The sequence below is a fragment of the Myxine glutinosa genome, chromosome 1, assembly GCF_964187855.1.
Source record: "Myxine glutinosa chromosome 1, kmMyxGlut1.1, whole genome shotgun sequence".
NCBI lineage: Eukaryota > Metazoa > Chordata > Myxini > Myxiniformes > Myxinidae > Myxine > Myxine glutinosa.
Window position 1 is genome coordinate 300,583,384 of NC_136261.1, and position 72,089 is coordinate 300,655,472.

General features: G+C 36.9%; 8 non-coding genes across 8 annotated transcripts; all 8 read right to left on the reverse strand.

Moving 5' to 3' along the window:
• Window positions 1–10,961: 10,961 nt before the first annotated feature.
• On the reverse strand, window positions 10,962–11,034 carry TRNAA-AGC (transfer RNA alanine (anticodon AGC)). The gene has a single exon. It is a non-coding gene; the product is annotated as a tRNA-Ala (tRNA).
• Window positions 11,035–20,883: 9,849 nt separating this feature from the next.
• TRNAA-AGC (transfer RNA alanine (anticodon AGC)) lies at window positions 20,884–20,956 on the reverse strand. Its single transcript has one exon. It is a non-coding gene; the product is annotated as a tRNA-Ala (tRNA).
• Window positions 20,957–23,709: 2,753 nt separating this feature from the next.
• TRNAA-AGC (transfer RNA alanine (anticodon AGC)) lies at window positions 23,710–23,782 on the reverse strand. Its single transcript has one exon. It is a non-coding gene; the product is annotated as a tRNA-Ala (tRNA).
• Window positions 23,783–25,890: 2,108 nt separating this feature from the next.
• On the reverse strand, window positions 25,891–25,963 carry TRNAA-AGC (transfer RNA alanine (anticodon AGC)). The gene has a single exon. It is a non-coding gene; the product is annotated as a tRNA-Ala (tRNA).
• A 2,114-nt stretch (window positions 25,964–28,077) lies between these two features.
• On the reverse strand, window positions 28,078–28,150 carry TRNAA-AGC (transfer RNA alanine (anticodon AGC)). The gene has a single exon. It is a non-coding gene; the product is annotated as a tRNA-Ala (tRNA).
• Window positions 28,151–30,902: 2,752 nt separating this feature from the next.
• On the reverse strand, window positions 30,903–30,975 carry TRNAA-AGC (transfer RNA alanine (anticodon AGC)). Its single transcript has one exon. It is a non-coding gene; the product is annotated as a tRNA-Ala (tRNA).
• A 2,108-nt stretch (window positions 30,976–33,083) lies between these two features.
• Window positions 33,084–33,156, reverse strand: TRNAA-AGC (transfer RNA alanine (anticodon AGC)). The gene has a single exon. It is a non-coding gene; the product is annotated as a tRNA-Ala (tRNA).
• A 23,215-nt stretch (window positions 33,157–56,371) lies between these two features.
• TRNAA-CGC (transfer RNA alanine (anticodon CGC)) lies at window positions 56,372–56,444 on the reverse strand. The gene has a single exon. It is a non-coding gene; the product is annotated as a tRNA-Ala (tRNA).
• Window positions 56,445–72,089: the final 15,645 nt, after the last annotated feature.

Below are 72,089 nucleotides of genomic sequence, written 5' to 3' on the forward strand. Positions count from 1 at the left end.
GTTTTTTAAACGTAAATATTCATTGGCAGACGCTTTCTGATGGTTCTGTGATGTTTCCCATTGTTCTGGCTTCGCTGTCCGTCGGCATTCCAAATTTCAGATTTCTTTGACACATGAAAGACACCGAACGTTGATATCAGCCAGTCAATCAGTCATTGGATAGAGGGAGCTTTAAATGGAAAATAATGCATACAATTTATTTTGCAGAGTGGTAATGGTCAAGTTTGCGTGTCTTCTGATTGATTCCAATTCAAAATTGTTAATTCGCTGACAAAATGTGAGAATGTAAAATATTGGAGGATGTTGGTATCGATCCCACTACCTCTCGCATGCATAGGTAAGCACTCTACCATTTGAGCTTATCTCCCGTTACCAATTAGCGATTTTCGAAAAAGGCAAGCTTTATTATTATTACGAATGATTTTAATTTATCTTGCATTGTCTCAGCTTTGATGATTATTTCACAGTTTACAGTGATATAAATTGCAATTTTCAAATGCTATATATATATCGATTCAGCTTTTTTTGTTTTATGAATGCGTTTTCGGGTTTTTTTAATGTAAATTCTCATCGGCAGACGATTTCTGATGGTTCTGTGATGTTTCCCATTGTTCTGGCTTCGCTGTCCGTCGGCATTTCAAATTTCAGATTTCGATGACACCTGGAAGATGCCGAACGTTGATGTGAGCCACTGTCAGTCATTGGATAGAGGGAGCTTTAAATGGAAAATAATGCATACAATTTATTTTGCAGAGTGGTAATGGTCAAGTTTGGGCGTCTTCTGATTCATTCCAATTCAAAATTGTTAATTCGCTGACAAAATGTGACAATGTAGAATATTGGAGGATGTGGGTATCGATCACACTACTTCTCCCTTGCTAAGCGAGCACTCTACCATGTGAGCTAATCCCCCGTTAACTCTTTGTGATTTTATATAAAGGCAAGTTTTGTTATTATTATGAATGCTTTTAATTTATCTTGCATTGTCTCAGCTTTGATGATTATTTCACAGTTTACAGTGATATAAATTGCAATTTTCAAATGCTATATATATATCGATTCAGCTTTTTTTGTTTTATTAATGCGTTTTCGTTTTTTTAAAAGTAAATATTCATTGGCAGACGCTTTCTGACGGTTCTGTGATGTCTCCCAGTGTACCGGCTTTGCTGTCCATCGGCATTGCAAATTTCAGATTTATATGACACCTGGAAGATACCGAACGTTGATATCACCCAGTCACTCAGTCAATGGTGAGAAAGAGCTTGATATGGAAAATAATGCATACAATTTGTTTCGTGGAGAGGCAATGGTCAAGATTGCATGTCTTCTGATTCCTGCCAATTAAAATTTGTTAATTCGCTGACAAAATGTGAGAATGTAGAATTTTGGAGGACGTGGGTATCGATCCCACTACTTCTCACATGCAAAGCGAGCACTCTACCGTTTGAGCTAATCCCCTGATACCTCAAGATGATGTCATATAAAGGCAAGCTTTATTATTATTATGAATGATTTTAATTTATCTTGCATGATTTCAGCTTTGATTATTATTTCACAGTCTGCAGTGATATAAATAGTAATTTTCAAATGCTTTGTATCTATTCAGCTTTTTTTGTTGCATGAATGTGTTTACGATTTGTTTTTACGTAAATTCTCATCGGCAGACGTTTTCTGATGGTTCTGTGATGTTTCCCATTGTTCTGGCTTCGCTGTCCGTCGGCATTCCAAATTTCAGATTTCTTTGACACATGAAAGACACCGAACGTTGATATCAGCCAGTCAATCAGTCAATGGATAGAACGAGCTTTGCATGGAAAAGAATGCATACAATTTATTTCGCAGAGTGGTAACGGTCAAGTTACCACTCTGGTCTTCTGATTGATTCCAATTCAAAATTGTTAATTCGCTGACACAATGTGAGAAGGAAGAACATTGGAGGATGTGGGTATCGATCCCACTACCTCTCGCATGCTATGCGAGCACTCTACCATTTGAGCTAATCCCCCGATACCTTTTGGTGATTTCATAGAAAGGCAAGCATTATTATTATTAAGAATGATTTTGATTCATCTTGCATAATCTCAGCTTTGATTATTATTTCACAGTTTGCAGTGATATAAATTGCAATTTTCAAATGCTATACATCGATTCAGCTTTTTTTTGTTTTATGAATGCGTTTACTGTTTTTTAAACGTAAATATTCATTGGCAGACGCTTTCTGACGGTTCTGTGATGTCTCCCAGTGAAACGGCTTCACTGTCCGTCGGCATTTCAAATTTCAGATTTCGATGACACCTGGAAGATGCCGAACGTTGATGTGAGCCACTGTCAGTCATTGGATAGAGGGAGCTTTAAATGGAAAATAATGCATACAATTTATTTTGCAGAGTGGTAATGGTCAAGTTTGCGTGTCTTCTGATTCATTCCAATTCAAAATTGTTAATTCGCTGACAAAATGTGAGAATGTAAAACATTGGAGGATGTGGGTATCAATCCCACTACCTCTCGCATGCTAAGTGAGCACTCTACCATTTGAGCTTATCTCCTGTTACCACTTAGTGATTTTCGAAAAAGGCAAGCTTTATTATTATTTCGAATGATTTTAATTTATCTTGCATTGTCTCAGCTTTGATGATTATTTTACAGTTTACAGTGATATAAATTGCAATTTTCAAATGCTATATATCGATTCAGCTTTTTGTTGTTTTATGAATGCGTTTACGGTTTTTTTAAACGTAAATATTCATTGGCAGACGCTTTCTGACGGTTCTGTCATGTCTCCCAGTGTACCGGCTTTGCTGTCCATCGGCATTCCAAATTTCAGATTTATATGACACCTGGAAGATACCGAACGTTGATATCACCCAGTCACTCAGTCAATGGTGAGAAAGAGCTTGATATGGAAAATAATGCATACAATTTGTTTCGTGGAGAGGCAATGGTCAAGATTGCGTGTCTTCTGAATCCTGCCGATTAAAATTTGTTAATTCGCTGACAAAATGTGAGAATGTAAAATATTGGAGGATGTTGGTATCAATCCCACTACCTCTCACATGCTAAGTGAGCACTCCTACCATTTATAGCTTATCTCCCGTTACCACTTAGTGATTTTCGAAAAAGGCAAGCTTTATTATTATTACGAATGATTTTATTTTATCTTGCATTGTCTCAGCTTTGATGATTATTTCACAGTTTGCAGTGATATAAATTGCAATTTTCAAATGCTATATATGGATTCAGCTTTTTTTTGTTTTATGAATGCGTTTACGGTTTTTTTAAACGTAAATATTCATTGGCAGACGCTTTCTGACGGTTCTGTCATGTCTCCCAGTGTACCGTCTTCGCTGTCTGTCTGTATTTCAAATTTCAGATTTCGATGACACCTGGAAGATGCCGAACATTGATGTGAGCCAGTCTGTCAGTCAATGGATAGAGGGAGCATTATATGGAAAATAATGCATACAATTTATTTTGCAGAGTGGTGATGGTCAAGTTTGCATGTCTTCTGATTCATTCCAATTCAAAATTGTTAATTCGCTGACAAAATGTGGCAATGGAGAATATTGGAGGATGTGGGTATCGATCCCACTACCTCTCGCATGCATAAGCGAGCACTCTACCATTTGAGCTAATCCACCGTTACCTCTTTGTGATTTTATATAAAGGAAAGTTTTGTTATTATTATGAATGCTTTTAATTTATCTTGCATTGTCTCAGCTTTGATGATTATTTCACAGTTTACAGTGATATAAATTGCAATTTTCAAATGCTTTATATATATCGATTCAGCTTTTTTTGTTTTATGAATGCGTTTTCGGGTTTTTTTAAGCGTAAATATTCATTGGCAGACGCTTTCTGACGGTTCTGTGATGTCTCCCAGTGTACCGGCTTTGCTGTCCATCGGCATTCCAAATTTCAGATTTATATGACACCTGGAAGATACCGAACGTTGATATCACCCAGTCACTCAGTCAATGGCGAGAAAGAGCTTGATATGGGAAATAATGCATACAGTTTGTTTCGTGGAGAGGCAATGGTCAAGATTGCGTGTCTTCTGATTCCTGCCGATTAAAATTTGTTAATTCGCTGACAAAATGTGAGAATGTAGAATTTTGGAGGATGTGGGTATTGATCCCACTGCCTCTCACATACAAAGCAAGCACTCTACCATTTGAGCTAATCCCCCGATACCTCAAGATGATGTCATATAAAGGCAAGCTTTATTATTATTATGAATGATTTTAATTTATCTTGCATGATTTCAGCTTTGATTATTATTTCACATTCTGCAGTGATATAAATAGTAATTTTCAAATGCTTTGTATCTATTCAGCTTTTTTTATTGCATGAATGTGTTTACGATTTGTTTTTACGTAAATTCTCATCGGCAGACGCTTTCTGATGGTTCTGTGATGTTTCCCATTGTTCTGGCTTCGCTGTCCGTCGGCATTCCAAATTTCAGATTTCTTTGACACATGAAAGACACCGAATGTTGATATCAGCCAGTCAATCAGTCAATGGATAGAACGAGCTTTGCATGGAAAAGAATGCATACAATTTATTTCGCAGAGTGGTAATGGTCAAGTTACCACTCTGGTCTTCTGATTGATTCCAATTCAAAATTGTTAATTCGCTGACAAAATGTGAGAATGTAAAACATTGGAGGATGTGGGTATCGATCCCACTACCTTTCGCATGCTAAGTGAGCCTTCTACCATTTGAGCTTATCTCGTGTTACCACTTAGTGATTTTCGAAAAAGGCAAGCTTTATTATTATTACGAATGATTTTAATTAATCTTGCATTGTCTCAGCTTTGATGATTATTTCACAGTTTACAGTGATATAAATTGCAATTTTCAAATGCTATATATCGATTCAGCTTTTTTTTGTTTTATGAATGCGTTTACGGTTTTTTAAACGTAAATATTCATTGGCAGATGCTTTCTGACGGTTCTGTGATGTCTCCCAGTGAACCGGCTTCGCTGTCCGTCGGCATTTCAAATTTCAGATTTCGATGACACCTGGAAGATGCCGAACGTTGATGTGAGCCACTGTCAGTCATTGGATAGAGGGAGCTTTAAATGGAAAATAATGCATACAATTTATTTTGCAGAGTGGTAATGGTCAAGTTTGCATGTCTTCTGATTGATTCCAATTCAAAATTGTTAATTCGCTGACAAAATGTGGCAATGGAGAATATTTGAGGATGTGGGTATCGATCCCACTACCTCTCGCATGCATAAGCGAGCACTTTACCATTTGAGCTAATCCCCCGTTACCGCTTTGTGATTTTATATAAAGGAAAGTTTTGTTATTATTATGAATGCTTTTAATTTATCTTGCATTGTCTCAGCTTTGATGATTATTTCACAGTTTACAGTGATATAAATTGCAATTTTCAAATGCTTTATATGTATCGATTCAGCTTTTTTTGTTTTATGAATGCGTTTTCGGGTTTTTTAAACGTAAATATTCATTGGCAGACGCTTTCTGACGGTTCTGTGATGTCTCCCAGTGTACCGGCTTTGCTGTCCATCGGCATTCCAAATTTCAGATTTATATGACACCTGGAAGATACCGAACGTTGAAATCACCCAGTCACTCAGTCAATGGTGAGAAAGAGCTTGATATGGAAAATAATGCATACAATTTGTTTCGTGGAGAGGCAATGGTCAAGATTGCGTGTCTTCTGATTCCTGCCGATTAAAATTGTTAATTCGCTGACAAAATGTGAGAACGTAGAATTTTGGAGGATGTGGGTATCGATCCCACTGCCTCTCACATGCAAAGCGAGCACTCTACCATTTGAGCTAATCCCCCGATACCTCGAGATGATGTCATATAAAGGCAAGCTTTATTATTATTATGAATGATTTTAATTTATCTTGCATGATTTCAGCTTTGATTATTATTTCACAGTCTGCAGTGATATAAATAGTAATTTTCAAATGCTTTGTATCTATTCAGCTTTTTTTATTGTATGAATGTGTTTACGATTTGTTTTTACGTAAATTCTCATCGGCAGACGCTTTCTGATGGTTCTGTGATGTTTCCCATTGTTCTGGCTTCGCTGTCCATCGACATTCCAAATTTCAGGTTTCGTTGACACATGAAAGACACCGAACGTTGATATCAGCCAGTCAATCAGTCAATGGTTAGAACGAGCTTTGCATGGAAAAGAATGCATACAATTTATTTCGCAGAGTGGTAACGGTCAAGTTACCACTCTGGTTTTCTGATTGATTCCAATTCAAAATTGTTAATTCGCTGACAAAATGTGAGAATGAAGAACATTGGAGGATGTGGGTATCGATCCCACTGCCTCTCGCATGCAAGGCGAGTGCTCTACCATTTGAGCTAATCCCTGGATACCTCTAGATGATTTCATATAAAGGCAAGCTTTATTATTATTATGAATGATTTTAATTTATCTTGCATGATTTCAGCTTTGATTATTAGCGTTGAGGAAGCGCCTCTCGCGAATGACTTCCAGCCAGTGTAACGCGAATTCCTGTCACAGGAATTCTGAGATCATATAAGTGTGACGTGGCAGTTCCTGATTGGTTCGTGTTGGGGAACCCCTTCTCGCTGCCGACGTGACGTAAATTCGCGCACGCGCACTGGTGAAGCGTGAGATTCGGCCCAAGGTTCTTATTATTATTATTATTATTATTATTTTTGTATACAAGATCGAGGCTCGAACCATGATCGAGGCTCGAAATTCCATGCCCGAACCTCAGCGCAATCCAAGAGGATTCACTTGTTATTTCACAGTCTGCAGTGATATAAATTGTAATTTTCAAATGCTTTGTATCTATTCAGCTTTTTTTATTGGATGAATGTGTTTACGATTTGTTTTTACGTAAATTCTCATCAGCAGACGCTTTCTGATGGTTCTGTGATGTTTCGCATTGTTCTGGCTTCGCTGTCCATCGGCATTCCAAATTTCAGATTTCTTTGACACATGAAAGACACCGAACGTTGATATCACCCAGTCAATCAGTCAATGGTTAGAACGAGCTTTGCATGGAAAAGAATGCATACAATTTATTTCGTAGAGTGGTCATGGTCAAGTTACCACTCTGGTCTTCTGATTGATTCCAATTCAAAATTGTTAATTCGCTGACAAAATGTGAGAATGTAAAACATTGGAGGATGTGGGTATCAATCCCACTACCTCTCGCATGCTAAGTGAGCACTCTACCATTTGAGCTTATCTCCTGTTACCACTTAGTGATTTTCGAAAAAGGCAAGCTTTATTATTATTTCGAATGATTTTAATTTATCTTGCATTGTCTCAGCTTTGATGATTATTTTACAGTTTACAGTGATATAAATTGCAATTTTCAAATGCTATATATCGATTCAGCTTTTTGTTGTTTTATGAATGCGTTTACGGTTTTTTTAAACGTAAATATTCATTGGCAGACGCTTTCTGACGGTTCTGTCATGTCTCCCAGTGTACCGGCTTTGCTGTCCATCGGCATTCCAAATTTCAGATTTATATGACACCTGGAAGATACCGAACGTTGATATCACCCAGTCACTCAGTCAATGGTGAGAAAGAGCTTGATATGGAAAATAATGCATACAATTTGTTTCGTGGAGAGGCAATGGTCAAGATTGCGTGTCTTCTGAATCCTGCCGATTAAAATTTGTTAATTCGCTGACAAAATGTGAGAATGTAGAATTTTGGAGGATGTGGGTATCAATCCCACTGCCTCTCACATGCAGGGTGAGCTGCTCTACCATTTGAGCTAATCCCCCGATACCTCGAGATGATGTCATATAAAGGCAAGCTTTATTATTATTATGAATGATTTTAATTTATCTTGCATGATTTCAGCTTTGATTATTATTTCACAGTCTGCAGTGATATAAATAGTAATTTTCAAATGCTTTGTATCTATTCAGCTTTTTTTATTGTATGAATATGTTTACGATTTGTTTTTATGTAAATTCTCATCGGCAGACGCTTTCTGATGGTTCTGTGATGTTTCCCATTGTTCTGGCTTCGCTGTCCGTCGGCATTCCACATTTCAGATTTCTTTGACACATGAAAGACACCGAACGTTGATATCAGCCAGTCAATCAGTCAATGGTTAGAACGAGCTTTGCATGGAAAAGAATGCATACAATTTATTTCGCAGAGTGGTAATGGTCAAGTTACCACTCTGGTCTTCTGATTGATTCCAATTCAAAATTGTTAATTCGCTGACAAAATGTGAGAATGTAAAACATTGGAGAATGTGGGTATCAATCCCACTACCTCTCGCATGCATAAGTGAACACGCTACCATTTGAGCTAATCCCCCGTTACCTTTTGGTGATTTCATAGAAAGGCAAGCATTATTATAATTATTAAGAATGATTTTGATTAATCTTGTATAATCTCAGCTTTGATTATTATTTCACAGTTTACAGTGATATAAATTGCAATTTTCAAATGCTATATATCGATTCAGCTTTTTTTTGTTTTATAAATGCGTTTACGGTTTTTTAAACGTAAATATTCATTGGCAGACGCTTTCTGATGGTTCTGTGATGTTTCCCATTGTTCTGGCTTAGCTGTCCGTCGGCATTCCAAATTTCAGATTTCTTTGACACATGAAAGACACCGAACGTTGATATCAGGCAGTCAATCAGTCAATGGTTAGAACGAGCTTTGCATGGAAAAGAATGCATACAATTTATTTCACAGAGTGGTAATGGTCAAGTTTGCATGTCTTCTGATTGATTCCAATTCAAAATTGTAAATTCGCTGACAAAATGTGAGAATGTAAAATATTGGAGGATGTTGGTATTGATCCCACTACCTCGTGCATGCTAAGTGAGCACTCTACCATTTGAGCTTATCTCCCGTTACCATTTATGATTTTCGAAAAAGGCAAGTGTTATTATTATTACGAATGATTTTAATCTATCTTGCATTGTCTCAGCTTTGATGATTATTTCACAGTTTACAGTGATATAAATTGCAATTTTCAAATGCTATATATCGATTCAGCTTTTTTTTGTTTTATGAATGCGTTTACCGTTTTTTAAACGTAAATATTCATTGGCAGACGCTTTCTGACAGTTCTGTGATGTCTCCCAGTGAACTGGCTTCGCTGTCCGTCGGCATTTCAAATTTCAGATTTCGATGACACCTGGAAGATGCCGAACGTTGATGTGAGCCACTGTCAGTCATTGGATAGAGGGAGCTTTAAATGGAAAATAATGCATACAATTTATTTTGCAGAGTGGTAATGGTCAAGTTTGCGTGTCTTCTGATTCATTCCAATTCAAATTTGTTAATTCGCTGACAAAATGTGAGAATGTATAATATTGGAGGATGTTGGTATCGATCCCATTCCCTCTCGCATGCTAAGTGAGCACTCTACCATTTGAGCTTATCTCCCGTTACCACTTAGTGATTTTCGAAAAAGGCAAGCGTTATTATTATTACGAATGATTTTAATTTATCTTGCATTGTCTCAGCTTTGATGATTATTTCACAGTTTACAGTGATATAAATTGCAATTTTCAAATGCTATATATCGATTCAGCTTTTTTTTGTTTTATGAATGCGTTTACCGTTTTTTCAACGTAAATATTCATTGGCAGACACTTTCTGACGGTTCTGTGATGTCTCCCAGTGAACTGGCTTCGCTGTCCGTCGGCATTTCAAATTTCAGATTTCGATGACACCTGGAAGATGCCGAACGTTGATGTGAGCCACTGTCAGTCATTGGATAGAGGGAGCTTTAAATGGAAAATAATGCATACAATTTATTTTGCAGAGTGGTAATGGTCAAGTTTGCGTGTCTTCTGATTCATTCCAATTCATAATTGTTAATTCGCTGACAAAATGTGACAATGTAGAATATTGGAAGATGTGGGTATCGATCCCACTACCTCGCGCATGCTAAGCGAGCACTCTACCATTTGAGCTAATCCCCCGTTAACTCTTTGCGATTTTATATAAAGGCAAGTTTTGTTATTATTATGAATGATTTTAATTTATCTTGCATTGTCTCAGCTTTGATGATTATTTTTACAGTTTACAGTGATACAAATTGCAATTTTCAAATGCTATATATATATCGATTCAGCTTTTTTTGTTTTATAAATGCGTTTTCGGTTTTTTAAAACGTAAATATTCATTGGCAGACGCTTTCTGATGGTTCTGTGATGTCTCCCAGTGTTCCGGCTGTGCTGTCCATCGGCATTTCAAATTTCAGATTTATATGACACCTGGAAGATACCGAACGTTGATATCACCCAGTCACTCAGTCAATGGTGAGAATGAGCTTGATATGGAAAATAATGCATTCAATTTGTTTCGTGGAGAGGCAATGGTCAAGATTGCGTGTCTTCTGATTCCTGCCGATTAAAATTTGTTTATTCGCTGACAAAATGTGAGAATGTAAAATTTTGGTAGGATGTGGGTATCAATCCCACTGCATCTCACATGCAAAGCGAGCACTCTATCATTTGAGCTAATCCCCTGATACCTCAAGATGATTTCATATAAAGGCAAGCTTTATTATTATTATGAATGATTTTAATTTATCTTGCATGATTTCAGCTTTGATTATTATTTCACAGTCTGCAGTGATATAAATAGTAATTTTCAAATGTTTTGTATCTATTCAGCTTTTTTTATTGCATGAATGTGTTATGATTTGTTTTTACGTAAATTCTCATCGGCAGACGCTTTCTGATGGTTCTGTGATGTTTCCCATTGTTCTGGCTTCGCTGTCCGTCGGCATTCCAAATTTCAGATTTCTTTGACACATGAAAGACACCGAACGTTGATATCAGCCAGTCAATCAGTCAATGGTTAGAATGAGCTTTGCATGGAAAATAATGCATACAATTTATTTCGCAGAGTGGTAATGGTCAAGTTTGCTTGTCTTCTGATTGATTCCAATTCAAAATTGTTAATTCGCTGACAAAATGTGAGAATGTGGAGCATTGGAGGATGTGGGTATCGATCCCACTACCTCTCGCATGCTAAGCGAGCACTCTACCATTTGAGCTAATCCCCCGTTATCTTTCGGTGATTTCATAGAAAGGCAAGCATTATTATTATTAAGAATGATTTTGATTAATCTTGTATATCTCAGCTTTGATTATTATTTCACAGATTACAGTGATATAAATTGCAATTTTCAAATGCTTTGTATCGATTCAGCTTTTTTTTGTTTTATAAATGCGTTTACGGTTTTTTAAACGTAAATATTCATTGGCAGACACTTTCTGACGGTTCTGTGATGTCTCCCAGTGAACCGGCTTCGCTGTCCGTCGGCATTTCAAATTTCAGATTTCGATGACACCTGGAAGATGCCGAACGTTGATGTGAGCCACTGTCAGTCATTGGATAGAGGGAGCTTTAAATGGAAAATAATGCATACAATTTATTTTGCAGAGTGGTAATGGTCAAGTTTGCACGTCTTCTGATTCATTTCAATTCAAAATTGTTAATTCGCTGACAAAATGTGGCAATGTGTAATATTGGAGGATGTGGGTATCGATCCCAATACCTCTCGCTTGCTTAAGCAAGCACTCTACCATTTGAGCTAATCCCCTGTTACCTCTTTGCGATTTTATATAAAGGCAAGTTTTGTTATTATTATGAATGCTTTTAATGTATCTTGCATTGTCTCAGCTTTGATGATTATTTCACAGTTTACAGTGATATAAATTGCAATTTTCAAATGCTATATATATATCGATTCAGCTTTTTTTGTTTTATGAATGCGTTTTCGGGTTTTTTTAACGTAAATATTCATTGGCAGACGCTTTCTGACGGTTCTGTGATGTCTCCCAGTGTACCGGCTTTGCTGTCCATCGGCATTCCAAATTTCAGATTTATATGACACCTGGAAGATACCGAACGTTGATATCACCCAGTCACTCAGTCAATGGATAGAGGGAGCTTTATATGGAAAATAATGCATACAATTTGTTTCGTGGAGAGGTAATGGTCAAGTTTGCGTGTCTTCTGATTCATTCCAATTCAAAATTGTTAATTCGCTGACAAAATGTGGCAATGTAGAATTTTGGAGGATGTGGGTATTGATCCCACTGCCTCTCACATGCAAAGCGAGTGCTTTACCATTTGAGCTAAACCCTGGATACCTCTAGATGATTTCATATAAAGGCAAGCTTTATTATTATTATGAATGATTTTAATTTATCTTGCATGATTTCAGCTTTGATTATTATTTCACAGTCTGCAGTGATATAAATTGTAATTTTCAAATGCTTTGTATCTATTCAGCTTTTTTTATTGGATGAATGTGTTTACGATTTGTTTTTACGTAAATTCTCATCAGCAGACGCTTTCTGATGGTTCTGTGATGTTTTGCATTGTTCTGGCTTCGCTGTCCATCGGCATTCCAAATTTCAGATTTCTTTGACACATGAAAGACACCGAACGTTGATATCACCCAGTCAATCAGTCAATGGTTAGAGCGAGCTTTGCATGGAAAAGAATGCATACAATTTATTTCGTGGAGTGGTCATGGTCAAGTTACCACTCTGGTCTTCTGATTGATTCCAATTCAAAATTGTTAATTCGCTGACAAAATGTGAGAATGTAAAACATTGGAGGATGTGGGTATCAATCCCACGACCTCTTGCATGCTAAGTGAGCACTCGACCATTTGAGCTTATCTCCCGTTACCAATTAGCGATTTTCGAAAAAGGCAAGCTTTATTATTATTACGAATGATGTTAATTTATCTTGCATTGTCTCAGCTTTGATGATTATTTCACAGTTTACAGTGATATAAATTGCAATTTTCAAATGCTATATATATATCGATTCAGCTTTTTTTGTTTTATGAATGCGTTTTCGGGTTTTTTTAATGTAAATATTCATTGGCAGACGCTTTCTGACGGTTCTGTGTTGTCTCCCAGTGTTCCGGCTTTGCTGTCCATCGGCATTCCAAATTTCAGATTTATATGAAACCTGGAAGATACCGAACGTTGATATCACCCAGTCACTCAGTCAATGGTGATAAAGAGCTTGATATGGAAAATAATGCACACAATTTGTTTCGTGGAGAGGCAATGGTCAAGTTTGCGTGTCTTCTGATTCCTGCCGATTCAAATTTGTTAATTTGCTGACAAAATGTGAGAATGTAAAATTTTGGAGGATGTGGGTATCAATCCCACTGCTTCTCACATGCAAAGCGAGTGCTCTACCATTTGAGCTAATCCCCCGATACCTTGAGATGACTTCATATAAAGGCAAGCTTTATTATTATTATGAATGATTTTATTTTATCTTGCATGATTTCAGCTTTGATTATTATTTCACAGTCTGCAGTGATATAAATAGTAATTTTCAAATGCTTTGTATCTATTCAGCTTTTTTTATTGCATGAATGTGTTTACGATTTGTTTTTACGTAAATTCTCATCGGCAGACGATTTCTGATGGTTCTGTGATGTTTCCCATTGTTCTGGCTTCGCTGTCTGTCGGCATTCCAAATTTCAGATTTCTTTGACACATGAAAGACACCGAACGTTGATATCAGCCATTCAGTCAGTCAATGGTTAGAACGAGCTTTGCATGGAAAAGAATGCATACAATTTATTTCGTAGAGTGGTGATGGTCAAGTTACCACTTTGGTCTTCTGATTGATTCCAATTCAAAATTGTTAATTCGCTGACAAAATGTGAGAATGTAAGGCATTGGAGGATGTGGGTATCGATCCCACTACCTCTCGCATGCATAAGTGAGCACTCTACCATTTGAGCTTATCTCCTGTTACCACTTAGTGATTTTCGAAAAAGGCAAGCTTTATTATTATTACGAATGATTTTAATTTATCTTGCATTGTCTCAGCTTTGATGATTATTTCACAGTTTACAGTGATATAAATTGCAATTTTCAAATGCTATATATCGATTCAGCTTTTTTTTGTTTTATGAATGCGTTTACGGTTTTTTTAAACGTAAATATTCATTGGCAGACGCTTTCTGACGGTTCTGTCATGTCTCCCAGTGTACCGGCTTCGCTGTCCGTCTGCATTTCAAATTTCAGATTTCGATGACACCTGGAAGATGCCGAACATTGATGTGAGCCAGTCTGTCATTCAATGGATAGAGGGAGCTTTATATGGAAAATAATGCATACAATTTATTTTGCAGAGTGGTTATGGTCAAGTTTGCGTGTCTTCTGATTCATTCCAATTCAAAATTGTTAATTCGCTGACAAAATGTGACAATGTAGAATATTGGAGGATGTGGGTATTGATCCCACTACCTCTCGCATGCTAAGCCAGCACTCTACCATTTGAGCTAATCCCCCATTAACTCTTTGTGATTTTATATAAAGGCAAGTTTTGGCAAGTTTGTTATTTTGTTATTATTATGAATAATAATAATAAGCTAATTGGAGGGGAGCTAATCCCCTGTTACCTTTTGGTGATTTCCTAGAAAGGCAAACATTATTATTATTAAGAATGATTTTGATTCATCTTGAATAATCTCAGCTTTGATTATTATTTCACAGTTTACAGTGATATAAATTGTAATTTTCAAATGCTTTGTATCTATTTAGCTTTTTTTATTGCATGAATGTGTTTACGATTTGTTTTTACGTAAATTCTCATTGGCAGATGCTTTCTCATGGTTCTGTGATGTTTCCCATTGTTCTGGCTTCGCTGTCCGTCGGCTTTCCAAATTTCAGATTTCTTTGACACATGAAAGTCACCGAACGTTGATATCAGGCAGTCAATCAGTCAATGGTTAGAATGAGCTTTGCATGGAAAAGAATGCATACAATTTATTTCGCAGAGTGGTAATGGTCAAGTTTGCGTGTCTTCTGATTGATTCCAATTCAAAATTGTTAATTCGCTGACAAAATGTGAGAATGTAGAACATTGGAAGATGTTGGTATCGATCCCACTATCTCTCGCATGCTAAGCGAGCACTCTACCATTTGAGCTAATCCCCCATTACCTTTTGGTGATTTCATAGAAAGGCAAGCAGTATTATTATTCTTAAGAATGATTTTGATTAATCTTGTATAATCTCAGCTTTGATTATTATTTCACAGTTTACAGTGATATAAATTGCAATTTTCAAATGCTATATATCGATTCAGCTTTTTTTTGTTTTATAAATGCGTTTACGGTTTTTTAAACGTAAATATTCATTGGCAGACACTTTCTGACGGTTCTGTGATGTCTCCCAGTGAACCGGCTTCACTGTCCGTCGGCATTTCAAATTTCAGGTTTCGATGACACCTGGAAGATGCCGAACTTTGATTGCAGCCACTGTCAGTCATTGGATAGAGGGAGCTTTAAATGGAAAATAATGCATACAATTTATTTTGCAGAGTGGTAATGGTCAAGTTTGCGCGTCTTCTGATTCATTCCAATTCAAAATTGTTAATTCGCTGACAAAATGTGAGAATGTAAAATATTGGAGGATGTTGGTATCAATCCCACTTCCTCTCGCATGCATAAGTAAGCACTCTACCATTTGAGCTTATCTCCCATCACCACTTTGTGATTTTCGAAAAACGCAAGCTTTATTATTATTATGAATGATTTTAATTTATCTTGCATTGTCTCAGCTTTGATGATTATTTCACAGTTTACAGTGATATAAATTGCTATTTTCAAATGCTATATATCGATTCAGCTTTTTTTTGTTTTATGAATGTGTTTACGGTTTTTTTAAACGTAAATATTCATTGGCAGACGCTTTCTGATGGTTCTTTCATGTCTCCCAGTGTACTGGCTTCGCTGTCCGTCTGCATTTCAAATTTCAGATTTCGATGACACCTGGAAGATGCCGAACATTGACGTGAGCCAGTCTGTCAGTCAATGGATAGAGGGAGCTTTATATGGAAAATAATGTATACAATTTATTTTGCAGAGTGGTAATGGTCAAGGTTGCGTGTCTTCTGATTCATTCCAATTCAAAATTGTTAATTCGCTGACAAAATGTGGCAATGTAGAATATTGGAGGATGTGGGTATCGATCCCACTACCTCTCGCATGCTAAGCGAGCACTCTACCATTTGAGATAATCCCCCGTTAACTCTTTGTGATTTTATATAAAGGCAAGTTTTGTTATTATTATGAATGATTTTAATTTATCTTGCATTGTCTCAGCTTTGATGATTATTTCACAGTTTACAGTGATATAAATTGCAATTTTCAAATGCTATATATATATCGATTCAGCTTTTTTTGTTTTATTAATGCGTTTTCGTTTTTCTTTAAAGTAAATATTCATTGGCAGACGCTTTCTGACGGTTCTGTGATGTCTCCCAGTGTACCGTCTTCGCTGTCTGTCTGTATTTCAAATTTCGATGACACCTGGAAGATGCCGAACATTGATGTGAGCCAGTTTGTCATTCAATGGATAGAGGGAGCATTATATGGAAAATAATGCATACAATTTATTTTGCAGAGTGGTGATGGTCAAGTTTGCATGTCTTCTGATTCATTCCAATTCAAAATTGTTAATTCGCTGACAAGATGTGGCAATGGAGAATATTGGAGGATGTGGGTATCGATCCCACTACCTCTCGCATGCTAAGCGAGCACTCTAACATTTAGAGCTAATCCACCGTTACCTCTTTGTGATTTTATATAAAGGAAAGTTTTGTTATTATTATGAATGCTTTTAATTTATCTTGCATTGTCTCAGCTTTGATGATTATTTCACAGTTTACAGTGATATAAATTGCAATTTTCAAATGCTTTATATATATCGATTCAGCTTTTTTTGTTTTATGAATGCGTTTTCGGGTTTTTTTAAACGTAAATATTCATTGGCAGACGCTTTCTGACGGTTCTGTGATGTCTCCCAGTGTACCGGCTTTGCTGTCCATCGGCATTCCAAATTTCAGATTTATATGACACCTGGAAGATACCGAACGTTGATATCACCCAGTCACTCAGTCAATGGCGAGAAAGAGCTTGATATGGGAAATAATGCATACAGTTTGTTTCGTGGAGAGGCAATGGTCAAGATTGCGTGTCTTCTGATTCCTGCCGATTAAAATTTGTTAATTCGCTGACAAAATGTGAGAATGTAAAATTTTGGTAGGATGTGGGTATCGATCCCACTGCCTCTCACATACAAACGCAAGCACTCTACCATTTGAGCTAATTCCCCGATACCTCAAGATGATGTCATATAAAGGCAAGCTTTATTATTATTATGAATGATTTTAATTTATCTTGCATGATTTCAGCTTTGATTATTATTTCACATTCTGCAGTGATATAAATAGTAATTTTCAAATGCTTTGTATCTATTCAGCTTTTTTTATTGCATGAATGTGTTTACGATTTGTTTTTACGTAAATTCTCATCGGCAGACGCTTTCTGATGGTTCTGTGATGTTTCCCATTGTTCTGGCTTCGCTGTCCGTCGGCATTCCAAATTTCAGATTTCTTTGACACATGAAAGACACCGAACGTTGATATCAGCTAGTCAATCAGTCAATGGTTAGAACGAGCTTTGCATGGAAAATAATGCATACAATTTATTTTGCAGAGTGGTGATGGTCAAGTTTGCATGTCTTCTGATTGATTCCAATTCAAAATTGTTAATTCGCTGACAAAATGTGAGAATGTAAAACATTGGAGGATGTGGGTCTCGATCCCACTACCTTGCGTATGCTAAGCGAGCTCTCTACCATTTGAGCTTATCTCCTGTTACCACTTAGTGATTTTCGAAAAAGGCAAGCTTTGTTATTATTACGAATGATTTTAATTAATCTTGCATTGTCTCAGCTTTGATGATTATTTCACAGTTTCCAGTCATATAAATTGCAATTTTCAAATGCTATATATCGATTCAGCTTTTTTTTGTTTTATGAATGCGTTTACGGGTTTTTTAAACGTAAATATTCATTGGCAGACGCTTTCTGACGGTTCTGTCATGTCTCCCAGTGTAGCGGGTTCGCTGTCCGTCTGCATTTCAAATTTCAGATTTCGATGACACCTGGAAGATGCCGAACATTGACGTGAGCCAGTCTGTCAGTCAATGGATAGAGGCGGCTTTAAATGGAAAATAATGCATACAATTTATTTTGCAGAGTGGTAATGGTCAAGTTTGCGTGTCTTCTGATTCATTCCAATTCAAAATTGTTAATTCGCTGACAAAATGTGAGAATGTAAAATATTGGAGGATGTTGGTATCAATCCCACTACCTCTCGCATGCATAAGTAACCACTCTACCATTTGAGCTTATCTCCTGTTACCACTTAGTGATTTTCGAAAAAGGCAAGCTTTATTATTATTACGAATGATTTTAATTTATCTTGCATTGTCTCAGCTTTGATGATTATTTCACAGTTTACAGTGATATAAATTGCTATTTTCAAATGCTATATATCGATTCAGCTTTTTTTTGTTTTATGAATGTGTTTACGGTTTTTTTAAACGTAAATATTCATTGGCAGACGCTTTCTGACGGTTCTGTCATGTCTCCCAGTGTACTGGCTTCGCTGTCCGTCTGCATTTCAAATTTCAGATTTCGATGACACCTGGAAGATGCCGAACATTGACGTGAGCCAGTCTGTCAGTCAATGGATAGAGGGAGCTTTATATGGAAAATAATGCATACAATTTATTTTGCAGAGTGGTAATGGTCAAGTTTGCGTGTCTTCTGATTCATTCCAATTCAAAATTGTTAATTCGCTGACAAAATGTGACAATGTAAAATATTGGAGGATGTGGGTATCGATCCCACTACCTCTCGCATGCATAAGCGAGCACTCTACCATTTGAGCTAATCCCCCGTTAACTTGTTGTGATTTTATATAAAGGCAAGTTTTGTTATTATTATGAATGATTTTAATTTATCTTGCATTGTCTCAGCTTTGATGATTATTTCACAGTTTACAGTGATATAAATTGCAATTTTCAAATGCTATATATATATTGATTCAGCTTTTTTTGTTTTATTAATGCGTTTTCGTTTTTTTTTAAAGTAAATATTCATTGGCAGACACTTTCTGACGGTTCTGTGATGTCTCCCAGTGTACCGGCTTTGCTGTCCATCGGCATTCCAAATTTCAGATTTATATGACACATGGAAGATACCGAACGTTGATATCACCCAGTCACTCAGTCAATGGTGAGAAAGAGCTTGATATGGAAAATAATGCATACAATTTGTTTCGTGGAGAGGCAATGGTCAAGATTGCATGTCTTCTGATTCCTGCCGATTAAAATTTGTTAATTCGCTGACAAAATGTGAGGATGTAGAATTTTGGAGGATGTGGGTATAGATCCCACTGCCTCTCACATGCAAAGCAAGCGCTCTACCGTTTGAGCTAATCCCCTGATACCTCAAGATGATGTCATATAAAGGCAAGCTTTATTATTATTTTGAATGATTTTAATTTATCTTGCATGATTTCAGCTTTGATGATTATTTCACAGTTTACAGTGATATAAATTGCAATTTTCAAATGCTTTATATATATCGATTCAGCTTTTTTTGTTTTATGAATGCGTTTTCGGGTTTTTTTAAACGTAAATATTCATTGGCAGACGCTTTCTGACGGTTCTGTGATGTCTCCCAGTGTACCGGCTTTGCTGTCCATCGGCATTCCAAATTTCAGATTTATATGACACCTGGAAGATACCGAACGTTGATATCACCCAGTCACTCAGTCAATGGTGAGAAAGAGCTTGATATGGGAAATAATGCATACAGTTTGTTTCGTGGAGAGGCAATGGTCAAGATTGCGTGTCTTCTGATTCCTGCCGATTAAAATTTGTTAATTCGCTGACAAAATGTGAGAATGTAGAATTTTGGAGGATGTGGGTATCGATCCCACTGCCTCTCACATACAAAGCAAGCACTCTACCATTTGAGCTAATTCCCCGATACCTCAAGATGATGTCATATAAAGGCAAGCTTTATTATTATTATGAATGATTTTAATTTATCTTGCATGATTTCAGCTTTGATTATTATTTCACATTCTGCAGTGATATAAATAGTAATTTTCAAATGCTTTGTATCTATTCAGCTTTTTTTATTGCATGAATGTGTTTACGATTTGTTTTTACGTAAATTCTCATCGGCAGACGCTTTCTGATGGTTCTGTGATGTTTCCCATTGTTCTGGCTTCGCTGTCCGTCGGCATTCCAAATTTCAGATTTCTTTGACACATGAAAGACACCGAACGTTGATATCAGCCAGTCAATCAGTCAATGGTTAGAACGAGCTTTGCATGGAAAAGAATGCATACAATTTATTTTGCAGAGTGGTAATGGTCAAGTTACCACTTTGGTCTTCTGATTGATTCCAATTCAAAATTGTTAATTCGCTGACAAAATGTGAGAATGTAAGGCATTGGAGGATGTGGGTATCGATCCCACTACCTCTCGCATGCATAAGTGAGCACTCTACCATTTGAGCTTATCTCCTGTTACCACTTAGTGATTTTCGAAAAAGGCAAGCTTTATTATTATTACGAATGATTTTAATTTATCTTGCATTGTCTCAGCTTTGATGATTATTTCACAGTTTACAGTGATATAAATTGCAATTTTCAAATGCTATATATCGATTCAGCTTTTTTTTGTTTTATGAATGCGTTTACGGTTTTTTAAAACGTAAATATTCATTGGCAGACGCTTTCTGACGGTTCTGTCATGTCTCCCAGTGTACCGGCTTCGCTGTCCGTCTGCATTTCAAATTTCAGATTTCGATGACACCTGGAAGATGCCGAACATTGATGTGAGCCAGTCTGTCATTCAATGGATAGAGGGAGCTTTATATGGAAAATAATGCATACAATTTATTTTGCAGAGTGGTTATGGTCAAGTTTGCGTGTCTTCTGATTCATTCCAATTCAAAATTGTTAATTCGCTGACAAAATGTGGCAATGTAGAGTATTGGAGGATGTGGGTATTGATCCCACTACCTCTCGCATGCTAAGCGAGCACTCTACCATTTGAGCTAATCCCCCATTAACTCTTTGTGATTTTATATAAAGGCAAGTTTTGGCAAGTTTGTTATTTTGTTATTATTATGAATAATAATAATAAGCTAATTGGAGGGGAGCTAATCCCCTGTTACCTTTTGGTGATTTCCTAGAAAGGCAAACATTATTATTATTAAGAATGATTTTGATTCATCTTGAATAATCTCAGCTTTGATTATTATTTCACAGTTTACAGTGATATAAATTGTAATTTTCAAATGCTTTGTATCTATTTAGCTTTTTTTATTGCATGAATGTGTTTACGATTTGTTTTTACGTAAATTCTCATCGGCAGATGCTTTCTCATGGTTCTGTGATGTTTCCCATTGTTCTGGCTTCGCTGTCCGTCGGCTTTCCAAATTTCAGATTTCTTTGACACATGAAAGTCACCGAACGTTGATATCAGGCAGTCAATCAGTCAATGGTTAGAACGAGCTTTGCATGGAAAAGAATGCATACAATTTATTTCGCAGAGTGGTAATGGTCAAGTTTGCGTGTCTTCTGATTGATTCCAATTCAAAATTGTTTATTCGCTGACAAAATGTGAGAATGTAGAACATTGGAGGATGTTGGTATCGATCCCACTATCTCTCGCATGCTAAGCGAGCACTCTACCATTTGAGCTAATCCCCCGTTACCTTTTGGTGATTTCATAGAAAGGCAAGCAGTATTATTATTCTTAAGAATGATTTTGATTAATCTTGTATAATCTCAGCTTTGATTATTATTTCACAGTTTACAGTGATATAAATTGCAATTTTCAAATGCTATATATCGATTCAGCTTTTTTTTGTTTTATAAATGCGTTTACGGTTTTTTAAACGTAAATATTCATTGGCAGACACTTTCTGACGGTTCTGTGATGTCTCCCAGTGAACCGGCTTCACTGTCCGTCGGCATTTCAAATTTCAGGTTTCGATGACACCTGGAAGATGCCGAACGTTGATGTGAGCCACTGTCAGTCATTGGATAGAGTGAGCTTTAAATGGAAAATAATGCATACAATTTATTTTGCAGAGTGGTAATGGTCAAGTTTGCGTGTCTTCTGATTCATTCCAATTCAAAATTGTTAATTCGCTGACAAAATGTGAGAATGTAAAATATTGGAGGATGTTGGTATCAATCCCACTACCTCTCGCATGCATAAGTAAGCACTCTACCATTTGAGCTTATCTCCCGTCAGCACTTTGTGATTTTCGAAAAAGGCAAGCTTTATTATTATTACGAATGATTTTAATTTATCTTGCATTGTCTCAGCTTTGATGATTATTTCACAGTTTACAGTGATATAAATTGCTATTTTCAAATGCTATATATCGATTCAGCTTTTTTTTGTTTTATGAATGTGTTTACGGTTTTTTTAAACGTAAATATTCATTGGCAGACGCTTTCTGATGGTTCTTTCATGTCTCCCAGTGTACTGGCTTCGCTGTCCGTCTGCATTTCAAATTTCAGATTTCGATGACACCTGGAAGATGCCGAACATTGACGTGAGCCAGTCTGTCAGTCAATGGATAGAGGGAGCTTTATATGGAAAATAATGTATACAATTTATTTTGCAGAGTGGTAATGGTCAAGGTTGCGTGTCTTCTGATTCATTCCAATTCAAAATTGTTAATTCGCTGACAAAATGTGACAATGTAAAATATTGGAGGATGTGGGTATCGATCCCACTACCTCTCGCATGCTTAAGTGAGCACTCTACCATTTGAGCTAATCCCCCGTTAACTTGTTGTGATTTTATATAAAGGCAAGTTTTGTTATTATTATGAATGATTTTAATTTATCTTGCATTGTCTCAGCTTTGATGATTATTTCACAGTTTACAGTGATATAAATTGCAATTTTCAAATGCTATATATATATCGATTCAGCTTTTTTTGTTTTATTAATGCGTTTTCGTTTTTTTTTAAAGTAAATATTCATTGGCAGACACTTTCTGACGGTTCTGTGATGTCTCCCAGTGTACCGGCTTTGCTGTCCATCGGCATTCCAAATTTCAGATTTATATGACACATGGAAGATACCGAACGTTGATATCACCCAGTCACTCAGTCAATGGTGAGAAAGAGCTTGATATGGAAAATAATGCATACAATTTGTTTCGTGGAGAGGCAATGGTCAAGATTGCATGTCTTCTGATTCCTGCCGATTAAAATTTGTTAATTCGCTGACAAAATGTGAGGATGTAGAACATTGGAGGATGTTGGTATCGATCCCACTATCTCTCGCATGCCTAAGCGAGCACCCTACCATTTGAGCTAATCCCCCGTTACCTTTTGGTGATTTCATAGAAAGGCAAGTTTTGTTATTATTATGAATGATTTTAATTTATCTTGCATTGTCTCAGCTTTGATGATTATTTCACAGTTTACAGTGATATAAATTGCAATTTTCAAATGCTATATATATATCGATTCAGCTTTTTTTGTTTTATTAATGCGTTTTCGTTTTTTTTTAAAGTAAATATTCATTGGCAGACGCTTTCTGACGGTTCTGTGATGTCTCCCAGTGTACCGTCTTCGCTGTCTGTCTGTATTTCAAATTTCGATGACACCTGGAAGATGCCGAACATTGATGTGAGCCAGTCTGTCATTCAATGGATAGAGGGAGCATTATATGGAAAATAATGCATACAATTTATTTTGCAGAGTGGTGATGGTCAAGTTTGCATGTCTTCTGATTCATTCCAATTCAAAATTGTTAATTCGCTGACAAGATGTGGCAATGGAGAATATTGGAGGATGTGGGTATCGATCCCACTACCTCTCGCATGCTAAGCGAGCACTCTACCATTTGAGCTAATCCACCGTTACCTCTTTGTGATTTTATATAAAGGAAAGTTTTGTTATTATTATGAATGCTTTTAATTTATCTTGCATTGTCTCAGCTTTGATGATTATTTCACAGTTTACAGTGATATAAATTGCAATTTTCAAATGCTATATATCGATTCAGCTTTTTTTTGTTTTATGAATGCGTTTACGGGTTTTTTAAACGTAAATATTCATTGGCAGACGCTTTCTGACGGTTCTGTGATGTCTCCCAGTGTACCGGCTTTGCTGTCCATCGGCATTCCAAATTTCAGATTTATATGACACCTGGAAGATACCGAACGTTGATATCACCCAGTCACTCAGTCAATGGCGAGAAAGAGCTTGATATGGGAAATAATGCATACAGTTTGTTTCGTGGAGAGGCAATGGTCAAGATTGCGTGTCTTCTGATTCCTGCCGATTAAAATTTGTTAATTCGCTGACAAAATGTGAGAATGTAAAATTTTGGAGGATGTGGGTATCGATCCCACTGCCTCTCACATACAAAGCAAGCACTCTACCATTTGAGCTAATTCCCCGATACCTCAAGATGATGTCATATAAAGGCAAGCTTTATTATTATTATGAATGATTTTAATTTATCTTGCATGATTTCAGCTTTGATTATTATTTCACATTCTGCAGTGATATAAATAGTAATTTTCAAATGCTTTGTATCTATTCAGCTTTTTTTATTGCATGAATGTGTTTACGATTTGTTTTTACGTAAATTCTCATCGGCAGACGCTTTCTGATGGTTCTGTGATGTTTCCCATTGTTCTGGCTTCGCTGTCCGTCGGCATTCCAAATTTCAGATTTCTTTGACACATGAAAGACACCGAACGTTGATATCAGCCAGTCAATCAGTCAATGGTTAGAACGAGCTTTGCATGGAAAAGAATGCATACAATTTATTTTGCAGAGTGGTAATGGTCAAGTTACCACTCTGGTCTTCTGATTGATTCCAATTCAAAATTGTTAATTCGCTGACAAAATGTGAGAATGTAAAACATTGGAGGATGTGGGTCTCGATCCCACTACCTTGCGTATGCTAAGCGAGCTCTCTACCATTTGAGCTTATCTCCTGTTACCACTTAGTGATTTTCGAAAAAGGCAAGCTTTGTTATTATTACGAATGATTTTAATTAATCTTGCATTGTCTCAGCTTTGATGATTATTTCACAGTTTCCAGTCATATAAATTGCAATTTTCAAATGCTATATATCGATTCAGCTTTTTTTTTGTTTTATGAATGCGTTTACGGGTTTTTTAAACGTAAATATTCATTGGCAGACGCTTTCTGACGGTTCTGTCATGTCTCCCAGTGTAGCGGGTTCGCTGTCCGTCTGCATTTCAAATTTCAGATTTCGATGACACCTGGAAGATGCCGAACATTGACGTGAGCCAGTCTGTCAGTCAATGGATAGAGGGAGCTTTAAATGGAAAATAATGCATACAATTTATTTTGCAGAGTGGTAATGGTCAAGTTTGCGTGTCTTCTGATTCATTCCAATTCAAAATTGTTAATTCGCTGACAAAATGTGAGAATGTAAAATATTGGAGGATGTTGGTATCAATCCCACTACCTCTCGCATGCATAAGTAACCACTCTACCATTTGAGCTTATCTCCTGTTACCACTTAGTGATTTTCGAAAAAGGCAAGCTTTATTATTATTACGAATGATTTTAATTTATCTTGCATTGTCTCAGCTTTGATGATTATTTCACAGTTTACAGTGATATAAATTGCTATTTTCAAATGCTATATATCGATTCAGCTTTTTTTTGTTTTATGAATGTGTTTACGGTTTTTTTAAACGTAAATATTCATTGGCAGACGCTTTCTGACGGTTCTGTCATGTCTCCCAGTGTACTGGCTTCGCTGTCCGTCTGCATTTCAAATTTCAGATTTCGATGACACCTGGAAGATGCCGAACATTGACGTGAGCCAGTCTGTCAGTCAATGGATAGAGGGAGCTTTATATGGAAAATAATGCATACAATTTATTTTGCAGAGTGGTAATGGTCAAGTTTGCGTGTCTTCTGATTCATTCCAATTCAAAATTGTTAATTCGCTGACAAAATGTGACAATGTAAAATATTGGAGGATGTGGGTATCGATCCCACTACCTCTCGCATGCTAAGCGAGCACTCTACCATTTGAGCTAATCCCCCGTTAACTTGTTGTGATTTTATATAAAGGCAAGTTTTGTTATTATTATGAATGATTTTAATTTATCTTGCATTGTCTCAGCTTTGATGATTATTTCACAGTTTACAGTGATATAAATTGCAATTTTCAAATGCTATATATATATTGATTCAGCTTTTTTTGTTTTATTAATGCGTTTTCGTTTTTTTTTAAAGTAAATATTCATTGGCAGACACTTTCTGACGGTTCTGTGATGTCTCCCAGTGTACCGGCTTTGCTGTCCATCGGCATTCCAAATTTCAGATTTATATGACACATGGAAGATACCGAACGTTGATATCACCCAGTCACTCAGTCAATGGTGAGAAAGAGCTTGATATGGAAAATAATGCATACAATTTGTTTCGTGGAGAGGCAATGGTCAAGATTGCATGTCTTCTGATTCCTGCCGATTAAAATTTGTTAATTCGCTGACAAAATGTGAGGATGTAGAATTTTGGAGGATGTGGGTATCGATCCCACTGCCTCTCACATGCAAAGCAAGCGCTCTACCGTTTGAGCTAATCCCCTGATACCTCAAGATGATGTCATATAAAGGCAAGCTTTATTATTATTTTGAATGATTTTAATTTATCTTGCATGATTTCAGCTTTGATGATTATTTCACAGTTTACAGTGATATAAATTGCAATTTTCAAATGCTTTATATATATCGATTCAGCTTTTTTTGTTTTATGAATGCGTTTTCGGGTTTTTTTAAACGTAAATATTCATTGGCAGACGCTTTCTGACGGTTCTGTGATGTCTCCCAGTGTACCGGCTTTGCTGTCCATCGGCATTCCAAATTTCAGATTTATATGACACCTGGAAGATACCGAACGTTGATATCACCCAGTCACTCAGTCAATGGCGAGAAAGAGCTTGATATGGGAAATAATGCATACAGTTTGTTTCGTGGAGAGGCAATGGTCAAGATTGCGTGTCTTCTGATTCCTGCCGATTAAAATTTGTTAATTCGCTGACAAAATGTGAGAATGTAGAATTTTGGAGGATGTGGGTATCGATCCCACTGCCTCTCACATACAAAGCAAGCACTCTACCATTTGAGCTAATTCCCCGATACCTCAAGATGATGTCATATAAAGGCAAGCTTTATTATTATTATGAATGATTTTAATTTATCTTGCATGATTTCAGCTTTGATTATTATTTCACATTCTGCAGTGATATAAATAGTAATTTTCAAATGCTTTGTATCTATTCAGCTTTTTTTATTGCATGAATGTGTTTACGATTTGTTTTTACGTAAATTCTCATCGGCAGACGCTTTCTGATGGTTCTGTGATGTTTCCCATTGTTCTGGCTTCGCTGTCCGTCGGCATTCCAAATTTCAGATTTCTTTGACACATGAAAGACACCGAACGTTGATATCAGCCAGTCAATCAGTCAATGGTTAGAACGAGCTTTGCATGGAAAAGAATGCATACAATTTATTTTGCAGAGTGGTAATGGTCAAGTTACCACTTTGGTCTTCTGATTGATTCCAATTCAAAATTGTTAATTCGCTGACAAAATGTGAGAATGTAAGGCATTGGAGGATGTGGGTATCGATCCCACTACCTCTCGCATGCATAAGTGAGCACTCTACCATTTGAGCTTATCTCCTGTTACCACTTAGTGATTTTCGAAAAAGGCAAGCTTTATTATTATTACGAATGATTTTAATTTATCTTGCATTGTCTCAGCTTTGATGATTATTTCACAGTTTACAGTGATATAAATTGCAATTTTCAAATGCTATATATCGATTCAGCTTTTTTTTGTTTTATGAATGCGTTTACGGTTTTTTTAAACGTAAATATTCATTGGCAGACGCTTTCTGACGGTTCTGTCATGTCTCCCAGTGTACCGGCTTCGCTCTCCGTCTGCATTTCAAATTTCAGATTTCGATGACACCTGGAAGATGCCGAACATTGATGTGAGCCAGTCTGTCATTCAATGGATAGAGGGAGCTTTATATGGAAAATAATGCATACAATTTATTTTGCAGAGTGGTTATGGTCAAGTTTGCGTGTCTTCTGATTCATTCCAATTCAAAATTGTTAATTCGCTGACAAAATGTGGCAATGTAGAATATTGGAGGATGTGGGTATTGATCCCACTACCTCTCGCATGCTAAGCGAGCACTCTACCATTTGAGCTAATCCCCCATTAACTCTTTGTGATTTTATATAAAGGCAAGTTTTGGCAAGTTTGTTATTTTGTTATTATTATGAATAATAATAATAAGCTAATTGGAGGGGAGCTAATCCCCTGTTACCTTTTGGTGATTTCCTAGAAAGGCAAACATTATTATTATTAAGAATGATTTTGATTCATCTTGAATAATCTCAGCTTTGATTATTATTTCACAGTTTACAGTGATATAAATTGTAATTTTCAAATGCTTTGTATCTATTTAGCTTTTTTTATTGCATGAATGTGTTTACGATTTGTTTTTACGTAAATTCTCATCGGCAGATGCTTTCTCATGGTTCTGTGATGTTTCCCATTGTTCTGGCTTCGCTGTCCGTCGGCTTTCCAAATTTCAGATTTCTTTGACACATGAAAGTCACCGAACGTTGATATCAGGCAGTCAATCAGTCAATGGTTAGAACGAGCTTTGCATGGAAAAGAATGCATACAATTTATTTCGCAGAGTGGTAATGGTCAAGTTTGCGTGTCTTCTGATTGATTCCAATTCAAAATTGTTAATTCGCTGACAAAATGTGAGAATGTAGAACATTGGAGGATGTTGGTATCGATCCCACTATCTCTCGCATGCTAAGCGAGCACTCTACCATTTGAGCTAATCCCCCGTTACCTTTTGGTGATTTCATAGAAAGGCAAGCAGTATTATTATTCTTAAGAATGATTTTGATTAATCTTGTATAATCTCAGCTTTGATTATTATTTCACAGTTTACAGTGATATAAATTGCAATTTTCAAATGCTATATATCGATTCAGCTTTTTTTTGTTTTATAAATGCGTTTACGGTTTTTTAAACGTAAATATTCATTGGCAGACACTTTCTGACGGTTCTGTGATGTCTCCCAGTGAACCGGCTTCACTGTCCGTCGGCATTTCAAATTTCAGGTTTCGATGACACCTGGAAGATGCCGAACGTTGATGTGAGCCACTGTCAGTCATTGGATAGAGTGAGCTTTAAATGGAAAATAATGCATACAATTTATTTTGCAGAGTGGTAATGGTCAAGTTTGCGTGTCTTCTGATTCATTCCAATTCAAAATTGTTAATTCGCTGACAAAATGTGAGAATGTAAAATATTGGAGGATGTTGGTATCAATCCCACTACCTCTCGCATGCATAAGTAAGCACTCTACCATTTGAGCTTATCTCCCGTCACCACTTTGTGATTTTCGAAAAAGGCAAGCTTTATTATTATTACGAATGATTTTAATTTATCTTGCATTGTCTCAGCTTTGATGATTATTTCACAGTTTACAGTGATATAAATTGCTATTTTCAAATGCTATATATCGATTCAGCTTTTTTTTGTTTTATGAATGTGTTTACGGTTTTTTTAAACGTAAATATTCATTGGCAGACGCTTTCTGATGGTTCTTTCATGTCTCCCAGTGTACTGGCTTCGCTGTCCGTCTGCATTTCAAATTTCAGATTTCGATGACACCTGGAAGATGCCGAACATTGACGTGAGCCAGTCTGTCAGTCAATGGATAGAGGGAGCTTTATATGGAAAATAATGTATACAATTTATTTTGCAGAGTGGTAATGGTCAAGGTTGCGTGTCTTCTGATTCATTCCAATTCAAAATTGTTAATTCGCTGACAAAATGTGACAATGTAAAATATTGGAGGATGTGGGTATCGATCCCACTACCTCTCGCATGCTTAAGTGAGCACTCTACCATTTGAGCTAATCCCCCGTTAACTTGTTGTGATTTTATATAAAGGCAAGTTTTGTTATTATTATGAATGATTTTAATTTATCTTGCATTGTCTCAGCTTTGATGATTATTTCACAGTTTACAGTGATATAAATTGCAATTTTCAAATGCTATATATATATCGATTCAGCTTTTTTTGTTTTATTAATGCGTTTTCGTTTTTTTTTAAAGTAAATATTCATTGGCAGACACTTTCTGACGGTTCTGTGATGTCTCCCAGTGTACCGGCTTTGCTGTCCATCGGCATTCCAAATTTCAGATTTATATGACACATGGAAGATACCGAACGTTGATATCACCCAGTCACTCAGTCAATGGTGAGAAAGAGCTTGATATGGAAAATAATGCATACAATTTGTTTCGTGGAGAGGCAATGGTCAAGATTGCATGTCTTCTGATTCCTGCCGATTAAAATTTGTTAATTCGCTGACAAAATGTGAGGATGTAGAACATTGGAGGATGTTGGTATCGATCCCACTATCTCTCGCATGCTAAGCGAGCACCCTACCATTTGAGCTAATCCCCCGTTACCTTTTGGTGATTTCATAGAAAGGCAAGTTTTGTTATTATTATGAATGATTTTAATTTATCTTGCATTGTCTCAGCTTTGATGATTATTTCACAGTTTACAGTGATATAAATTGCAATTTTCAAATGCTATATATATATCGATTCAGCTTTTTTTGTTTTATTAATGCGTTTTCGTTTTTTTTTAAAGTAAATATTCATTGGCAGACGCTTTCTGACGGTTCTGTGATGTCTCCCAGTGTACCGTCTTCGCTGTCTGTCTGTATTTCAAATTTCGATGACACCTGGAAGATGCCGAACATTGATGTGAGCCAGTCTGTCATTCAATGGATAGAGGGAGCATTATATGGAAAATAATGCATACAATTTATTTTGCAGAGTGGTGATGGTCAAGTTTGCATGTCTTCTGATTCATTCCAATTCAAAATTGTTAATTCGCTAACAAGATGTGGCAATGGAGAATATTGGAGGATGTGGGTATCGATCCCACTACCTCTCGCATGCTAAGCGAGCACTCTACCATTTGAGCTAATCCACCGTTACCTCTTTGTGATTTTATATAAAGGAAAGTTTTGTTATTATTATGAATGCTTTTAATTTATCTTGCATTGTCTCAGCTTTGATGATTATTTCACAGTTTACAGTGATATAAATTGCAATTTTCAAATGCTATATATCGATTCAGCTTTTTTTTGTTTTATGAATGCGTTTACGGGTTTTTTAAACGTAAATATTCATTGGCAGACGCTTTCTGACGGTTCTGTGATGTCTCCCAGTGTACCGGCTTTGCTGTCCATCGGCATTCCAAATTTCAGATTTATATGACACCTGGAAGATACCGAACGTTGATATCACCCAGTCACTCAGTCAATGGCGAGAAAGAGCTTGATATGGGAAATAATGCATACAGTTTGTTTCGTGGAGAGGCAATGGTCAAGATTGCGTGTCTTCTGATTCCTGCCGATTAAAATTTGTTAATTCGCTGACAAAATGTGAGAATGTAAAATTTTGGAGGATGTGGGTATCGATCCCACTGCCTCTCACATACAAAGCAAGCACTCTACCATTTGAGCTAATTCCCCGATACCTCAAGATGATGTCATATAAAGGCAAGCTTTATTATTATTATGAATGATTTTAATTTATCTTGCATGATTTCAGCTTTGATTATTATTTCACATTCTGCAGTGATATAAATAGTAATTTTCAAATGCTTTGTATCTATTCAGCTTTTTTTATTGCATGAATGTGTTTACGATTTGTTTTTACGTAAATTCTCATCGGCAGACGCTTTCTGATGGTTCTGTGATGTTTCCCATTGTTCTGGCTTCGCTGTCCGTCGGCATTCCAAATTTCAGATTTCTTTGACACATGAAAGACACCGAACGTTGATATCAGCCAGTCAATCAGTCAATGGTTAGAACGAGCTTTGCATGGAAAAGAATGCATACAATTTATTTTGCAGAGTGGTAATGGTCAAGTTACCACTCTGGTCTTCTGATTGATTCCAATTCAAAATTGTTAATTCGCTGACAAAATGTGAGAATGTAAAACATTGGAGGATGTGGGTCTCGATCCCACTACCTTGCGTATGCTAAGCGAGCTCTCTACCATTTGAGCTTATCTCCTGTTACCACTTAGTGATTTTCGAAAAAGGCAAGCTTTGTTATTATTACGAATGATTTTAATTAATCTTGCATTGTCTCAGCTTTGATGATTATTTCACAGTTTCCAGTCATATAAATTGCAATTTTCAAATGCTATATATCGATTCAGCTTTTTTTTTGTTTTATGAATGCGTTTACGGGTTTTTTAAACGTAAATATTCATTGGCAGACGCTTTCTGACGGTTCTGTCATGTCTCCCAGTGTAGCGGGTTCGCTGTCCGTCTGCATTTCAAATTTCAGATTTCGATGACACCTGGAAGATGCCGAACATTGACGTGAGCCAGTCTGTCAGTCAATGGATAGAGGGAGCTTTAAATGGAAAATAATGCATACAATTTATTTTGCAGAGTGGTAATGGTCAAGTTTGCGTGTCTTCTGATTCATTCCAATTCAAAATTGTTAATTCGCTGACAAAATGTGAGAATGTAAAATATTGGAGGATGTTGGTATCAATCCCACTACCTCTCGCATGCATAAGTAACCACTCTACCATTTGAGCTTATCTCCTGTTACCACTTAGTGATTTTCGAAAAAGGCAAGCTTTATTATTATTACGAATGATTTTAATTTATCTTGCATTGTCTCAGCTTTGATGATTATTTCACAGTTTACAGTGATATAAATTGCTATTTTCAAATGCTATATATCGATTCAGCTTTTTTTTGTTTTATGAATGTGTTTACGGTTTTTTTAAACGTAAATATTCATTGGCAGACGCTTTCTGACGGTTCTGTCATGTCTCCCAGTGTACTGGCTTCGCTGTCCGTCTGCATTTCAAATTTCAGATTTCGATGACACCTGGAAGATGCCGAACATTGACGTGAGCCAGTCTGTCAGTCAATGGATAGAGGGAGCTTTATATGGAAAATAATGCATACAATTTATTTTGCAGAGTGGTAATGGTCAAGTTTGCGTGTCTTCTGATTCATTCCAATTCAAAATTGTTAATTCGCTGACAAAATGTGACAATGTAAAATATTGGAGGATGTGGGTATCGATCCCACTACCTCTCGCATGCTAAGCGAGCACTCTACCATTTGAGCTAATCCCCCGTTAACTTGTTGTGATTTTATATAAAGGCAAGTTTTGTTATTATTATGAATGATTTTAATTTATCTTGCATTGTCTCAGCTTTGATGATTATTTCACAGTTTACAGTGATATAAATTGCAATTTTCAAATGCTATATATATATCGATTCAGCTTTTTTTGTTTTATTAATGCGTTTTCGTTTTTTTTTAAAGTAAATATTCATTGGCAGACACTTTCTGACGGTTCTGTGATGTCTCCCAGTGTACCGGCTTTGCTGTCCATCGGCATTCCAAATTTCAGATTTATATGACACATGGAAGATACCGAACGTTGATATCACCCAGTCACTCAGTCAATGGTGAGAAAGAGCTTGATATGGAAAATAATGCATACAATTTGTTTCGTGGAGAGGCAATGGTCAAGATTGCATGTCTTCTGATTCCTGCCGATTAAAATTTGTTAATTCGCTGACAAAATGTGAGGATGTAGAATTTTGGAGGATGTGGGCATCGATCCCACTGCCTCTCACATGCAAAGCAAGCGCTCTACCGTTTGAGCTAATCCCCTGATACCTCAAGATGATGTCATATAAAGGCAAGCTTTATTATTATTTTGAATGATTTTAATTTATCTTGCATGATTTCAGCTTTGATTATTATTTCACAGTCTGCAGTGATATAAATAGTAATTTTCAAATGCTTTGTATCTATTCAGCTTTTTTTGTTGCATGAATGTGTTTACGATTTGTTTTTACGTAAATTCTCATCGGCAGACGCTTTCTGATGGTTCTGTGATGTTTCCCATTGTTCTGGCTTCGCTGTCCGTCGGCATTCCAAATTTCAGATTTCTTTGACACATGAAAGACACTGAACGTTGATATCAGCCAGTCAATCAGTCAATGGTTAGAACGAGCTTTGCATGGAAAAGAATGCATACAATTTATTTCGCAGAGTGGTAACGGTGAAGTTACCACTCTGGTCTTCTGATTGATTCCAATTCAAAATTGTTAATTCGCTGACAAAATGTGAGAATGAAGAACATTGGAGGATGTGGGTATCGATCCCACTACCTCTTGCATGCTAAGCGAGCACTCTACCATTTGAGCTAATCCCCTGATACCTTTTGGTGATTTCATAGAAAGGCAAGCATTATTATTATTAAGAATGATTTTGATTCATCTTGCATAATCCCAGCTTTGATTATTATTTCACAGTTTGCAGTGATATAAATTGCAATTTTCAAATGCTATACATCGATTCAGCTTTTTTTTGTTTTATGAATGCGTTTACGGTTTTTTAAATGTAAATATTCATTGGCAGATGCTTTCTGATGGTTCTGTGATGTCTCCCCGTGAACCGGCTTCGCTGTCCGTCGGCATTTCAAATTTCAGATTTCGATGACACCTGGAAGATGCCGAACGTTGATGTGAGCCACTGTCAGGCATTGGATAGAGGGAGCTTTAAATGGAAAATAATGCATACAATTTATTTTGCAGAGTGGTAATGGTCAAGTTTGCGTGTCTTCTGATTCATTCCAATTCAAAATTGTTAATTCGCTGACAAAATGTGAGAATGTAAAATATTGGAGGATGTTGGTATCAATCCCACTACCTCTCGCATGTGAAGTGAGCACTCTACCATTTATAGCTTATCTCCCGTTACCACTTAGTGATTTTCGAAAAAGGCAAGCTTTATTATTATTACGAATGATTTTAATTTATCTTGCATTGTCTCAGCTTTGATGATTATTTCACAGTTTGCAGTGATATAAATTGCAATTTTCAAATGCTATATATGGATTCAGCTTTTTTTTGTTTTATGAATGCATTTACGGTTTTTTTAAACGTAAATATTCATTGGCAGACGCTCTCTGACGGTTCTGTCATGTCTCCCAGTGTACCTTCTTCGCTGTCTGTATTTCAAATTTCAGATTTCGATGACACCTGGAAGATGCCGAACATTGATGTGAGCCAGTCTGTCAGTCAATGGATAGAGGGAGCATTATATGGAAAATAATGCATACAATTTATTTTGCAGAGTGGTGATGGTCAAGTTTGCATGTCTTCTGATTCATTCCAATTCGAAATTGTTAATTCGCTGACAAAATGTGGCAATGGAGAATATTGGAGGATGTGGGTATCGATCCACACTACCTCTCGCATGCATAAGTGAGCACTCTACCATTTGAGCTAATCCCCCGTTAACTCTTTGTGATTTTATATAAAGGAAAGTTTTGTTATTATTATGAATGCTTTTAATTTATCTTGCATTGTCTCAGCTTTGATGATTATTTCACAGTTTACAGTGATATAAATTGCAATTTTCAAATGCTTTATATATATCGATTCAGCTTTTTTTGTTTTATGAATGCGTTTTCGGGTTTTTTTAACGTAAATATTCATTGGCAGATGCTTTCTGACGGTTCTGTGATGTCTCCCAGTGTACTGGCTTTGCTGTCCATCGGCATTCCAAATTTCAGATTTATATGACACCTGGAAGATACCGAACGTTGATATCACCCAGTCACTCAGTCAATGGTGAGAAAGAGCTTGATATGGAAAATAATGCATTCAATTTGTTTCGTGGAGAGGCAATGGTCAAGATTGCGTGTCTTCTGATTCCTGCCAATTAAAATTTGTTTATTCGCTGACAAAATGCGAGAATGTAGAATTTTGGAGGATGTGGGTATCGATCCCACTGCCTCTCACATGCAAAGCGAGCGCTCTACCATTTGAGCTAATCCCCTGATACCTCAAGGTGATTTCATATAAAGGCAAGCTTTATTATTATTATGAATGATTTTAATTTATCTTGCATGATTTCAGCTTTGATTATTATTTCACAGTCTGCAGTGATATAAATAGTAATTTTCAAATGTTTTGTATCTATTCAGCTTTTTTTATTGCATGAATGTGTTTATGATTTGTTTTTACGTAAATTCTCATCGGCAGACGCTTTCTGATGGTTGTGTGATGTTTCCCATTGTTCTGGCTTCGCTGTCCGTCGGCATTCCAAATTTCAGATTTCTTTGACACATGAAAGACACCGAACGTTGATATCAGCCAGTCAATCAGTCAATGGATAGAGGGAGCTTTATATGGAAAATAATGCATACAATTTGTTTCGTGGAGAGGTAATGGTCAAGTTTGCGTGTCTTCTGATTCATTCCAATTCAAAATTGTTAATTCGCTGACAAAATGTGGCAATGTAGAATATTGGAGGATGTGGGTATCAATCCCACTGCCTCTCACATGCAAAGCAAGTGCTCTACCATTTGAGCTAATCCCTGGATACCTCTAGATGATTTCATATAAAGGCAAGCTTTATTATTATTATGAATGATTTTAATTTATCTTGCATGATTTCAGCTTTGATTATTATATCACAGTCTGCAGTGATATAAATTGTAATTTTCAAATGCTTTGTATCTATTCAGCTTTTTTTATTGGATGAATGTGTTTACGATTTGTTTTTACGTAAATTCTCATCAGCAGACGCTTTCTGATGGTACTGTGATGTTTCGCATTGTTCTGGCTTCGCTGTCCATCGGCATTCCAAATTTCAGATTTCTTTGACAAATGAAAGACACCGAACGTTGATATCACCCAGTCAATCAGTCAATGGTAAGAACGAGCTTTGCATGGAAAAGAATGCATACAATTTATTTCGTAGAGTGGTCATGGTCAAGTTACCACTCTGGTCTTCTGATTGATTCCAATTCAAAATTGTTAATTCGCTGACAAAATGTGAGAATGTAAAACATTGGAGGATGTGGGTATCAATCCCACTACCTCTCGCATGCTAAGTGAGCACTCTACCATTTGAGCTTATCTCCTGTTACCACTTAGTGATTTTCGAAAAAGGCAAGCTTTATTATTATTACGAATGATTTTAATTTATCTTGCATTGTCTCAGCTTTGATGATTATTTCACAGTTTACAGTGATATATATTGCAATTTTCAAATGCTATATATCGATTCAGCTTTTTGTTGTTTTATGAATGCGTTTACGGTTTTTTTAAATGTAAATATTCATTGGCAGACGCTTTCTGACGGTTCTGTCATGTCTCCCAGTGTACCGGCTTCGCTGTCCGTCTGCATTTCAAATTTCAGATTTTGATGACACCTGGAAGATGCCGAACATTGATGTGAGCCAGTCTGTCAGTCAATGGATAGAGGGAGCTTTATATGGAAAACAAGTGAATCCTCTTGGATTGCGCTGAGGTTCGGGCATGGAATTTCGAGCCTCGATCATGGTTCGAGCCTCGATCTTGTATACAAAAATAATAATAATAATAATAAGAACCTTGGGCCGAATCTCGCGCTTCACCAGTGCGCGTGCGCGAATTTACGTCACGTCGGCAGCGAGAAGGGGTTCCCCAACACGAACCAATCAGGAACTGCCACGTCACACTTATATGATCTCAGAATTCCTGTGACAGGAATTCGCGTTACACTGGCTGGAAGTCATTCGCGAGAGGCGCTTCCTCAGCGCTAATAATGCATACACTTTATTTTGCAGAGTGGTAATGGTCAAGATTGCATGTCTTCTGATTCCTGCTGATTAAAATTTGTTAATTCGCTGACAAAATGTGAGAATGTAGAATATGGGTATCGATACCACTACCTCTCGCATGCGAGGCGAGCACTCTACCATTTGAGCTAATCCCCCATTACCTTTTGGTGATTTCATAGAAAGGCAAGCATTATTATTATTAAGAATGATTTTGATTAATCTTGTATATCTCAGCTTTGATTATTATTTCACAGTTTACAGTGATATAAATTGCAATTTTCAAATGCTATATAGCGATTCAGATTTTTTTTGTTTTATAAATGCGTTTACGGTTTTTTAAACGTAAATATTCATTGACAGACACTTTCTGACGGTTCTGTGATGTCTCCCAGTGAACCGGCTTCGCTGCCCGTCGGCATTTCAAATTTCAGATTTCGATGACACCTGGAAGATGCCGAACGTTGATGTGAGCCACTGTCAGTCATTGGATAGAGGGAGCTTTAAATGGAAAATAATGCATACAATTTATTTTGCAGAGTGGTAATGGTCAAGTTTGCGTGTCTTCTGATTCATTCCAATTCAAAATTGTTAATTCGCTGACAAAATGTGACAACGTAAAATATTGGAGGATGTGGGTATCGATTCCACTACCTCTCGCTTGCTTAAGCGAGCACTCGACCATTTGAGCTAATCCCCCATAACCTTTTTGTGATTTTATATAAAGGCAAGTTTTGTTATTATTATGAATGCTTTTAATGTATCTTGCATTGTCTCAGCTTTGATGATTATTTCACAGTTTACAGTGATATAAATTGCAATTTTCAAATGCTATATATATATCGATTCAGCTTTTTTTGTTTTATGAACGCGTTTTCGGGTTTTTTTAACGTAAATATTCATTGGCAGACGCTTTCTGACGGTTCTGTGATGTCTCCAGGTGTACCGGCTTTGCTGTCCATCGGCATTCCAAATTTCAGATTTATATGACACCTGGAAGATACCGAACGTTGATATCACCCAGTCACTCAGTCAATGGATAGAGGGAGCTTTATATGGAAAATGAATCCTCTTGGATTGCGCTGAGGTTCGGGCATGGAATTTCGAGCCTCGATCATGGTTCGAGCCTCGATCTTGTATACAAAAATAATAATAATAATAATAAGAACCTTGGGCCGAATCTCGCGCTTCACCAGTGCGCGTGCGCGAATTTACGTCACGTCGGCAGCGAGAAGGGGTTCCCCAACACGACCCAATCAGGAACTGCCACATCACACTTATATGATCTCAGAATTCCTGTGACAGGAATTCGCGTTACACTGGCTGGAAGTCATTCGCTAGAGGCGCTTCCTCAGCGCTAATAATGCATACAATTTGTTTCGTGGAGAGGTAATGGTCAAGTTTGCTTGTCTTCTGATTCATTCCAATTCAAAATTGTTAATTCGCTGAAAAAATGTGGCAATGTAGAATATTGGAGGATGTGGGTATCGATCCCACTGCCTTCTCACATGCAAAGCAAGGGCTATACCATTTGAGATAATCCCTAGATATGTCTAGATGATTTCATATAAAGGCAAGCTTTATTATTATTATGAATGATTTTAATTTATCTTGCATGATTTCAGCTTTGATTATTATTTCACAGTCTGCAGTGATATAAATTGTAATTTTCAAATGCTTTGTATCTATTCAGCTTTTTTTATTGGATGAATGTGTTTACGATTTGTTTTTACGTAAATTCTCATCAGCAGACGCTTTCTGATGGTTCTGTGATGTTTCGCATTGTTCTGGCTTCGCTGTCCATCGGCATTCCAAATTTCAGATTTCTTTGACACATGAAAGACACCGAACGTTGATATCACCCAGTCAATCAGTCAATGGTTAGAACGAGCTTTGCATGGAAAATAATGCATACAATTTATTTCGGAGAGAGGTCATGGTCAAGTTACCACTCTGGTCTTCTGATTGATTCCAATTCAAAATTGTTAATTCGCTGACAAAATGTGAGAATGTAAAACATTGGAGGATGTGGGTATCAATCCCACTACCTCTCGCATGCATAAGTGAGCACTCTACCATTTGAGCTTATATCCTGTTACCACTGAGTGATTTTCGAAAAAGGCAAGCTTTATTATTATTACGAATGATTTTAATTTATCTTGCATTGTCTCAGCTTTGATGATTATTTCACAGTTTACAGTGATATAAATTGCAATTTTCAAATGCTATATATCGATTCAGCTTTTTGTTGTTTTATGAATGCGTTTACGGTTTGTTTAAACGTAAATATTCATTGGCAGACGCTTTCTGATGGTTCTGTCATGTCTCCCAGTGTTCCGGCTTCGCTGTCCGTCTGCATTTCAAATTTCAGATTTCGATGACACCTGGAGGATGCCGAACATTGATGTGAGCCAGTCTGTCAGTCAATGGATAGAGGGAGCTTTATATGGAAAATAATGCATACACTTTATTTTGCAGAGTGGTAATGGTCAAGATTGCGTGTCTTCTGATTCCTGCCGATTAAAATTTGTTAACTCGCTGACAAAATGTGAAAATGTAGAATATTGGAGGATGTGGGTATCGATCCCACTACCTCTCGCATGCTAAGTGAGCACTCTACCATTTGAGCTAATCCCTGTTACCTTTTGGGGACTTTGTATGAAGGCAAGCTTTATTATTATTATGAATGATTTTAATTTATCTTGCATTGTCTCAGCTTTGATGATTATTTCACAGTTTACAGTGATATAAATTGCAATTTTCAAATGCAATATGTCGATTCAGCTTTTTTTTGTTTTATGAATGCGTTTATGGTTTTTTAAACGTAAATATTCATTGGCAGATGCTTTCTGACGGTTCTGTGATGTCTCCCAGTGTACCGGCTTTGCTGTCCATCGGCATTCCAAATTTCAGATTTATATGACACCTGGAAGATACCGAACGTTGATATCACCCAGTCACTCAGTCAATTGGGAGAAGGAGCTTGATATGGAAAATAATGCAAACAATTTGTTTCGTGGAGAGGCAATGGTCAAGTTTGCTCGTCTTCTGATTCCTGCCCATTCATATTGTTAATTCGCTGACAAAATGTGAGAATGTAGAATTTTGGAGGATGTGGGCATTGATCCCACTGCCTCTCACATGCAAAGCGAGTGCTCTACCATTTGAGCTAATCCCTGGATAACTCTAGATGATTTCATATAAAGGCAAGCTTTATTATTATTATGAATGATTTTAATTTATCTTGCATGATTTCAGCTTTGATTATTATTTCACAGTCTGCAGTGATATAAATTGTAATTTTCAAATGCTTTGTATCTATTCAGCTTTTTTTATTGGATGAATGTGTTTACGATTTGTTTTTACGTAAATTCTCATCGGCAGACGCTTTCTGATGGTTCTGTGATGTTTCCCATTGTTCTGGCTTCGCTGTCCGTCGGCATTCCAAATTTCAGATTTCTTTGACACATGAAAGACACCGAACGTTGATATCAGCCAGTCAATCAGTCAATGGTTAGAACAAGCTTTGCATGGAAAAGAATGCATACAATTTATTTCGCAGAGTGGTAATGGTCAAGTTTGCGTGTCTTCTGATTGATTCCAATTCAAAATTGTTAATTCGCTGACAAAATGTGAGAATGTAAAATATTGGAGGATGTGGGTACCAATCCCACTACTTCTCTGCATGCATAAGCGAGCACTCTACCATTTGAGCTAATCCCCCGTCACCTCTTTGTGATTTTATATGAAGGCAAGCTTTGATATTATTATGAATGATTTTAATTTATCTTGCATTGTCTCAGCTTTGATGATTATTTCACAGTTTACAGTGATATAAATTGCAATTTTCAAATGCTATATATATATCGATTCAGCTTTTTTTGTTTTATGAATGCGTTTTCGGTTTTTTTAACGTAAATATTCATTGGCAGATGCTTTCTGACGGTTCTGTGATGTCTCCCAGTGTACCGGCTTTGCTGTCCATCGGCATTCCAAATTTCAGATTTATATGACACCTGGAAGATACCGAACGTTGATATCACCCAGTCACTCAGCCAATGGTGAGAAGGAGCTTGATATGGAAAATAATGCATACAATTTATTTCGCAGAGTGGTAATGGTCAAGTTTGCTTGTCTTCTGATTGATTCCAATTCAAAATTGTTAATTCGCTGACAAAACGTGAGCATGTAGAATTTTGGAGGATGTGGGTATCGATCCCACTGCCTCTCACATGCTAAGTCAGCACTCTACCATTTGAGCTTATCTTCTGTTACCACTTAGTGATTTTCGAAAAAGGCAAGCTTTATTATTATTACGAATGATTTTAATTAATCTTGCATTGTCTCAGCTTTGATGATTATTTCACAGTTTCCAGTGATATAAATAGTAATTTTCAAATGCTTTGTATCTATTCAGCTTTTTTTATTGCCTGAATGTGTTTACGATTTGTTTTTACATAAATTCTCATCGGCAGACGCTTTCTGATGGTTCTGTGATGTTTCCCATTGTTCTGGCTTCGCTGTCCGTCGGCATTCCAAATTTCAGATTTCTTTGACACATGAAAGACACCGAACGTTGATATCAGCCAGTCAATCAGTCAATGGTTAGAACGAGCTTTGCATGGAAAAGAATGCATACAATTTATTTCGCAGAGTGGTAATGGTCAAGTTACCACTCTCGTCTTCTGATTGATTCCAATTCAAAATTGTTAATTCGCTGACAAAATGTGAGAATGTAAAACATTGGAGGATGTGGGTATCGATCCCACTACCTCTCGCATGCTAAGTGAGCACTCTACCATTTGAGCTTATCTTCTGTTACCACTTAGTGATTTTCGATAAAGGCAAGCTTTATTATTATTACGAATGATTTTAATTAATCTTGCATTGTCTCAGCTTTGATGATTATTTCACAGTTTCCAGTGATATAAATTGCAATTTTCAAATGCTATATATCGATTCAGCTTTTTTTTGTTTTATGAATGCGTTTACGGGTTTTTTAAACGTAAATATTCATTGGCAGACGCTTTCTGACGGTTCTGTCATGTCTCCCAGTGTACCGGCTTCGCTGTCCGTCTGCATTTCAAATTTCAGATTTCGATGACACCTGGAAGATGCCGAACATTGATGTGAGCCAGTCTGTCAGTCAATGGATAGAGGGAGCTTTATATGGAAAATAATGCATACAATTTATTTTGCAGAGTGGTAATGGTCAAGTTTGCGTGTCTTCTGATTCATTCCAATTCAAAATTGTTAATTCGCTGACAAAATGTGGCAATGTGAAATATTGGAGGATGTGGGTATCGATCCCACTACCTCTCGCATGCATAAGCGAGCACTCTACCATTTGAGCTAATCCCCCGTTACCTTTTGGTGATTTCATAGAAAGGCAAGCATTATTATTATTAAGAATGATTTTGATTCATCTTGCATAATCTCAGCTTTGAATATTATTTCACAGTTTACAGTGATATAAATTGCAATTTTCAAATGCTATACATCGATTAAGCTTTTTTTTGTTTTATGAATGCGTTTACGGTTTTTTAAACGTAAATATTCATTGGCAGATGCTTTCTGACGGTTCTGTGATGTCTCCCAGTGAACCGGCTTCGCTGTCCGTCGGCATTTCAAATTTCAGATTTCGATGACACCTGGAAGATGCCGAACGTTGATGTGAGCCACTGTCAGTCATTGGATAGAGGGAGCTTTAAATGGAAAATAATGCATACAATTTATTTTGCATAGTGGTAATGGTCAAGTTTGCGTGTCTTCTGATTCATTCCAATTCAAAATTGTTAATTCGCTGACAAAATGTGAGAATGTAAAATATTGGAGGATGTTGGTATCAATCCCACTACCTTCTCACATGCTAAGTGAGCACTGTACCATTTATAGCTTATCGCCCATTACCACTTGGTGGTTTTTGAAAAAGGCAAGCTTTATTATTATTACGAATGATTTTAATTTATCTTGCATTGTCTCAGCTTTGATGATTATTTCACAGTTTGCAGTGATATAAATTGCAATTTTCAAATGCTATATATGGATTCAGCTTTTTTTTGTTTTATGAATGCGTTTACGGTTTTTTTAAACGTAAATATTCATTGGCAGACGCTTTCTGACGGTTCTGTCATGTCTCCCAGTGTACCGGCTTCGCTGTCTGTCTGTATTTCAAATTTCAGATTTCGATGACACCTGGAAGATGCCGAACATTGATGTGAGCCAGTCTGTCAGTCAATGGATAGAGGGAGCATTATATGGAAAATAATGCATACAATTTATTTTGCAGAGTGGTAATGGTCAAGTTTGCGTGTCTTCTGATTCATTCCAATTCAAAATTGTTAATTCGCTGACAAAATGCGGCAATGTAGAATATTGGAGGATGTGGGTATCGATCCCACTACCTCTCGCATGCATAAGCGAGCACTCTACCATTTGAGCTAATCCCCCGATACCTTGAGATGATTTCATATAAAGGCAAGCTTTATTATTATTATGAATGATTTTAATTTATCTTGCATGATTTCAGCTTTGATTATTATTTTACAGTCTGCAGTGATATAAATTGTAATTTTCAAATGCTTTGTATCTATTCAGCTTTTTTTATTGCATGAATGTGTTTACGATTTGTTTTTACGTAAATTCTCATCGGCAGACGCTTTCTGATGGTTCTGTGATGTTTCCCATTGTTCTGGCTTCGCTGTCCGTCGGCATTCCAAATTTCAGATTTCTTTGACACATGAAAGTCACCGAACGTTGAAATCAGGCAGTCAATCAGTCAATGGTTAGAACGAGCTTTGCATGGAAAAGAATGCATACAATTTATTTTGCAGAGTGGTAATCGTCAAGTTTGCGTGTCTTCTGATTGATTCCAATTCAAAATTGTTAATTCGCTGACAAAATGTGAGAATGTGAAGCATTGGAGGATGTGGGTATCGATCCCACTACCTCTCGCATGCATAAACGAGCACTCTACCATTTGAGCTAATCCCCCGTTACCTTTTGGTGATTTCATAGAAAGGCAAGCATTATTATTATTAAGAATGATTTTGATTAATCTTGTATAATCTCAGCTTTGATTATTATTTCACAGTTTACAGTGATATAAATTGCAATTTTCAAATGCTATATCTCGATTCAGCTTTTTTTTGTTTTATAAATGCGTTTACGGTTTTTTAAACGTAAATATTCATTGGCAGACACTTTCTGACGGTTCTGTGATGTCTCCCAGTGAACCGGCTTCGCTGTCCGTCGGCATTTCAAATTTCAGATTTCGATGACACCTGGAAGATGCCGAACGTTGATGTGAGCCACTGTCAGTCATTGGATAGAGGGAGCTTTAAATGGAAAATAATGCATACAATTTATTTTTCAGAGTGGTAATGGTCAAGTTTGCGCATCTTCTGATTCATTCCAATTCAAAATTGTTAATTCGCTGACAAAATGTGGCAATGTAGGATATCGGAGGATGTGGGTATCGATCCCACTACCTCTCACTTGCTAAGCGAGCACTCTACCATGTGAGCTAATCCCCTGTTACCTCTTCGCGACTTTATATAAAGGCAAGTTTTGTTATTATTATGAATGCTTTTAATTTATCTTGCATTGTCTCAGCTTTGATGATTATTTCACAGTTTACAGTGATATAAATTGCAATTTTCAAATGCTATATATATATCGATTCAGCTTTTTTTGTTTTATGAATGCGTTTTCGGGTTTTTTTAACGTAAATATTCATTGGCAGACGCTTTCTGACGGTTCTGTGATGTCTCCCAGTGTACCGGCTTTGCTGTCCATCGGCATTCCTAATTTCAGATTTATATGACACCTGGAAGATACCGAACGTTGATATCACCCAGTCACTCAGTCAATGGATAGAGGGAGCTTTATATGGAAAATAATGCATACAATTTGTTTCGTGGAGAGGTAATGGTCAAGTTTGCGTGTCTTCTGATTCATTCCAATTCAAAATTGTTAATTCGCTGACAAAATGTGGCAATGTAGAATTTTGGAGGATGTGGGTATTGATCCCACTGCCTCTCACATGCAAAGCGAGTGCTTTACCATTTGAGCTAATCCCTGGATACCTCTAGATGATTTCATATAAAGGCAAGCTTTATTATTATTATGAATGATTTTAATTTATCTTGCATGATTTCAGCTTTGATTATTATTTCACAGTCTGCAGTGATATAAATTGTAATTTTCAAATGCTTTGTATCTATTCAGCTTTTTTTATTGGATGAATGTGTTTACGATTTGTTTTTACGTAAATTCTCATCAGCAGACGCTTTCTGATGGTTCTGTGATGTTTTGCATTGTTCTGGCTTCGCTGTCCATCGGCATTCCAAATTTCAGATTTCTTTGACCCATGAAAGACACCGAACGTTGATATCACCCAGTCAATCAGTCAATGGTTAGAGCGAGCTTTGCATGGAAAAGAATGCATACAATTTATTTCGTAGAGTGGTCATGGTCAAGTTACCACTCTGGTCTTCTGATTGATTCCAATTCAAAATTGTTAATTCTCTGACAAAATGTGAGAATGTAAAACATTGGAAGATGTGGGTATCAATCCCACTACCTCTTGCATGCATAAGTGAGCACTCTACCATTTGAGCTTATCTCCTGTTACCACTTAGTGATTTTCGAAAAAGGCAAGCTTTATTATTATTACGAATGATTTTAATTTATCTTGCATTGTCTCAGCTTTGATGATTATTTCACAGTTTACAGTGATATAAATTGCAATTTTCAAATGCTATATATCAATTCAGCTTTTTGTTGTTTTATGAATGCGTTTACGGTTTTTTTAAATGTAAATATTCATTGGCAGACGCTTTCTGACGGTTCTGTCATGTCTCCCAGTGTACCGGCTTCGCTGTCCGTCTGCATTTCAAATTTCAGATTTTGATGACACCTGGAAGATGCCGAACATTGATGTGAGCCAGTCTGTCAGTCAATGGATAGAGGGAGCTTTATATGGAAAATAATGCATACACTTTATTTTGCAGCGTGGTAATGGTCAAGATTGCGTGTCTTCTGATTCCTGCCGATTAAAATTTGTTAATTCGCTGACAAAATGTGAGAATGTAGAATATTGGAGGATGTTGGTATCGATCCCACTACCTCTTGCATGCATTAATTGAGCACTCTACCATTTGAGCTTATCTCCCGTTACCACATGGTGATTTTCGAAAAAGGCAAGCTTTATTAGCGCTGAGGAAGTGCCTCTAGCGAATGACTTCCAGCCAGTGTAACGCGAATTCCTGTCACAGGAATTCTGAGATCATTTAAGTGTGACGTGGCAGTTCCTGATTGGTTCGTGTTGGGGAACCCCTTCTCGCTGCCGACGTGACGCAAATTCGCGCACGCGCACTGCTGAAGCGCGAGATTCGGCCCAAGGTTCTTATTATTATTATTATTATTTTTGTATACAAGATCGAGGCTCGAACCATGATCGAGGCTCGAAATTCCATGCCCGAACCTCAGCGCAATCCAAGAGGATTCACTTGTTATTATTACGAATGATTTTAATTTATCTTGCATTGTCTCAGCTTTGATGATTATTTCACAGTTTACAGTGATATAAATTGCAATTTTCAAATGCTATATATCGATTCAGCTTTTTTTTGTTTTTTGAATGCGTTTACGGTTTTTTTTAACGTAAATATTCATTGGCAGACGCTTTCTGACGGTTCTGTGATGTGTTCCAGTGAACCGGCTTCGCTGTCCGTCGGCATTTCAAATTTCAGATTTCGATGACACCTGGAAGATGCCGAACGTTGATGTGAGCCACTGTCAGTCATTGGATAGAGGGAGCTTTAAATGGAAAAGAATGCATACAATTTATTTTGCAGAGTGGTAATGGTCAAGTTTGCGTGTCTTCTGATTCATTCCAATTCAAAATTGTTAATTCGCTGACAAAATGTGACAATGTAGAATATTGGAGGATGTGGGTATCGATCCCACTACTTCTCGCATGCTAAGCGAGCACTCTACCATTTGAGCTAATCCCCCGTTAACTCTTTGTAATTTTATATAAAGGCAAGTTTTGTTATTATTATGAATGATTTTAATTTATCTTGCATAATCTCAGCTTTGATTATTATTTCACAGTTTACAGTGATATAAATTGCAATTTTCAAATGCTATATATGGATTCAGCTTTTTTTTGTTTTATGAATGCGTTTACGGTTTTTTAAACGTAAATATTCATTGGCAGACGCTTTCTGATGGTTCTGTGATGTTTCCCATTGTTCTGGCTTCGCTGTCCGTCGGCATTCCAAATTTCAGATTTCTTTGACACATGAAAGACACCGAACGTTGATATCAGCCAGTCAATCAGTCATTGGATAGAGGGAGCTTTAAATGGAAAATAATGCATACAATTTATTTTGCAGAGTGGTAATGGTCAAGTTTGCGTGTCTTCTGATTGATTCCAATTCAAAATTGTTAATTCGCTGACAAAATGTGAGAATGTAAAATATTGGAGGATGTTGGTATCGATCCCACTACCTCTCGCATGCATAGGTAAGCACTCTACCATTTGAGCTTATCTCCCGTTACCAATTAGCGATTTTCGAAAAAGGCAAGCTTTATTATTATTACGAATGATTTTAATTTATCTTGCATTGTCTCAGCTTTGATGATTATTTCACAGTTTACAGTGATATAAATTGCAATTTTCAAATGCTATATATATATCGATTCAGCTTTTTTTGTTTTATGAATGCGTTTTCGGGTTTTTTTAATGTAAATATTCATTGGCAGACGCTTTCTGACGGTTCTGTGTTGTCTCCCAGTGTACCGGCTTTGCTGTCCATCGGCATTCCAAATTTCAGATTTATATGAAACCTGGAAGATACCGAACGTTGATATCACCCAGTCACTCAGTCAATGGTGATAAAGAGCTTGATATGGAAAATAATGCACACAATTTGTTTCGTGGAGAGGCAATGGTCAAGTTTGCGTGTCTTCTGATTCCTGCCGATTCAAATTTGTTAATTTGCTGACAAAATGTGAGAATGTAAAATTTTGGAGGATGTGGGTATCAATCCCACTGCTTCTCACATGCAAAGCGAGCGCTCTACCATTTGAGCTAATCCCCCGATACCTTGAGATGACTTCATATAAAGGCAAGCTTTATTATTATTATGAATGATTTTAATTTATCTTGCATGATTTCAGCTTTGATTATTATTTCACAGTCTGCAGTGATATAAATTGTAATTTTCAAATGCTTTGTATCTATTCAGCTTTTTTTATTGCATGAATGTGTTTACGATTTGTTTTTACGTAAATTCTCATCGGCAGATGCTTTCTGATGGTTCTGTGATGTTTCCCATTGTTCTGGCTTCGCTGTCCGTCGGCATTTCAAATTTCAGATTTCTTTGACACATGAAAGTCACCGAATGTTGATATCAGGCAGTCAATCAGTCAATGGTTAGAACGAGCTTTGCATGGAAAAGAATGCATACAATTTATTTCGCAGAGTGGTAATGGTCAAGTTTGCGTGTCTTCTGATTGATTCCAATTCAAAATTGTTAATTCGCTGACAAAATGTGAGAATGTAAAACATTGGAGGATGTGGGTATCGATCCCACTACCTCTCGCATGCGAAGTGAGCACTCTACCATTTGAGCTAATCCCCCGTTACCTTTTGGTGATTTCATAGAAAGGCAAGCATTATTATTATTAAGAATGATTTTGATTAATCTTGTATAATCTCAGCTTTGATTATTATTTCACAGTTTACAGTGATATAAATTGCAATTTTCAAATGCTATATATCGATTCAGCCTTTTTTTTGTTTTATAAATGCGTTTACGGTTTTTTAAACGTAAATATTCATTGGCAGACACTTTCTGACGGTTCTGTGATGTCTCCCAGTGAACCGGCTTCGCTGTCTGTCGGCATTTCAAATTTCAGATTTCGATGACACCTGGAAGATGCCGAACGTTGATGTGAGCCACTGTCAGTCATTGGATAGAGGGAGCTTTAAATGGAAAATAATGCATACAATTTATTTTGCAGAGTGGTAATGGTCAAGTTTGGGCGTCTTCTGATTCATTCCAATTCAAAATTGTTAATTCGCTGACAAAATGTGGCAATGTAAAATATTGGAGGATGTGGGTATCGATCCCACTACCTCTCCCTTGCTGGGCGAGCACTCTACCATGTGAGCTAATCCCCCGTTACCTCTTTGCAATTTTATATAAAGGCAAGTTTTGTTATTATTATGAATTCTTTTAATTTATCTTGCATTGTCTCAGCTTTGATGATTATTTCACAGTTTACAGTGATATAAATTGCAATTTTCAAATGCTATATATATATCGATTCAGCTTTTTTTGTTTTATGAATGCGTTTTCGGGTTTTTTAAATGTAAATATTCATTGGCAGACGCTTTCTGACGGTTCTGTGATGTCTCCCAGTGTACCGGCTTTGCTGTCCATCGGCATTCCAAATTTCAGATTTATATGAAACCTGGAAGATACCGAACGTTGATATCACCCAGTCACTCAGTCAATGGTGATAAAGAGCTTGATATGGAAAATAATGCACACAATTTGTTTCGTGGAGAGGCAATGGTCAAGTTTGCTTGTCTTCTGATTCCTGCAGATTCAAATTTGTTAATTCGCTGACAAAATGTGAGAATGAAGAACATTGGAGGATGTGGGTATCCATCCCACTACCTCTCGCATGCGTAAGCGAGCACTCTACCATTTGAGCTAATCCCCCGATACCTTTTGGTGATTTCATAGAAAGGCAAGCATTATTATTATTAAGAATGATTTTGATTCATCTTGCATAATCTCAGCTTTGATTATTAGCGCTGAGGAAGCGCCTCTAGCGAATGACTTCCAGCCAGTGTAACGCGAATTCCTGTCACAGGAATTCTGAGATCATATAAGTGTGACGTGGCAGTTCCTGATTGGTTCGTGTTGGGGAACCCCTTCTCGCTGCCGACGTGACGTAAATTCGCGCACGCGCACTGGTGAAGCGCGAGATTCGGCCCAAGGTTCTTATTATTATTATTATTATTTTTGTATACAAGATCGAGGCTCGAACCATGATCGAGGCTCGAAATTCCATGCCCGAACCTCAGCGCAATCCAAGAGGCTTCACTTGTTATTAGCGCTGAGGAAGCGCCTCTAGCGAATGACTTCCAGCCAGTGTAACGCGAATTCCTGTCACAGGAATTCTGAGATCATATAAGTGTGACGTGGCAGTTCCTGATTGGTTCGTGTTGGGGAACCCCTTCTCGCTGCCGACGTGACGTAAATTCGCGCACGCGCACTGGTGAAGCGCGAGATTCGGCCCAAGTTTCTTATTATTATTATTATTATTTTTGTATACAAGATCGAGGCTCGAACCATGATCGAGGCTCGAAATTCCATGCCCGAACCTCAGCGCAATCCAAGAGGATTCACTTGTTATTTCACAGTTTGCAGTGATATAAATTGCAATTTTCAAATGCTATACATTGATTCAGCTTTTATTTGTTTTATGAATGTGTTTACAGTTTTTTAAACGTAAATATTCATTGGCAGACGCTTTCTGACGGTTCTGTGATGTCTCCCAGTGAACCGGCTTCGCTGTCCGTCGGCATTTCAAATTTCAGATTTCGATGACACCTGGAAGATGCCGAACGTTGATGTGAGCCACTGTCAGTCATTGGATAGAGGGAGCTTTAAATGGAAAATAATGCATACAATTTATTTTGCAGAGTGGTAATGGTCAAGTTTGCGTGTCTTCTGATTCATTCCAATTCAAAATTGTTGATTCGCTGACAAAATGTGAGAATGTAAAATATTGGAGGATGTTGGTATCAATCCCACTACCTCTCGCATGCTAAGTGAGCACTCTACCATTTATAGCTTATCTCCCGTTACCACTTAGTGATTTTCGAAAAAGGCAAGCTTTATTATTATTACGAATGATTTTAATTTATCTTGCATTGTCTCAGCTTTGATGATTATTTCACAGTTTGCAGTGATATAAATTGCAATTTTCAAATGCTATATATGGATTCAGCTTTTTTTTGTTTTATGAATGCGTTTACGGTTTTTTTTAACGTAAATATTCATTGGCAGACGCTTTCTGACGGTTCTGTCATGTCTCCCAGTGTACCGTCTTCGCTGTCTGTCTGTATTTCAAATTTCAGATTTTGATGACACCTGGAAGATGCTGAGCATTGATGTGAGCCAGTCTGTCAGTCAATGGATAGAGGGAGCATGATATGGAAAATAATGCATACAATTTATTTTGCAGAGTGGTAATGGTCAAGTTTGCATGTCTTCTGATTCATTCCAATTCAAAATTGTTAATTCGCTGACAAAATGTGGCAATGGAGAATATTTGAGGATGTGGGTATCGATCCCACTACCTCTCGCATGCTAAGCGAGCACTCTACCATTTGAGCTAATACCCCATTACCTCTTTGTGATTTTATATAAAGGAAAGTTTTGTTATTATTATGAATGCTTTTAATTTATCTTGCATTGTCTCAGCTTTGATGATTATTTCACAGTTTACAGTGATATAAATTGCAATTTTCAAATGCTTTATATGTATCGATTCAGCTTTTTTTGTTTTATGAATGCGTTTTCGGGTTTTTTTAACGTAAATATTCATTGGCAGACGCTTTCTGACGGTTCTGTGATGTCTCCCAGTGTACCGGCTTTGCTGTCCATCGGCATTCCAAATTTCAGATTAATATGACACCTGGAAGATACCGAACGTTGATATCACCCAGTCACTCAGTCAATGGTGATAAAGAGCTTGATATGGAAAATAATGCATAAAACTTGTTTCGTGGAGAGACAATGGTCAAGTTTGCGTGTCTTCTGATTCCTGCCGATTCAAATTTGTTAATTCGCTGACAAAATGTGAGAATGTAGAATTTTGGAGGATGTGGGTATCAATCCAACTGCTTCTCACATGCAAAGCGAGCGCTCTACCATTTGAGCTAATCCCCCAATACCTTGAGATGATTTCATATAAAGGCAAGCTTTATTATTATTATGAATGATTTTAATTTATCTTGCATGATTTCAGCTTTGATTATTATTTCACAGTCTGCAGTGATATAAATTGTAATTTTCAAATGCTTTGTATCTATTTAGCTTTTTTTATTGCATGAATGTGTTTACGATTTGTTTTTACGTAAATTCTCATCGGCAGACGCTTTCTGATGGTTCTGTGATGTTTCCCATTGTTCTGGCTTCGCTGTCCGTCGGCTTTCCAAATTTCAGATTTCTTTGACACATGAAAGTCACCGAACGTTGATATCAGGCAGTCAATCAGTCAATGGTTAGAACGAGCTTTGCATGGAAAAGAATGCATACAATTTATTTCGCAGAGTGGTAATGGTCAAGTTTGCGTGTCTTCTGATTGATTCCAATTCAAAATTGTTAATTCACTGACAAAATGTGAGAATGTAGAACATTGGAGGATGTCGGTATCGATCCCACTATCTCTCGCATGCTAAGCGAGCACTCTACCATTTGAGCTAATCCCCCGTTAACTCTTTGTGATTTTATATAAAGGCAAGTTTTGTTATTATTATGAATGATTTTAATTTATCTTGCATTGTCTCAGCTTTGATTATTATTTCACATTCTGCAGTGATATAAATAGTAATTTTCAAATGCTTTGTATCTATTCAGCTTTTTTTATTGCATGAATGTGTTTACGATTTGTTTTTACGTAAATTCTCATCAGCAGACGCTTTCTGATGGTACTGTGATGTTTCGCATTGTTCTGGCTTCGCTGTCCATCGGCATTCCAAATTTCAGATTTCTTTGACAAATGAAAGACACCGAACGTTGATATCACCCAGTCAATCAGTCAATGGTTAGAACGAGCTTTGCATGGAAAAGAATGCATACAATTTATTTCGTAGAGTGGTAATGGTCAAGTTACCACTCTGGTCTTCTGATTGATTCCAATTCAAAATTGTTAATTCGCTGACAAAATGTGAGAATGTAAAACATTGGAGGATGTGGGTATCAATCCCACTACCTCTCGCATGCTAAGTGAGCACTCTACCATTTGAGCTTATCCCCTGTTACCAATTAGTGACTTTCGAAAAAGGCAAGCTTTATTATTATTACGAATGATTTTAATTTATCTTGCATTGTCTCAGCTTTGATGATTATTTCACAGTTTACAGTGATATATATTGCAATTTTCAAATGCGATATATCGATTCAGCTTTTTGTTGTCTTATGAATGCGTTTACGGTTTTTTTAAAAGTAAATATTCATTGGCAGACGCTTTCTGACGGTTCTGTCATGTCTCCCAGTGTACCGGCTTCGCTGTCCGTCTGCATTTCAAATTTCAGATTTCGATGACACCGGGAAGATGCCGAACATTGATGTGAGCCAGTCTGTCAGTCAATGGATAGAGGGAGCTTTATATGGAAAATAATGCATACACTATATTTTGCAGAGTGCTAATGGTCAAGATTGCGTGTCTTCTGATTCCTGCCGATTAAAATTTGTTAATTCGCTGACAAAATGTGAGAATGTAGAATATTGGAGGATGTTGGTATCGATCCCACTACCTCTTGCATGCTAATTGAGCACTCTACCATTTGAGCTTATCTCCCGTTACCACTTGGTGATTTTCGAAAAAGGCAAGCTTTATTATTATTATGAATGATTTTAATTTATCTTGCATTGTCTCAGCTTTGATGATTATTTCACAGTTTACAGTGATATAAATTGCAATTTTCAAATGCTATATATCGATTCAGCTTTTTTTTGTTTTATGAATGTGTTTACGGTTTTTTTTAACGTAAATATTCATTGGCAGACGCTTTCTGACGGTTCTGTGATGTGTCCCAGTGAACCGGCTTCGCTGTCCGTCGGCATTTCAAATTTCAGATTTCGATGACACCTGGAAGATGCCGAACGTTGATGTGAGCCACTGTCAGTCATTGGATAGAGGGAGCTTTAAATGGAAAAGAATGCATACAATTTATTTTGCAGAGTGGTAATGGTCAAGTTTGCGTGTCTTCTGATTCATTCCAATTCAAGATTGTTAATTCGCTGACAAAATGTGACAATGTAGAATATTGGAGGATGTGGGTATCGATCCCACTACTTCTCGCATGCATAAGCGAGCACTCTACCATTTGAGCTAATCCCCCGTTAACTCTTCGTGATTTTATATAAAGGCAAGTTTTGTTATTATTATGAATGATTTTAATTTATCTTGCATGATCTCAGCTTTGATTATTATTTCACAGTTTACAGTGATATAAATTGCAATTTTCAAATGCTATATATGGATTCAGCTTTTTTTTGTTTTATGAATGCGTTTACGGTTTTTTAAACGTAAATATTCATTGGCAGACGCTTTCTGATGGTTCTGTGATGTTTCCCATTGTTCTGGCTTCGCTGTCCGTCGGCATTCCAAATTTCAGATTTCTTTGACACATGAAAGACACCGAACGTTGATATCAGCCAGTCAATCAGTCATTGGATAGAGGGAGCTTTAAATGGAAAATAATGCATACAATTTATTTTGCAGAGTGGTAATGGTCAAGTTTGCGTGTCTTCTGATTGATTCCAATTCAAAATTGTTAATTTGCTGACAAAATGTGAGAATGTAAAATATTGGAGGATGTTGGTATCGATCCCACTACCTCTCGCATGCATAGGTAAGCATTCTACCATTTGAGCTTATCTCCCGTTACCAATTAGTGATTTTCGAAAAAGGCAAGCTTTATTATTATTACGAATGATTTTAATTTATCTTGCATTGTCTCAGCTTTGATGATTATTTCACAGTTTACAGTGATATAAATTGCAATTTTCAAATGCTATATATATATCGATTCAGCTTTTTTTGTTTTATGAATGCGTTTTCGGGTTTTTTTTAATGTAAATATTCATTGGCAGACGCTTTCTGACGGTTCTGTGTTGTCTCCCAGTGTACCGGCTTTGCTGTCCATCGGCATTCCAAATTTCAGATTTATATGAAACCTGGAAGATACCGAACGTTGATATCACCCAGTCACTCAGTCAATGGTGATAAAGAGCTTGATATGGAAAATAATGCACACAATTTGTTTCGTGGAGAGGCAATGGTCAAGTTTGCGTGTCTTCTGATTCCTGCCGATTCAAATTTGTTAATTTGCTGAAAAAATGTGAGAATGTAAAATTTTGGAGGATGTGGGTATCAATCCCACTGCTTCTCACATGCAAAGCGAGTGCTCTACCATTTGAGCTAATCCCCCGATACCTTGAGATGACTTCATATAAAGGCAAGCTTTATTATTATTATGAATGATTTTAATTTATCTTGCATGATTTCAGCTTTGATTATTATTTCACAGTCTGCAGTGATATAAATTGTAATTTTCAAATGCTTTGCATCTATTCAGCTTTTTTTATTGCATGAATGTGTTTCCGATTTGTTTTTACGTAAATTCTCATCGGCAGACGCTTTCTGATGGTTCTGTGATGTTTCCCATTGTTCTGGCTTCGCTGTCCGTCGGCATTCCAAATTTCAGATTTCTTTGACACATGAAAGTCACCGAATGTTGATATCAGGCAGTCAATCAGTCAATGGTTAGAACGAGCTTTGCATGGAAAAGAATGCATACAATTTATTTCGCAGAGTGGTAATGGTCAAGTTTGCGTGTCTTCTGATTGATTCCAATTCAAAATTGTTAATTCGCTGACAAAATGTGAGAATGTAAAACATTGGAGGATGTGGGTATCGATCCCACTACCTCTCGCATGCGAAGCGAGCACTCTACCATTTGAGCTAATCCCCCGTTACCTTTTGGTGATTTCATAGAAAGGCAAGCATTATTATTATTAAGAATGATTTTGATTAATCTTGTATAATCTCAGCTTTGATGATTATTTCACAGTTTACAGTGATATAAATTGCAATTTTCAAATGCTATATATCGATTCAGCTTTTTTTTGTTTTATGAATGCGTTTACAGTTTTTTTTTAACGTAAATATTCATTGGCAGATGCTTTCTGATGGTTCTGTCATGTCTCCGAGTGTACCGGATTCGCTGTCCGTCGGCATTTCAAATTTCAGATTTCGATGACGCCTGGAAGATGCTGAACATTGATGTGAGCCAGTCTGTCAGTCAATGGATAGAGGGAGCTTTATATGGAAAAGAATGCATACAATTTATTTTGCAGAGTGGTAATGGTCAAGTTTGCGTGTCTTCTGATTCATTCCAATTCAAAATTGTTAATTCGCTGACAAAATGTGACAATGTAAAATATTGGAGGATGTGGGTATCGATCCCACGACCTCTCCCAGGCTAAGCGAGCACCCTACCATTTGAGCTAATCCCCCGTTACGTCTTTGTGATTTTATATGAAGGCAAGCTTTGTTATTTTTATGAATGATTTTAATTTATCTTGCATTGTCTCAGCTTTGATGATTATTTCACAGTTTACAGTGATATAAATTGCAATTTTCAAATGCTATATATATATCGATTCAGCTTTTTTTGTTTTATGAATGCGTTTTCGGTTTTTTTAACGTAAATATTCATTGGCAGATGCTTTCTGACGGTTCTGTGATGTCTCCCAGTGTACCGGCTTTGCTGTCCATCGGCATTCCAAATTTCAGATTTATATGACACCTGGGAAGATACCGAACGTTGATATCACCTAGTCACTCAGTCAATGGTGAGAAGGAGCTTGATATGGAAAATAATGCATACAATTTGTTTCGTGGAGAGGCAATGGTCAAGTTTGCGCGTGTTCTGATTCCTGCCGATTCAAATTTGTTAATTCGCTGACAAAATGTGAGAATGTAGAATTTTGGAGGATGTGGGTATCATTCCCACTGCCTCTCACATGCAAAGCGAGCGCTCTACCATTTGAGCTAATCCCCCAATTCCCTGAGATGATTTCATATAAAGGCAAGCTTTATTATTATTAAGAATGATTTTAATTTATCTTGCATGATTTCAGCTTTGATTATTATTTCACAGTCTGCAGTGATATAAATAGTAATTTTCAAATGTTTTGTATCTATTCAGCTTTTTTTATTGCATGAATGTGTTTACGATTTGTTTTTACGTAAATTCTCATCGGCAGATGCTTTCTGATGGTTCTGTGATGTTTCCCATTGTTCTGGCTTCGCTGTCCGTCGGCATTCCAAATTTCAGATTTCTTTGACACATGAAAGACACCGAACGTTGATATCAGCCAGTCAATCAGTCAATGGTTAGAACGAGCTTTGCATGGAAAGGAATGCATACAATTTATTTCGCAGAGTGGTGATGGTCAAGTTTGCATGTCCTCGGATTCATTCCAATTCAAAATTGTTAATTCGCTGACAAAATGTGAGAATGTAAAATATTGGAGGATGTTCGTATCGATCCCACTACCTCTCGCATGCTAGGGGAGCACTCTACCATTTGAGCTTATCTCCCGTTACCATTTAGTGATTTTCGAAAAAGGCAAGCTTTATTATTATTACGAATGATTTTAATTTATCTTGCATTGTCTCAGCTTTGATGATTATTTCACAGTTTACAGTGATATAAATTGCAATTTTCAAATGCTATATATCGATTCAGCTTTTTTTTGTTTTATGAATGCGTTTAGGGTTTTTTTTAACGTAAGTATTCATTGGCAGACGCTTTCTGATGGTTCTGTCATGTCTCCCAGTGTACCGGCTTCGCTGTCCGTCGGCATTTCAAATTTCAGATTTCGATGACGCCTGGAAGATGCCGAACATTGATGTGAGCCAGTCTGGCAGTCAATGGATAGAGGGAGCTTTATATGGAAAATAATGCATACAATTTATTTTGCAGAGTGGTAATGGTCAAGTTTGCGTGTCTTCTGATTCATTCCAATTCAAAATTGTTAATTCGCTGACAAAATGTGGCAATGTGTGATATTGGAGGATGTTCGTATCGATCCCACTGCCTCTAACATGCAAAGCAAGTGCTCTACCATTTGAGCTAATCCTCTGATACCTCTAGATGATTTCATGTAAAGGCAAGCTTTATTATTATTAAGAATGATTTTAATTTATCTTGCATGATTTCAGCTTTGATTATTATTTCACAGTCTGCAGTGATATAAATAGTAATTTTCAAATGTTTTGTATCTATTCAGCTTTTTTTATTGCATGAATGTGTTTACGATTTGTTTTTACGTAAATTCTCATTGGCAGACGGTTTCTGATGGTTCTGTGATGTTTCCCATTGTTCTGGCTTCGCTGTCCGTCGGCATTTCAAATTTCAGATTTATTTGACACATGAAAGACACCGAACGTTGATATCAGCCAGTCAATCAGTAAATGGTTAGAACGAGCTTTGCATGGAAAAGAATGCATACAATTTATTTCGCAGAGTGGTAATGGTCAAGTTTGCGTGTCTTCTGATTGATTCCATTTCAAAATTGTTAATTCGCTGACAAAATGTGGGAATGTAAAACATTGGAGGATGTCGGTATTGATCCCACTAACTCTCGCATACTAAGTGAGCACCCTACCATTTGAGCTAATCCCCTGTTACCTTTTGGTGACTTTGTATGAAGGCAAGCTTTGTTATTATTATGAATGATTTTAATTTATCTTGCATTATCTCAGCTTTGATGATTATTTCACAGTTTACAGTGATATAAATTGCAATTTTCAAATGCTATATATCGATTCAGCTTGTTTTTGTTTTATGAATGCATTTACGGTTTTTTTTAAACGTAAATATTCATTGGCAGACGCTTTCTGACGGTTCTGTCATGTCTCCCAGTGTACCGGCTTCGCTGTCCGTCTGCATTTCAAATTTCAGATTTCGAAGACACCTGGAAGATGCCGAACATTGATGTGAGCCAGTCTGTCAGTCAATGGATAGAGGGAGCTTTATATGGAAAATAATGCATACAATTTATTTTGCAGAGTGGTGATGGTCAAGTTTGCGTGTCTTCTGATTCATTCCAATTCAAAATTGTTAGTTCGCTGACAAAATGTGGCAATGTAGAATATTGGAGGATGTGGGTATCGGCCCCACTACCTCTCGCATGCCATAAACGAGCACTCTACCATTTGAGCTAATCCCCCGTTAACTCTTTGTGATTTTATATAAAGGCAAGTTTTGTTATTATTATGAATGATTTTAATTTATCTTGCATTGTCTCAGCTTTGATGATGATTTCACAGTTTACAGTGATATAAATTGCAATTTTCAAATGCTATATATATATATCGATTCAGCTTTTTTTGTTTTATGAATGCGTTTTCGGTTTTTTTTAACGTAAATATTCATTGGCAGATGCTTTCTGACGGTTCTGTGATGTCTCCCAGTGTACCGGCTTCGCTGTCCGTCGGCATTTCAAATTTCAGATTTCGATGAAACCTGGAAGATGCCGAACATTGATGTGAGCCAGTCTGTCAGTCAATGGATAGAGGGAGATTTATATGGAAAATAATGCATACAATTTATTTTGCAGAGTGGTAATGGTCAAGTTTGCGTGTCTTCTGATTCATTCCAATTCAAAATTGTTAATTCGCTGACAAAATGTGACAATGTAAAATATTGGAGAATGTGTGTATCGATCCCACTACCTCTCCCAGGCTAAGCGAGCACTCTGCCATTTGAGCTAATCCCCCATTACTGCTTTGTGATTTTATATGAAGGCAAGCTTTGTTATTATTATTAATGATTTTAATTTATCTTGCATTGTCTCAGCTTTGATGATTATTTCACAGTTTACAGTGATATAAATTGCAATTTTCAAATGCTATATATATATCGATTCAGCTTTTTTTGTTTTATGAATGCGTTTTCGGGTTTTTTAACGTAAATATTCATTGGCAGATGCTTTCTGACGGTTCTGTGATGTCTCCCAGTGTACCGGCTTTGCTGTCCATCGGCATTCCAAATTTCAGATTTATATGACACCTGGAAGATACCGAACGTTGATATCACCCAGTCACTCAGTCAATGGTGAGAAGGAGCTTGATATGGAAAATAATGCATACAATTTATTTCGCAGAGTGGTAATGGTCAAGTTTGCATGTCTTCTGATTGATTCCAATTCAAAATTGTTAATTCGCTGACAAAATGTGAGAATGTAAAACATTGGAGGATGTGGGTATCAATTCCACTACCTTTTGCATGCTCAGTGAGCACACTACCATTTGAGCTAATCCCCTGTTAACTTTTGGTGATTTCCGAGAAAGGCAAGCATTATTATTATTAAGAATGATTTTGATTCATCTTGCATAATCTCAGCTTTGATTATTATTTCACAGTTTACAGTGATATAAATTGCAATTTTCAAATGCTATATATGGATTCAGCTTTTTTTTGTTTTATGAATGCGTTTACGGTTTTTTAAACGTAAATATTCATTGGCAGACGTTTTCTGACGGTTCTGTGATGTGTCCCAGTGAACCGGCTTCGCTGTCCGTCGGCATTTCAAATTTCAGATTTATATGACACCTGGAAGATACCGAACGTTGATATCACCCAGTCCCAGTCAATGGTGAGAAAGAGCTTGATATGGAAAATAATGCATACAATTTGTTTTGTGGAGAGGCAATGGTCAAGATTGCGTGTCTTCTGATTCCTGCCGATTAAAATTTGTTAATTCGCTGACAAAATGTGAGAATGTAAAATTTTGGAGGATATAGGTTTCGATCCCACTGCTTCTCACATGCCAAAGCAAGTGCTCTACCATTTGAGCTTATCCCCCGATACCTCGAGATGATGTCATATAAAGGCAAGCTTTATTATTATTATGAATGATTTTAATATATCTTGCATGATTTCAGCATTGATTATTATTTCACAGTCTGCAGTGATATAAATAGAAATTTTCAAATGCTTTGTATCTATTCAGCTTTTGTTATTGTATGAATGTGTTTACGATTTGTTTTTACGTAAATTCTCATCGGCAGACGCTTTCTGATGGTTCTGTGATGTTTCCCATTGTTCTGGCTTCGCTGTCCGTCGGCATTCCAAATTTCAGATGTCTTTGACACATGAAAGACACCGAACGTTGATATCAGCCAGTCAATCAGTCAATGGTTAGAACGAGCTTTGCATGGAAAAGAATGCATACAATTTATTTCGCAGAGTGGTAATGGTCAAGTTTGCGTGTCTTCTGATTGATTCCAATTCAAAATTGTTAATTCGCTGACAAAATGTGAGAATGTAAAATATTGGAGGATGTGGGTACCAATCCCACTACTTCTCTGCATGCATAAGCGAGCACTCTACCATTTGAGCTAATCCCCCGTCACCTCTTTGTGATTTTATATGAAGGCAAGCTTTGATATTATTATGAATGATTTTAATTTATCTTGCATTGTCTCAGCTTTGATGATTATTTCACAGTTTACAGTGATATAAATTGCAATTTTCAAATGCTATATATATATCGATTCAGCTTTTTTTGTTTTATGAATGCGTTTTCGGTTTTTTTAACGTAAATATTCATTGGCAGATGCTTTCTGACGGTTCTGTGATGTCTCCCAGTGTACCGGCTTTGCTGTCCATCGGCATTCCAAATTTCAGATTTATATGACACCTGGAAGATACCGAACGTTGATATCACCCAGTCACTCAGCCAATGGTGAGAAGGAGCTTGATATGGAAAATAATGCATACAATTTATTTCGCAGAGTGGTAATGGTCAAGTTTGCTTGTCTTCTGATTGATTCCAATTCAAAATTGTTAATTCGCTGACAAAACGTGAGCATGTAGAATTTTGGAGGATGTGGGTATCGATCCCACTGCCTCTCACATGCTAAGTCAGCACTCTACCATTTGAGCTTATCTTCTGTTACCACTTAGTGATTTTCGAAAAAGGCAAGCTTTATTATTATTACGAATGATTTTAATTAATCTTGCATTGTCTCAGCTTTGATGATTATTTCACAGTTTCCAGTGATATAAATAGTAATTTTCAAATGCTTTGTATCTATTCAGCTTTTTTTATTGCCTGAATGTGTTTACGATTTGTTTTTACATAAATTCTCATCGGCAGACGCTTTCTGATGGTTCTGTGATGTTTCCCATTGTTCTGGCTTCGCTGTCCGTCGGCATTCCAAATTTCAGATTTCTTTGACACATGAAAGACACCGAACGTTGATATCAGCCAGTCAATCAGTCAATGGTTAGAACGAGCTTTGCATGGAAAAGAATGCATACAATTTATTTCGCAGAGTGGTAATGGTCAAGTTACCACTCTCGTCTTCTGATTGATTCCAATTCAAAATTGTTAATTCGCTGACAAAATGTGAGAATGTAAAACATTGGAGGATGTGGGTATCGATCCCACTACCTCTCGCATGCTAAGTGAGCACTCTACCATTTGAGCTTATCTTCTGTTACCACTTAGTGATTTTCGATAAAGGCAAGCTTTATTATTATTACGAATGATTTTAATTAATCTTGCATTGTCTCAGCTTTGATGATTATTTCACAGTTTCCAGTGATATAAATTGCAATTTTCAAATGCTATATATCGATTCAGCTTTTTTTTGTTTTATGAATGCGTTTACGGGTTTTTTAAACGTAAATATTCATTGGCAGACGCTTTCTGACGGTTCTGTCATGTCTCCCAGTGTACCGGCTTCGCTGTCCGTCTGCATTTCAAATTTCAGATTTCGATGACACCTGGAAGATGCCGAACATTGATGTGAGCCAGTCTGTCAGTCAATGGATAGAGGGAGCTTTATATGGAAAATAATGCATACAATTTATTTTGCAGAGTGGTAATGGTCAAGTTTGCGTGTCTTCTGATTCATTCCAATTCAAAATTGTTAATTCGCTGACAAAATGTGGCAATGTGAAATATTGGAGGATGTGGGTATCGATCCCACTACCTCTCGCATGCATAAGCGAGCACTCTACCATTTGAGCTAATCCCCCGTTACCTTTTGGTGATTTCATAGAAAGGCAAGCATTATTATTATTAAGAATGATTTTGATTCATCTTGCATAATCTCAGCTTTGAATATTATTTCACAGTTTACAGTGATATAAATTGCAATTTTCAAATGCTATACATCGATTAAGCTTTTTTTTGTTTTATGAATGCGTTTACGGTTTTTTAAACGTAAATATTCATTGGCAGATGCTTTCTGACGGTTCTGTGATGTCTCCCAGTGAACCGGCTTCGCTGTCCGTCGGCATTTCAAATTTCAGATTTCGATGACACCTGGAAGATGCCGAACGTTGATGTGAGCCACTGTCAGTCATTGGATAGAGGGAGCTTTAAATGGAAAATAATGCATACAATTTATTTTGCATAGTGGTAATGGTCAAGTTTGCGTGTCTTCTGATTCATTCCAATTCAAAATTGTTAATTCGCTGACAAAATGTGAGAATGTAAAATATTGGAGGATGTTGGTATCAATCCCACTACCTTCTCACATGCTAAGTGAGCACTGTACCATTTATAGCTTATCGCCCATTACCACTTGGTGGTTTTTGAAAAAGGCAAGCTTTATTATTATTACGAATGATTTTAATTTATCTTGCATTGTCTCAGCTTTGATGATTATTTCACAGTTTGCAGTGATATAAATTGCAATTTTCAAATGCTATATATGGATTCAGCTTTTTTTTGTTTTATGAATGCGTTTACGGTTTTTTTAAACGTAAATATTCATTGGCAGACGCTTTCTGACGGTTCTGTGATGTCTCCCAGTGTACCGGCTTCGCTGTCCGTCGGCATTTCAAATTTCAGATTTCGATGAAACCTGGAAGATGCCGAACATTGATGTGAGCCAGTCTGTCAGTCAATGGATAGAGGGAGATTTATATGGAAAATAATGCATACAATTTATTTTGCAGAGTGGTAATGGTCAAGTTTGCGTGTCTTCTGATTCATTCCAATTCAAAATTGTTAATTCGCTGACAAAATGTGACAATGTAAAATATTGGAGAATGTGTGTATCGATCCCACTACCTCTCCCAGGCTAAGCGAGCACTCTGCCATTTGAGCTAATCCCCCATTACTGCTTTGTGATTTTATATGAAGGCAAGCTTTGTTATTATTATTAATGATTTTAATTTATCTTGCATTGTCTCAGCTTTGATGATTATTTCACAGTTTACAGTGATATAAATTGCAATTTTCAAATGCTATATATATATCGATTCAGCTTTTTTTGTTTTATGAATGCGTTTTCGGGTTTTTTAACGTAAATATTCATTGGCAGATGCTTTCTGACGGTTCTGTGATGTCTCCCAGTGTACCGGCTTTGCTGTCCATCGGCATTCCAAATTTCAGATTTATATGACACCTGGAAGATACCGAACGTTGATATCACCCAGTCACTCAGTCAATGGTGAGAAGGAGCTTGATATGGAAAATAATGCATACAATTTATTTCGCAGAGTGGTAATGGTCAAGTTTGCATGTCTTCTGATTGATTCCAATTCAAAATTGTTAATTCGCTGACAAAATGTGAGAATGTAAAACATTGGAGGATGTGGGTATCAATTCCACTACCTTTTGCATGCTCAGTGAGCACACTACCATTTGAGCTAATCCCCTGTTAACTTTTGGTGATTTCCGAGAAAGGCAAGCATTATTATTATTAAGAATGATTTTGATTCATCTTGCATAATCTCAGCTTTGATTATTATTTCACAGTTTACAGTGATATAAATTGCAATTTTCAAATGCTATATATGGATTCAGCTTTTTTTTGTTTTATGAATGCGTTTACGGTTTTTTAAACGTAAATATTCATTGGCAGACGTTTTCTGACGGTTCTGTGATGTGTCCCAGTGAACCGGCTTCGCTGTCCGTCGGCATTTCAAATTTCAGATTTATATGACACCTGGAAGATACCGAACGTTGATATCACCCAGTCCCAGTCAATGGTGAGAAAGAGCTTGATATGGAAAATAATGCATACAATTTGTTTCGTGGAGAGGCAATGGTCAAGATTGCGTGTCTTCTGATTCCTGCCGATTAAAATTTGTTAATTCGCTGACAAAATGTGAGAATGTAAAATTTTGGAGGATATAGGTTTCGATCCCACTGCTTCTCACATGCCAAAGCAAGTGCTCTACCATTTGAGCTTATCCCCCGATACCTCGAGATGATGTCATATAAAGGCAAGCTTTATTATTATTATGAATGATTTTAATATATCTTGCATGATTTCAGCATTGATTATTATTTCACAGTCTGCAGTGATATAAATAGAAATTTTCAAATGCTTTGTATCTATTCAGCTTTTGTTATTGTATGAATGTGTTTACGATTTGTTTTTACGTAAATTCTCATCGGCAGACGCTTTCTGATGGTTCTGTGATGTTTCCCATTGTTCTGGCTTCGCTGTCCGTCGGCATTCCAAATTTCAGATGTCTTTGACACATGAAAGACACCGAACGTTGATATCAGCCAGTCAATCAGTCAATGGTTAGAACGAGCTTTGCATGGAAAAGAATGCATACAATTTATTTCGCAGAGTGGTAATGGTCAAGTTTGCGTGTCTTCTGATTGATTCCAATTCAAAATTGTTAATTCGCTGACAAAATGTGAGAATGTAAAATATTGGAGGATGTGGGTACCAATCCCACTACTTCTCTGCATGCATAAGCGAGCACTCTACCATTTGAGCTAATCCCCCGTCACCTCTTTGTGATTTTATATGAAGGCAAGCTTTGATATTATTATGAATGATTTTAATTTATCTTGCATTGTCTCAGCTTTGATGATTATTTCACAGTTTACAGTGATATAAATTGCAATTTTCAAATGCTATATATATATCGATTCAGCTTTTTTTGTTTTATGAATGCGTTTTCGGTTTTTTTAACGTAAATATTCATTGGCAGATGCTTTCTGACGGTTCTGTGATGTCTCCCAGTGTACCGGCTTTGCTGTCCATCGGCATTCCAAATTTCAGATTTATATGACACCTGGAAGATACCGAACGTTGATATCACCCAGTCACTCAGCCAATGGTGAGAAGGAGCTTGATATGGAAAATAATGCATACAATTTATTTCGCAGAGTGGTAATGGTCAAGTTTGCTTGTCTTCTGATTGATTCCAATTCAAAATTGTTAATTCGCTGACAAAACGTGAGCATGTAGAATTTTGGAGGATGTGGGTATCGATCCCACTGCCTCTCACATGCTAAGTCAGCACTCTACCATTTGAGCTTATCTTCTGTTACCACTTAGTGATTTTCGAAAAAGGCAAGCTTTATTATTATTACGAATGATTTTAATTAATCTTGCATTGTCTCAGCTTTGATGATTATTTCACAGTTTCCAGTGATATAAATAGTAATTTTCAAATGCTTTGTATCTATTCAGCTTTTTTTATTGCCTGAATGTGTTTACGATTTGTTTTTACATAAATTCTCATCGGCAGACGCTTTCTGATGGTTCTGTGATGTTTCCCATTGTTCTGGCTTCGCTGTCCGTCGGCATTCCAAATTTCAGATTTCTTTGACACATGAAAGACACCGAACGTTGATATCAGCCAGTCAATCAGTCAATGGTTAGAACGAGCTTTGCATGGAAAAGAATGCATACAATTTATTTCGCAGAGTGGTAATGGTCAAGTTACCACTCTCGTCTTCTGATTGATTCCAATTCAAAATTGTTAATTCGCTGACAAAATGTGAGAATGTAAAACATTGGAGGATGTGGGTATCGATCCCACTACCTCTCGCATGCTAAGTGAGCACTCTACCATTTGAGCTTATCTTCTGTTACCACTTAGTGATTTTCGATAAAGGCAAGCTTTATTATTATTACGAATGATTTTAATTAATCTTACATTGTCTCAGCTTTGATGATTATTTCACAGTTTCCAGTGATATAAATTGCAATTTTCAAATGCTATATATCGATTCAGCTTTTTTTTGTTTTATGAATGCGTTTACGGGTTTTTTAAACGTAAATATTCATTGGCAGACGCTTTCTGACGGTTCTGTCATGTCTCCCAGTGTACCGGCTTCGCTGTCCGTCTGCATTTCAAATTTCAGATTTCGATGACACCTGGAAGATGCCGAACATTGATGTGAGCCAGTCTGTCAGTCAATGGATAGAGGGAGCTTTATATGGAAAATAATGCATACAATTTATTTTGCAGAGTGGTAATGGTCAAGTTTGCGTGTCTTCTGATTCATTCCAATTCAAAATTGTTAATTCGCTGACAAAATGTGGCAATGTGAAATATTGGAGGATGTGGGTATCGATCCCACTACCTCTCGCATGCATAAGCGAGCACTCTACCATTTGAGCTAATCCCCCGTTACCTTTTGGTGATTTCATAGAAAGGCAAGCATTATTATTATTAAGAATGATTTTGATTCATCTTGCATAATCTCAGCTTTGAATATTATTTCACAGTTTACAGTGATATAAATTGCAATTTTCAAATGCTATACATCGATTAAGCTTTTTTTTGTTTTATGAATGCGTTTACGGTTTTTTAAACGTAAATATTCATTGGCAGATGCTTTCTGACGGTTCTGTGATGTCTCCCAGTGAACCGGCTTCGCTGTCCGTCGGCATTTCAAATTTCAGATTTCGATGACACCTGGAAGATGCCGAACGTTGATGTGAGCCACTGTCAGTCATTGGATAGAGGGAGCTTTAAATGGAAAATAATGCATACAATTTATTTTGCATAGTGGTAATGGTCAAGTTTGCGTGTCTTCTGATTCATTCCAATTCAAAATTGTTAATTCGCTGACAAAATGTGAGAATGTAAAATATTGGAGGATGTTGGTATCAATCCCACTACCTTCTCACATGCTAAGTGAGCACTGTACCATTTATAGCTTATCGCCCATTACCACTTGGTGGTTTTTGAAAAAGGCAAGCTTTATTATTATTACGAATGATTTTAATTTATCTTGCATTGTCTCAGCTTTGATGATTATTTCACAGTTTGCAGTGATATAAATTGCAATTTTCAAATGCTATATATGGATTCAGCTTTTTTTTGTTTTATGAATGCGTTTACGGTTTTTTTAAACGTAAATATTCATTGGCAGACGCTTTCTGACGGTTCTGTCATGTCTCCCAGTGTACCGGCTTCGCTGTCTGTCTGTATTTCAAATTTCAGATTTCGATGACACCTGGAAGATGCCGAACATTGATGTGAGCCAGTCTGTCAGTCAATGGATAGAGGGAGCATTATATGGAAAATAATGCATACAATTTATTTTGCAGAGTGGTAATGGTCAAGTTTGCGTGTCTTCTGATTCATTCCAATTCAAAATTGTTAATTCGCTGACAAAATGCGGCAATGTAGAATATTGGAGGATGTGGGTATCGATCCCACTACCTCTCGCATGCATAAGCGAGCACTCTACCATTTGAGCTAATCCCCCGATACCTTGAGATGATTTCATATAAAGGCAAGCTTTATTATTATTATGAATGATTTTAATTTATCTTGCATGATTTCAGCTTTGATTATTATTTTACAGTCTGCAGTGATATAAATTGTAATTTTCAAATGCTTTGTATCTATTCAGCTTTTTTTTATTGCATGAATGTGTTTACGATTTGTTTTTACGTAAATTCTCATCGGCAGACGCTTTCTGATGGTTCTGTGATGTTTCCCATTGTTCTGGCTTCGCTGTCCGTCGGCATTCCAAATTTCAGATTTCTTTGACACATGAAAGTCACCGAACGTTGAAATCAGGCAGTCAATCAGTCAATGGTTAGAACGAGCTTTGCATGGAAAAGAATGCATACAATTTATTTTGCAGAGTGGTAATCGTCAAGTTTGCGTGTCTTCTGATTGATTCCAATTCAAAATTGTTAATTCGCTGACAAAATGTGAGAATGTGAAGCATTGGAGGATGTGGGTATCGATCCCACTACCTCTCGCATGCATAAACGAGCACTCTACCATTTGAGCTAATCCCCCGTTACCTTTTGGTGATTTCATAGAAAGGCAAGCATTATTATTATTAAGAATGATTTTGATTAATCTTGTATAATCTCAGCTTTGATTATTATTTCACAGTTTACAGTGATATAAATTGCAATTTTCAAATGCTATATCTCGATTCAGCTTTTTTTTGTTTTATAAATGCGTTTACGGTTTTTTAAACGTAAATATTCATTGGCAGACACTTTCTGACGGTTCTGTGATGTCTCCCAGTGAACCGGCTTCGCTGTCCGTCGGCATTTCAAATTTCAGATTTCGATGACACCTGGAAGATGCCGAACGTTGATGTGAGCCACTGTCAGTCATTGGATAGAGGGAGCTTTAAATGGAAAATAATGCATACAATTTATTTTTCAGAGTGGTAATGGTCAAGTTTGCGCATCTTCTGATTCATTCCAATTCAAAATTGTTAATTCGCTGACAAAATGTGGCAATGTAGGATATCGGAGGATGTGGGTATCGATCCCACTACCTCTCACTTGCTAAGCGAGCACTCTACCATGTGAGCTAATCCCCTGTTACCTCTTCGCGACTTTATATAAAGGCAAGTTTTGTTATTATTATGAATGCTTTTAATTTATCTTGCATTGTCTCAGCTTTGATGATTATTTCACAGTTTACAGTGATATAAATTGCAATTTTCAAATGCTATATATATATCGATTCAGCTTTTTTTGTTTTATGAATGCGTTTTCGGGTTTTTTTAACGTAAATATTCATTGGCAGACGCTTTCTGACGGTTCTGTGATGTCTCCCAGTGTACCGGCTTTGCTGTCCATCGGCATTCCTAATTTCAGATTTATATGACACCTGGAAGATACCGAACGTTGATATCACCCAGTCACTCAGTCAATGGATAGAGGGAGCTTTATATGGAAAATAATGCATACAATTTGTTTCGTGGAGAGGTAATGGTCAAGTTTGCGTGTCTTCTGATTCATTCCAATTCAAAATTGTTAATTCGCTGACAAAATGTGGCAATGTAGAATTTTGGAGGATGTGGGTATTGATCCCACTGCCTCTCACATGCAAAGCGAGTGCTTTACCATTTGAGCTAATCCCTGGATACCTCTAGATGATTTCATATAAAGGCAAGCTTTATTATTATTATGAATGATTTTAATTTATCTTGCATGATTTCAGCTTTGATTATTATTTCACAGTCTGCAGTGATATAAATTGTAATTTTCAAATGCTTTGTATCTATTCAGCTTTTTTTATTGGATGAATGTGTTTACGATTTGTTTTTACGTAAATTCTCATCAGCAGACGCTTTCTGATGGTTCTGTGATGTTTTGCATTGTTCTGGCTTCGCTGTCCATCGGCATTCCAAATTTCAGATTTCTTTGACCCATGAAAGACACCGAACGTTGATATCACCCAGTCAATCAGTCAATGGTTAGAGCGAGCTTTGCATGGAAAAGAATGCATACAATTTATTTCGTAGAGTGGTCATGGTCAAGTTACCACTCTGGTCTTCTGATTGATTCCAATTCAAAATTGTTAATTCTCTGACAAAATGTGAGAATGTAAAACATTGGAGGATGTGGGTATCAATCCCACTACCTCTTGCATGCATAAGTGAGCACTCTACCATTTGAGCTTATCTCCTGTTACCACTTAGTGATTTTCGAAAAAGGCAAGCTTTATTATTATTACGAATGATTTTAATTTATCTTGCATTGTCTCAGCTTTGATGATTATTTCACAGTTTACAGTGATATAAATTGCAATTTTCAAATGCTATATATCAATTCAGCTTTTTGTTGTTTTATGAATGCGTTTACGGTTTTTTTAAATGTAAATATTCATTGGCAGACGCTTTCTGACGGTTCTGTCATGTCTCCCAGTGTACCGGCTTCGCTGTCCGTCTGCATTTCAAATTTCAGATTTTGATGACACCTGGAAGATGCCGAACATTGATGTGAGCCAGTCTGTCAGTCAATGGATAGAGGGAGCTTTATATGGAAAATAATGCATACACTTTATTTTGCAGCGTGGTAATGGTCAAGATTGCGTGTCTTCTGATTCCTGCCGATTAAAATTTGTTAATTCGCTGACAAAATGCGAGAATGTAGAATATTGGAGGATGTTGGTATCGATCCCACTACCTCTTGCATGCATTAATTGAGCACTCTACCATTTGAGCTTATCTCCCGTTACCACATGGTGATTTTCGAAAAAGGCAAGCTTTATTAGCGCTGAGGAAGTGCCTCTAGCGAATGACTTCCAGCCAGTGTAACGCGAATTCCTGTCACAGGAATTCTGAGATCATTTAAGTGTGACGTGGCAGTTCCTGATTGGTTCGTGTTGGGGAACCCCTTCTCGCTGCCGACGTGACGCAAATTCGCGCACGCGCACTGCTGAAGCGCGAGATTCGGCCCAAGGTTCTTATTATTATTATTATTATTTTTGTATACAAGATCGAGGCTCGAACCATGATCGAGGCTCGAAATTCCATGCCCGAACCTCAGCGCAATCCAAGAGGATTCACTTGTTATTATTACGAATGATTTTAATTTATCTTGCATTGTCTCAGCT